Below are 64,845 nucleotides of genomic sequence, written 5' to 3' on the forward strand. Positions count from 1 at the left end.
TGGTACAGTAGAAGACGGTGTGTATGAGTTGCTCTCTCTCTCTCTCTCTGGCTTTCTATCTCTCTGTATGTTGTCCTTTCCCCCTCTCTCTTGCTCTCTCTGGTCCTTTATCTCTCTGGCTTTCTATCTCTCTGTATGTGGTCCTTTCCCCCTCTCTCTGGCCCTTTCTCTCTCTGGCTTTCTATATCTCTCTCTCTCTCTATTTGTGGTCCTTTTCCTCTCTCTGGCTTTCTATCTCTCTCTCTCTCTATTTTTGCCTTTTCCCTCTCTCTTGCTCTCCCTCTAGCTTTCTATCTCTCCCTCTAGCTTTCTATCTCTCCCTCTATCTGTGCCCTTTCCCTCTCTCTTGCTCTCCCTCCAGCTTTCTATCTCTCTCTCTATTTGTGCCCTTTACCTCTCGCTCTTTCTCACTCTAGCTTTCTCTCACACACACACTCATTTTCTCCCTTCATCTTTATCTCTCCTTCGTCGCCTTCCTACCTCCCTTTCTATCTCTCTCATTTGTGCTCTCCCTTTCACTCTCTATCCCTCCCTCTCTTTGTCTCTCTCTTCCTTCCCATCTCTCTCTCTCTCTTTCCACGGGTTTCTCTTCCTCTCCCTCTCAGTGTTTATGTCTCTCTCTCTTCCTAGATCTCTATCTCTCTCTTTCCCTCTAGCCCTCTGCCTGTATCTGATGACCTCTCTTTCCATCTTACTTTCTCCCTATAGCCATCTGTGTCTCTTTCACCCCCCCTCTTTCAATCGTTTCATCATTCCCTCTCACTCTCTCCCTCTATTGGCTTGAACATTCAATTGATCAATTCCAAACCTCAATTATTCATGTCATAAAAATAATTCAGGCTCAATCTATCTATTGTATTGAATCATTTCAATCTCATTCCCTCACTCTTGCATCCCTGCGCTCAAATGATAGACCAGATGTGGGACTAGGAGTCTACTTTCATAAATATGTACTACTATAAAATACAATACATCTTTTAATAAATATTGTTCTTATTATGTTTGGTTTGACCCCCAATTGGAGATGGATGGGTTGGGCAGTCTACTTTAAAATGGCTGATCGGCAGTGTTGCTTTAGTTTCCCCCAACTGGACTTCAGTCCAAAATGGCAAACCCTAGCCATACCATACATAGGGTTTGCCATGTTTTTGCACACCTTTGGTAACACTAGACCCAACTGATACTATCAGTTGGGGATTCACTAGTTTACTGAAAGTCTAGGACCAGTTTTGGTACTGAGAACAAATTGAACAGAAAATAGACTCAAAGTGAAGAGGGATATTTACTTTTGATGGCCAAGCCTTGTAGTTGGGATGTGTGGTAAAAGACTTTTTTTTTTAATTGGCAAAAACCACGGTGCCGGGTACGGCCAACCCCGGGGTTGTACCCGTAGACCGATCGATCCGTGCCTTGGACGCCACCCAGGGGGATTTTATTTATAAAGTGGAGTGTTTATCAATGTTTATAGGCGTGGAGCGAGTATGAATATCCCAATTACACTCGGATCCCACTCGTCCACGCCCATGTTAAGAAAAAGAAAAGATACATAAAAGATATCGTGCAGGCGCTCGAGAGATGTGCACGTCGTCGTTCCACTAGAGCAGCCCTCGATGACGATGGAGTTCAGTGATGATGGGCTTGGAGAGGTCTCTAGTCGAAGCAGGCGCTGTCTGCCGCGGTCAGTCCAGCGTTCCACGCAATCCTCCAATCCCGTGGGCTTACAAGAATTCGTCGTATGCGGAGGGTTGGCATGGCGAGACGATCGACGCAATAGCATCCTCTAGCTGTCGAAGGGAGTGCCTGCGAAGAAAGAAAAATGGAGGTGGGGGTTCGTACATGTACCGCATGGTTGGCGAGTGCATCTGCTGTCTGGTTGCCTTCCCGCAGTTGGTGACGAAAGCACCGTGTGCGAGGTCGGCACCGCATGATGTCTTGCCATACTCGGTATAATCGCCACTGGGAGCATGTACCTAGACGAAGCATATCAACCAAAATCTGTGAGTCCGATTCTACGACGATATTGTGAAGGTTCCTTTCCTCACAAAGGAGTAGGCCATCACGGATCGCCATAGCCTCGGCTATTAGTTTGTATACCGTAGTACGAGGAAAAAGCAAAGAGTATACTCCCTGTATGGTCTCGTAGGATACCTCCTTCCCCCCCTGGCCCCGGGTTCCCTTTCGCAGCACCATCCACATTCAATTTAAGGATGCCTATTGGCGGTGGTAGCCAATAAACAACACGATACTGAATGCGGATCGGGGCAGGTGTCACCGGAATGCCCACGGAGCGTAGGAGGTCACAAGCGAGTGTGGATCTGACGGCACGAGGGGGGAGTATATAGGAAATGCGCATGAGCCACATCTGAACTTGACGCTTGATATCCACGACGCGCATGGGCGTACCTGAAAAACGAGAAGAATTTCGCCCTTTCCAAATCACCCATAGTAGATATGCTATGGTGATGTGTAGCACAAATGACTTAGGTCCTTTGATTACACCACTTTTGTGTTGATTGAAAAATTATGTTAAAAATACCCGTAAATACCTAAACACCCCCTAAATATGTTAAAACATCACTACTCGAATATGAAATACTTATATACATAACCACATAAATATGTAAAAAAATTAAGACTAAAATATGTAATAAGTAATATATAAATATATATGTGTGTAAAAATATAAACACATGAGTATCTAAACACAAATATAAATAAAAATAAAAATATAAATGTAAAAAAATATGCAGAAGGGCAGTTTTTTATTTGATTCTACATTGAGTCCATGACAAAAATGGAATATTTACCTACTAAGGTTATTGTTCAATTATTTTTATTAAATACATTTGACCTACAATTTGACATTAATTTGCAAAATTTCAATGTGATTTTCCATATACATGTGGCCAAACTTATAGGTTTTACCAAGTCAAAATTAATATTTGTATGGACCGATACCGAGATGAAAAACCAATAGTGAGCCTGAACCCATCATTCTCTAATCAAAAGTGATATTTGTCTGAACCGATGCCAGTTTGAAAAACCGATATGGGGACTGAGTCTATCATTCTCTTACCAAAACTGATATTTGAGTGAACCCATAAAAAGATGAAAAACCAATAGGGAGACCAAAACTATCATTCCCCAATAGAAATTGATATTTGACCTAACCATTACGCAGAAAAAAATGGATAGTGAGAACAAAACCATGATTCCCTAACTGAAACTAATATTTTAATGAACCAATGCCAATAGAAAAAAATTAACAATGAGACTGCAACCATCAATCCCTAGCCCAAAAACTGATCTTTGACTGAACTGACCCCGACAGCAAAAACTGATAACAATACTGAAACCATCACTCCCTAACCATAACCTAACACCTACCTGGATTCTTCCAATCCAAACAAGAAATTGGTTTTCCCTTAGGTAGCCTCCACCTTTCCCCCCAAACCCTGGATAATTCTGGAATGGAATCAACACTATAAAAAACAGTTTGATTTCAAGGATGGACAGTTAGGATGTGATCACAAGGACTGGCCTCATTTTCTTCCTCTAGACTACCTTCATCATCTAGTTCTGACTTATATGTTTTACCGCACCTAAACTGATATTTGACAGCACCAACCTCTAGACCAAGAAACAATATAAATGCCAAACCCATCATTCCTTATGTAACATGACTGCCGGGATCCGACGGCTCGTGTTACACCACAAGGAAGATAGCATGAAATGTATGCAACAGGTACAAATGTATGCGGAAGCGTAGAAATTCAATGAGAAATAGACAGAAATTGCTGATTAGATTGATGATCAATTAAGAGACCGGAGAGGGCTAGGCAGCAATCAAGCTCCCAATGACCCAATACCCTTATAGACAACGTATGACGAGGGGGACAGCAAAGTATCCAAGGACATCCTCTGTCCCTTATGATAGCAATCCTAGTCGATATCAAAAATGAATCCCTAATTCTGGACAAAGGTGGCTAGTCCTATCAATGTCTTTTAAACTTCTAGTCAGAGGAACAAGTAGAGAGACAACATTGAAAGAATTAGCGATAGTACAAAATAAGGGGGAACGAAGGAACCTAGAAGGGTCAAAACCCTGATGTCTGTGGCGTGTGGGTGGTGATCGCCCGTCCCTATACCAGTATCGGATGATGGTATCGGGACGGATGCTGTATCAGACACCGGAAAGGGAATTTCCAGAATTTTTTTTTGATATCTGGATATTGGATATCGGTTGCTACAGTGACGATATCCGATATTGATCTTCGTCTTGATGTTGTCATCCGCCTCCGTCTCAGGTATAGGATGATGACATCGATTTTCAATGTTGGATATCGATATCCAACATCTATAACATAATTTTGTGTTTTTTTATTCGATATCGAATTCCATATTTGGCACTTTTGCGGACGACGGACGGTTTGGCGATCGATGGACAGCAGATGGCAGAAGGCGGCATCGATGGAGGGTGGTGGCAGTGGCATTGGCGGACGGCAGATGGTGGTAAGTTATTTTCCCATTCTTCCCCTCTCCCATTCCCCTCTCCCACTCCCCATATTCCCCATTATTCACATATCACAGTTCCAATGCTTCCCTTTCTTTCCCTTCTTCGCCTTGGAATTCTCATCTTCTTCTTCTTCCACTATTTCTCATCTTCTTCTTCTTCCCCCAATTCTCATCTTCTTATTGTTCATTAAAATTCTGAATTTTCCAGTCTGATTGCATGATTTTCAAGAATTTGATTTCACTCTACCGACAGCTCAATTAAGGATTACTACTATGAATGTTTTAGCATAGTGATGAAATCAAGTAACCCAACTTTCTTAGAGTAATTTATTTTCAATTATCACTCTCTTGATCTTTATGACGCATTTATTTTTCTCAATTCCTATGGCATAATTTCTCTACGTAATGAGTACTTCTCATTATTTTCTCTGGATGGTTTACATATTAAGGTTTGCAGTCAGGCAAGGGTTGCACCAGCCAAAAAAATAGATATGAATGATTCACAAAACAAAGCATTCTTTGATTGCGGAAATCAAGATATGTAATCAATATTTCATAACTGGAGGCTTCATGGATATGTACCTGAATAGATATTACATCACTCGAATTTTTTTTGAAAGAATTTCATCACTTAATCGGTACAAAACATTTGGTTCTGTTCGACTTCTTTTGACTTGCTTATATCTTTGGCATTCCAAGAATTTTATAATTTGTACTAGCTAATATGTTAATCAAGATCTATTGTGATCTCCCAACGGGCTTGCCAAGTAATGATCATTTGTACCTAAATGATACTTGTTGCACAAAAACGCTCATGATTGAATGCCAACAGTATGGAATTTTCCTAGCAGAATGTGACACTTAATTTTACTATGTTATTTATTTTACATTACTGCTCGGGATTTGGATAAAAATAAAATTTTTCTCCTACTGAGTTTTCCAAATGAATTGGTCTGCTGATGTCGTATCTTCTTTTCATTCTACCTTCCTCTCCTCCATTTTTTAAATTCTCTCCTTCTACCTTCTTCTTCTCCTTCTTTTTTTCAATTCTCTTCTTCTATCCTCTTGCTCCATGCTCTTCTATTCTCTTTAAGTGAGTATTCTTCCCCCCTTCTACTCTTCTGCCCTCTTCTCCAAGCCTCTCTCTTCTCTCAAATTTCTTCCCTTCTTCTACTTCTTTCCTCTCACGATGTCTTAAATTTTCTCATCCGGAGTTTTACAAATGAATTGATCTGCTATTGCTGTATCTTTTTTTACAGTGTTCAATATTTTATTAGTGTTCAGTTTCTTTATAGTATTTTCTTAATTGTATCTCATATTATCTGTGTACTTAGTTGCAAATTGCTATACCTTATTTACAGTTTAAGCATAGTGCATCAACATAGGTTGATGTATGAACCAATCGTTGATACCCAAATTACGCTTCTCAGAAGTCAAAATGGATCCACCTTGAGGTAGTGCCCCACCCCAAGACCACTCTAAGACAAGAGCCAACTGTCCTGAAGGTACGAACGGGTGAACACCTCATGCCGTATAGAGTCACCTTCGTTTGAATCGTTTAGTCATTATCGACTACTTCGAACACATTGGTGGTGGGTACTACGCATGCTTACTGTGTTGTGAGAAGAACCCGCACAATAAGAGAAAAGCAATCAAGAGGCAGGCCGACAAGAGCACCAACATATTTTGGAGACATTTCCAAGCTTGTCATCTTGCTCGTCATGCAGAGCTAAAGGGCTTGGTGGTGGTCGACCATGATCAGCCGCGTATAACGCAGGCAATGCACGACCAACAACATGGAGCGCCAAGCCGACGAGGAGCTATAAGAGGACATACACCTGATGAGATGAAGAATGTCATTGCACGATTTATATGTTTGACTGATTCACCGTGGAGTATTGTTCACAATGTTGCATTCAAGGAGTTGTGGTGCTACGCGACACAATTGGATTTGGATCTCCCCAGTGCGAATCATGAAGCACTCGACGATCCAAATGCATGGACTTATGAAGGAAGAGTTGAAGAATCTGTGGGATAATGTGGCCATAGTGTCCCCCACTGTAGATGTGTGGACCGCGGAGAACGGTACTAGACTTCTAGGCATCACCGTTCGTTGGGTGGACGAGAAATGGGTGTACCGAGAGCGAGTACTTGCCATTTGAGAGATCGTCGGCAAACACGATGGGAACACCATGGCGTCCATCATTCTCCAAGTCTTGGAATAATTTTGCATTCAACATCAAAGCTCATCATTCAACATCAAACTTATCTTTATAATTAAACATGTGATTTTATATGTGACATGTGGTTATGCAGGTTTACGCTCTGACTACTGACAACGCCTCTATGGATAAGAGGATGTTGTTAGTGATTGCGAAGAAGATAAAGAGTGTCAACCTGACGTTTAGCGCCAGAAGGCATGTCCCATGCATTGCACACATTCTAAACATTGTCATCCAAGCAATAATTAAAAGCTTCAGTATTCCTTCGACCCACGTAGTAGAGCTCGATGAAGGCGATGTGAGCAAGACAACATAACTGTATGATAGCGACAAGGACAATGTGCATGGAGATATTCAGCATCTAAAGACAATGACGCAACACGTCGGCTGTTATATTTGGGTGATGCAGTTGCGAAGGTGCAAACACAAGTGCGCAGTAGTCGGAGCTCTACACAATGGATAGAGTATGCGTAGACATGTTAAGACGACCCCGAAGTCGAAGATTCTAACATGGTTGTGTTGGATTGTCCGACTCGCTGGAACAACACTTATGCTATGCTATCTACCTCTATGAAGAAACATGATGTCATTCATGATTTGTTGAAGAATTTTAGCCGAAAGAGGAAGTCGACAAAGATGTCGAAGGAAGAGTGGGTGTTGTTGAAAGAATTATGTTGCATCCTTGGGTGGTTTGCTGTATCCACCGAACATATCTACAAGATAGTGACGCCGACCATATGTGATGTATTATTTCTCATAGACGGCCTCATGTGCCACAAGGAGGTGGTCTAGAAAATTGAAGAGGGCACTTTCCTCAACTGCGTACGTCGGTTGCATGAATGAGATTGTTCTAACATGGCGCAATCATGTAAGGCGATGCAATGCAAGCTAGCGCAGTATGCAAAGATCTTGTGGGCGAATGATGCAGTCACTGGCGCAACAGTGATGGAACCATTCCACAAAGGGTCAATGCTCCGTGAGGGCGTGAAAGAGGCAACCACTACATATGCATGGTCTTTGTTACCATGCGACTCACCGAGGTATGCAGTGGGTGGGCATTTTGAAACTAAGCGCCCAAAAGGTAGAGAGTTGGACTCTTGGCTATAGAGCACTATGTGAAAAGTCCACCCGACACCTATGTTAATGAGGTCATCATCCGACGAGTTCGACTGACACCTAACAAAGGTCGTGCCTAATGAGGGAGTGTTCACCCCACTATCTTGGTGGGCCAGCACAGGGGCGAAATGCTTCCCAATTACTTGCCTACATTACAAGGGAGCTATTGTTTGTGTGTGCAACAAGCGCTCCTGCTGAGCGCATGTTCTCAACGAGCAATGTTATTGTCACGTACAAGAAACACGTCTGTCACCGATAAGCATTGAAACACTCATCACTGTGAAGTGTTGGCTACGTGGCGACAACAAGCGATGGTACACTAATGTGGAGCTGGATTCAGATGGCGAGGATGGCCAGAATGGGATAGTCGAATCGGCTGGAGGAACACATCACTTACATTGACTACCTTATAATGCATATTTTACACAATCATTGTGTTTTATTTGTTCTCTTTCGCTATGCAAGTGATGACCAAGTAAGCACAAACTATTGAAAGAGCTGTGAGGAAATTCTAAGGCGAAGGGCGTATTTTGACTGTCAAATATTACAGAGGTAGTCAATTTTGTTGAACAATTCGTTTGTTAAAAATATTCACCATTTTCCTATAAAATTCTAGATTTCCCCAACATTAAAAATATACAAGTAGCCATTGTAAATCCCGTAAAATTAATAAATTAACCTTTTCAAATTTGCACTTAATTCACTAATATAAATTTTGGGTATTTAAACAATGTTTAAGATCAAGATATTAAGTGCATCTTTTGTTAATTTTTTTTACCATTTTCCTACAAACTCTAGATTTCTCCAGCTTTAAAAATTTACAATTAGCCATTGTAGATCCTGTAAAATTAATAAAATAACTTTTTCAAATTTTCACTTAATTCACTAATATAAATCTTGGGTATTTAGACCATGTTCAAGATCATGATAGTAAGGGCATCTTTTGCTAAATTTTTTTTACCATTTTACTACAAACTCTAGATTTCCCCAACATTAAAAATCTACCATTAGCCATTGTAGATCCTGAAAAATTAATAATATAAAATTTTAAAATTTGCACTTCACTAATATAAATCTTGGGTATTTAAACCATGTTCAAGATCAAGATAGTAAGGGCATCTTTTGCTAAAATTTTTTACCATTTTACTACAAACTCTATATTTCCCCAACATTAAAAATCTACAGTTAGCCATTGTAGATACTGAAAAATTAATAATATAAATTTTTAAAATTTGCACTTACTTCACTAATATATAGGTTGACTATATTGTGTATGTATGTATTTACATCATGTTTAAGATCAACATAGTCTGGGCATTAATTGCCGAATTCTCGAGATTTTCAGAAAAATTTGTAGACTTTTCCAAAATAGTAAATACTTAGTTTTATAATTTTCAACATAGTGTGGGCATTAATTGCAGAATTCTCAAGATTTTCAGAATAAATTGTAGACTTTTCCAAAACAGTAAATACTTAATTGTACAATTTTCAACATAGTCTGGGCATTAATTGCAGAATTCCCAAGATTTTTTGAAAAATTTGTGGACTTTTCCAAAATAGCAAATACTTTATTGTAAAATTTTCAACTTAGTGCAAGCATTAATTTCAGAATTTGCAAAATTTTCCAAAAAATTTGTAGGCTTTTTCAAACTAGTAAATACTTAATTGTACAATTTTCAACATAGTGTGGGCATTAATTGCAGAATTTTAAGATTTTCAAAAAAATGTATAGACTTTTCCAAAATAGTAAATAATTAACTGTACAATTATCAACATGGTGTGGGCATTTTGAAGATTTTCGGAAAAATTTGTAGACTTTTCCAAAATAGTAAATACTTCATTGTACAATTTTCAACATAGTGTAAGCATTAATTTCAGACTTTTCAAGAATTTCAGAAAAATTTGTAGACTTTTCAAGAATAGTAAATACTGCATTGTACAATATTCAACATAGTGTAAGCATTAATTGCAGAATTTTAAGATTTTCAGAAAAAATTGTAGGCTTTTCCAAAATAGTAAATACTTAATTGCACAATTTTCAAAATATTGTGGGCATTAATTGCAGGATTTTAAAGATTTTTAGAAAAAATGTAGACTTTTCCAAAATAGTAAATACTTAATTGTACAATTTTCAACATAGTGTGTGGGCATGAAATTGCAGAATTTTGAAGATTTCCATATAAATTTGCAGACCTTTTAAAAATAGTAAATACTTAGTTGTACAATTTTCAAAATAGTGTGGGCATTAATTGCAGAATTTTGAAGATTTTCAGAAAAGTTTGTAGACTTTTCCAAAATAATAAATACTTAATTGTGCAATTTTCAACATAGTGTGGGCGTTAATTGCAGACTTTTCAAGTTTTTTCGAAACATTTTTAGACTTTTCCAAAATAGTAAATACTTAATTGTACAATTTTCAACATAGTGTGGGCATTAATTGTAGAATTTTCAACATTTCCCAAAAACTTCATTTTATCAGAGATTTATTGGTGGATAAGTATACATCTTTCACATACATTATAGAACTTTAATAAAAATAAGCTTTTAGTTTAATTTATAATTTCGAAGAAGATATTTTAAATATTCCTTAGTCCCCATAAAATAATTAGGTTACCTGTTGCACGATTATGAACCCAAATAAATTATTTATATGGCTTAATGAATAAATTTTGATTTTTGTTTCCAACTTAAATTTGGGGATTATTAAGTCGGAGGGGCATTTCTCTAATAATGTCACAAGCAGCATCTGTTTGTCCGCGCAACTTAATACATGGGTTTATATGAAAAACGGCTGGACCGGATTTAAACCTTAAAAAATCTTAGAAATCTTCCATATGGGATTGAAACGGTTTCGGAAAAAAATATTCGGATATCGGTTATCGATATCCGGATATCAAAACCGACATCCGGAATATCAATAACCGATATTCGGTATGGGAGATCCATTTCGTCCGTCAATCACCGGTATCTGTCACCAATATCCATCCACACCTCAAAGATGGATATCGACAGATATCCGATATTAGACAACGTCCCGATTTTATTGCCGATATCGGATATTGGTTGTCCGATATTGGATATCGGATGGATAATGGTTGGACATTCCCTTCGTGGGGGGGGGACTGTAGGTAGATGCAACAAGGCGCGTGCCACGCGCTGTTTGGGTCTCGTGCACAGAGTGCGCTAGGGCGTGGAGCATGCAAGGTGCTCACCCACGTGCAGAGTGCGCGAAACGCGCCCGGAGCATGTGCGAGTCACACATCTGGTAGTTGGCAACGTCAGCTGAGGGTTGAGCCGCTGCAACAACAGTTGGCGGTCGGCTCCCACGGCGCTGGGCACTAGGGCGCACGCTGGTGTTGCGCGTGCGCCACGGCAGGCAGTGCTGGCGCAGCGCTCGCAGCAAGGCTCAGGGTACTAGCATTGTGCGCGAGGCTGGACACTGGACACATGGAGTTTGGTGTTCATGTGCGGCCTGCAATCCACAGGGACAAGGGCGCATGGTATGAAGGCTTGTGGGCATGCGATGCGGTGGCATTGAATGCGCGGGCGCAAGGGCAATCGGGTGGGTGATGGAATCAAGAATCTGGTTCTTGGGTACGCTGAAGTACTGGCCAAACAGGGCGGCTCGACGGCGATGATGCAAGGCAGTGAGTCAGCCGAAGGCGATCAGGAACTGAGGCATCCTTGGAGAATGGCTCAAAGAACCCCATGAATCGGCTACGGAGATCAAGAAGCTTGCATGGGGACGAAGTCGTTCTTCCACTGGAGGGGTGGCTTGACGCGGTGAATCTGACGACGTGGCAATGTGCGACTTCCTTACAACCTACTATAGAAAATGGTAAAAGGGTTAGCTCCCAAAAGGAGGAGGGCGGGAGCCCAGATGAAGATATCTTCAAATCCCGAACTTTCAAATGAACTCCATGTGCCCCCTTGGGCATGAATCGCTTTAAATAGGATAAGGAGGATGCCCAAGCGGGCCGTGTTAGGGGAAGCAGTCCCATGGTGAGGAATATCCTCTAACCGTCCAACAATACATGTGAAAAATTAAAACGATAACAGATGAGGCCCAAAACACAACGGCCAATCCAATAATTCAGAAAAATAAATACAATAAAATAGAGGCAACCAAGGCAATTGTGGCTAGGCTGTATACTTGAAGCTCGTGTCTCAAACGTCGGCTCGAACTTCTCGCAGTGGTTGTTCATGAACTGTTGTCCTGCTAGTTGGATGGTCCCCCATCAATTCCCTAAACGAAATTTATATTTGACCGGAATGTTACTGAGGCGTAAACCATCATTCCCTAGCCAAAACTAATATTTGACAAAGCGAATACTAGGACAGAGAACCGATTGTGAGACCAAAACCATCATTCCCTAACCTAAACTGATATTTGACCAAATTGATACTAAAACAAAAAAGCCAAGACCGAAAACATCATTCCCTAACTTAAATCGATCTTTGACCTAATTGATACTAAAACAAAAAAGCCGAGACCGAAACCATCATTCCCAAACCGAAACCAATCTTTGACCTAACTGATACTAAAACAAAAAAACCGAGACCGAAACCATCTTTCCCAAACCGAAGCTGATACTAAAACAAAAAAGCCGGGACTGAAAACATCATTCCCTAACCTAAATCAATCTTTGACCTAACTGATACTAAAACAAAAAAGCCGGGACTGATAACCTTCCACCAACCCAGATACCTCCTATCCAAACAAGAAATTACTTGTCCAATCCATATTTTCAATCTAGACCCCAGTTAATTCTGCCATCCAAACAACGTTACAAGAAATCGGCTTGATGTCCAGGATGGACGGTCAGGATGTGATCTCAAGGACCGACGTCATCTGTCTTCTTCCTCTAGACTGCCTTCATCATCCAATCCAGAGTGGAGCTCGCCATTTCCCGCGCTGCGCAGGGAGGAATGGCGCTTCTGCCGAACCGATCGCTCCTCATCACGCGTTCGGTCTCGACCTTGACGCCAATCTTGTTCTTCTCCTTGCCGAGAACGCTCCGCGGTTCCTTTCGGCGGAGGACCAGTCCTTGCGGCCGGAGATCCCTCGCAGGTACGCCAATTTCATCGGTTTTTGTTCTTCTCTCGTCGAATTTTCGGTTCTCGCTCTGTCGGATTATGCGTTTGCTGTTGTTTCATGTTCTGGTTGCAGTTGCGGCGGCGATTGTGGAGAAGAATGATGTTTTTAACTCTCCGCTGGAGGCAAAGTCTTTCGACTTCGAAGACGAGGAGAGGATTTACAAATGGTAACTCATGTTCGATTCTTTGTATCTGTTCATGAAATTATGCTAAAGATACTGGGAAGACGTAATCCGCGTTTCAACTGTTTCTTTCTTTGAGAGAGAGTTTATGTCAAGTGGAAGGGATTTCTGGTCGTTCATGAGCTTTAGAAGATTGCAATCTATTTCTTCGCTTAATTGCTCCTTGTTACCTCTGTACTTTGGGAATTATCTTGAATACATTGTATATAATTGCACTTTTAGGGGAATCTTGTATTTCCAAATGACTCTGGAAGCATGGATGGTCATCGATTCCTCCTCTAGCTGATCCATGTGCATACACTCCAGACAGAGATGGATGTGCCTATCCACACCCAATTGTCTTGTGTCCTGCGCAAAAGATATAACGATGAACACTGCACTCTCATATAATCCTCAACTATCTGGTCTAATAAGATATCAAGAAAGCGAGGATTCTATGTGCCATCCCAGCAGTTCCAAACTCTGGCTTGAGGATTCTGTGTGAGGGTGAACATGCGTGGGAATTCTTCGCTTCATGTGTTTGAGCTGACTGGCGTCCAGCAATAGCAGAAGGTGGAACTATACCCCCTAGTTTGGTGTCAAAAAATTACAGGACAATATATTCAGTCCCCTGCGAAGAGGTTGATACTGTTTTGGTATCGTACAGGTGACTATTTATTGTAAAACTGGCTAGCAAGAAGTTCAAGATTAATTCGAATCCCAAAGTCACTGAATGAGAGCATAGAATGGAATAGGGATGGTTGGGAGAACAAAGAGAGATTTTTTTTTTTTGAAATATAAAAGGGATGAACACCTGACTCGTCGGTGAACCTCCCATCAGGACCTCATGGTCCCATCCTTTACATTCTGATCAATCAAAGTCTCTTGTCGCTCTCCGGAACCATGCGGCCTTAAAACCTTCCACTTCTTGTATAGCTCCATCTGTAGAGGCTGTTCTCCCCCCTGAACAGCATCTCTTTTCTGTGCAACCAGATGGCCAATAGAACCGTTAAAGCTCGACCACCTTCCCCGTTTCCTCTGTCTTTATAATTTTGTACCGAAGGGAGATGACAGTTGTGAGAGTGAAGAAGAAGAACATACAATAGGGGGATCGAAGGGTTGTTCCCTCAGGACGCAGGCTCCTCCTGCTCTCAAGCCCCTGCCCATGTTGCCTAAATGGGAAATAACAAATTGATCTTGAAAAGCTCCTCTATCTCTCGTTCATTTACAGGGTCTCATTCTCGGCTTTACTCGCCAAGTGCTGATGTGGATCTGTTCTTGGCTTGTCTCTGATCTGTTATTGAAAAGAATGTATCAGAGATCCAATAGCGCGGAGAGGTTCTTGGTGATGTGAATCTCCACTAATCCCTCTTTAAAAACGTGATGTTGTCAGATAATTACAGCAAAGGGATACCCTCTGGGGAACTTAGAGTCTGGAAACCCTTCATCAGGCTCTGAGCTATTACTTCTGTCTTAAAAGAGTGCTCTTTAGATAGGGATCACATACAGTGGGTTGGACCAATCATAGTTTGACCCAATTACATCAATACAAAGGGAAGGAAAAGAATACAAAATGAGTTACAAGTTTATAATTTTATTTAAAAGGAGAAAAGTCAGTATCTTCAACACTTCTCCTCAGTTGAGGTATTTCATTCCCATCTAGCGTAGTATTTATGAAGTTTCTGCTTGGTCAGAGCATCGATAATAAATCTATAGATTAGTTTGAAGATTACTTATTAAATGCAAATTTATAATGTCTCTAGCATTTTTTTGATGAATTGTCGATACACCTCCATATGCTTGATCCTGTCATGTTTGAATGGACTATAGGCACTGCTGATGGCTGATTCAGTGTTGCTAAGTGATACGATCCTGAAGACAATATTGCGGAAAATCGATTTAATTCCCAAATGCGATGAAAGATCTTTACAGAATTACCAAGAGGTTCTAGATACTAAGTATAGATTACAGAAAGTATCTTAGAAAAGAGGAGAAGAGAGGTAGTGAGGCAGCCTTAGTACATGAACAGTGTAGGAACATGACTTGAATCCACAAGCTGTGCTCTACTTGCAGGAGCCGTAGTACACGAACAATGTTGGAACAGGACTTGAATCCACAAGCCTTGCTCTATTTGAAGGAGCCAAGTCCTGAATCCACAGAGCTAACTTCTCCAAACCTTGAGCCCACAAGGGGTTGTGCTTGGATCCACAAACACTAAAGCACTCTCTAGCAAAGAGAACACTCAGAGGGAGAAACAACATTTTCAACAAAACAATAGACTTCAATAATGATTCTTCAAGGGTACATGGGGGCCTTATATAGGCCACATCAAGTGCAGGGTCATCCATAATGACTGTACCCATGAAATGACAAGTCAAAACATTGAGAAAAACAATTCTGACAAGCTAAAACAGAGGATAAGCAGCCTGACAGGCCTGAGCAGAGATATCCTGCAGATTCTGGGGCTGTAGAAGCTGTCAAGAGATATTTGTGTGGTTCAAGAATATCCTGAAGCGACAAAATAGAAGATATGCATCTTTGATAAGTGTAAATCTTGAGAGAGATGAGGAAATGATGAGATGAAGAGGAGGATGGACAGAGAGGAACACCAGAAAATAGGGCACAAAAAGGTTGGAGTTTCCATTACTAATCCTTTGCCCTTTTATACAAATATGCACTGAGGAGAGAGAGAGAGAAAAGCAGTTCCTCCAATGGTCATATTTTTGAAAAATATGACCGTTGGGACCTGTCACATCCAGCTGCCTTTTTTGCAGCTGGATGTCCAACGGCTAGTTTTTCTAGCCGTTGGAGTCTGGGCCTGATGTAAATCAGGCCCAGTATATATTAGGTCCTTAATGGACCTAATATATGGCCCTAATGGGCCCCTCACTATTGGGCCCTTAATGGGCCCTTAGTGGGCTCTTTAATGGGCCCTTAATAGGCCCTTATTTAGATTGATTTTAGTTAGGTTTTTTTATTCATTTCCCTAGGGTTATTCTATTACATGTACACGGCCTTTGGCCCATAAGTCAGTCCAATCTGCCCTAAATGGGCCTTGATGATCTAACAATAAGTTAGAGCAGAGATCCTGGCAGAAGAAGAATCTGTCAGAGAATATCTTCAGATCCTGTCAGTTCTAGAAGAATCTCCTTCTTGGGCCACAAGTTGCTAATGGGCTTCAAAAAATGGGCTTCTGGGCTACATCAGGTTGAGTATGGAAAGAGAGAAGATATGAAGTGGAGAGATGAGACGGGTCAATCTTGCTATCCTCAGGAGCAGTAGAATCTTCAAGGTCCAGCCTGAAGTCGCCTCAGCAACAGTGTGAAGAATTACTAAATGTGGCCTTGGGTGCCCCCTCCCTCGTCTGTTATTTGTAGGTGTGGATTCTCGGTCATTCCTTTCTCCTCGTGTGCTGCTTTGAGAGGCACATGTGAAGCCATCTTTTTTCTTCTGTCTCCCTAGATTGGGATGTCCATATCCCAAAGTTGCTGATTTAGTTTTAAAGTTGACTTTAAGCTCTTTTAGGAAACCTTTGTTGAGATGGATTCACACGCTCTTTGTGACATTGCTCAGAATTCTTTGACAGCATTTGAGCCAGCCAGAACACCTTGTATCTTGTGGCACCATACAACAAGTCTACCTCCCACAAAAGAGAAATATCCAATAGTTTATCAATGATTCTCCAAAGAACCTGCATGTACTTTGTCTGAAGTCCTATGTTTATCTCTTGTTTATTATTTGTCTTTACTTTATTTTTCTTGTCAAAGCATGGTACTCCACAGTATTGTAATTGTCTGGTAATTTAATGCTTCACAATCCTATTCATTCAACATGACTGCACCAGGCCAATTGAAAATTGGTCTCCACTTCATCAAAGGAGTGACTGATGTGGTTCATATTCTCCCCACATTTGTGGGGTTCTTACAGCTACTATCCAAGCTAGATGTGATCAACATTCAAACCCAGATTGATGAGGGGTGTTATTCAGTGTCATACTCTTCCTTGTTTTGTTTTCTCTTTCAATATTTGCCGGCCACGTGCAATAAGTGGACCCACGTGACTTAATGATTAAGTCACTTATTATCCCACCAGAGAATAGGTGATTTAAGACAAGTCGGCTCAGCCCACTTGTGTGTATTGGCTGGTATTTAAACCAGTTGTCACGAGTGAATGGTACATGCTTTTTTGTCTTGTAAACCCCAGACAGACGAGAGGGGACACGAGGTGCTGGAGAGGAAGAAGTTGAGCAACTTAGTGGGAGCTGATTTCATTCCAGATGAATTTGTCAATGAGGTATTGATAGTTCATGGGATCCACTAACTCCACCCTTTTGGTTTAATCATGTTATGTTTAGTTTCTACTGGTGTATCCGTGAGCTGGTTGTCGAGAAAAAAGTAAACAACCAGTGATATACTTTTGTTTAGACAGTAGAATACCCAAAGGTGGATACATTACTTCACAGTGTAGGAATTATTTCAGCTTCCCTAGAATCTTCATCTCCAATTCTGTTGATGCAAGGACTCTGAATATTCTGGCGAGATTTAGGTAATGCCACGGAAGAATGATACTGATCCAAATGGAAAATGAATGCTGATATCTCCGAATCCTCTGGAATTACAGATACAATGATGAAGTACAAGGGGGGAAGGATGAAGAGAACTACAATGTGACAAAGAAGGTTGAGTCGGTAGAATAGATACAATGGGACACTGAGTCGGTGAATGCCGCATTGGATGAGAGGATCTCCCTGCTCCAGCTGAAGACAGCAACCACTTCTTGGATATTTGAAAAAAGAGTCTTTCCAGAGTTGACCTCCATCTTATTCATATGTGCAATAGTGTCCTGTCCTGCCTTTATTTGAATGGTCCATGTGGGATTAAGCTGCCCTTAGTTGGCAGCTATGTTTCCCCTTTTTGGAGTGATAAGTCCTGGGAAGGACTGTATCAGTGGATTAGTGGCCACTGAGGGCTTGGATTTGTTGATCGTCTTTTTCTTTGAGAAGTGTGCTGTCAACATAGAAGTGTACTGTTGCATGGTGTAAAATCCCAAGGCCAAGGCCCTGGACGGCCTTTTAGGCCCTTCGTGTACTTATCGTTTATATTTTTATCTCACTGGGAAGGTCACCGACTTTGTGTGATCTCCCCTATCCTTATTTCAAAAAAAAAACATAGAACAAACAAAAAAACAAACAACTGCCGGGTGCGTTACTTATGTGATTCCTGGGCCTTTATCTTTATCCCAAGGTGAGATAATATGCTTACTATCAGGATAAACAAATAAGCAACCACCTGCTAAGTTAGGACTCAGCCGCAATAAAAAAACAAAAATTGTCAGTTTACCTCTCTTCTGCTCAGGCACAAACACTCAGATTATGTTTAGATAGAGTATTCCCTGATAATGACCAAGAAGGAATGATCTCTCCGGCCTGCATTACCCTGTTACCATGTTGAGGACGGTCATTTGCCAGGATGTGATTTCCTACGAAGCTTTCGGGGAGGGATACTGATAAGGAGAACATGACAACTTACTTTCGCAATAAGGTTCCTTTTTAATAGGGATTGCTAGCAGTAGTTTGGCCCACGTTACAGTGATAAGCAATGGAAAAAAATTATAAAATGATGGAGGTATGAGGTCAGTAACCAAGAGCGCAGGAGCTAATAACAAGGAAAAAAATCATTATATTTTGAATCTAAAACTCGATATGTCTCGAGTAGTTCATGATCTTTCTTATTTTCGTGTATGGGCTATTTTCTGCATCTTAATTGGCAGTTTCTTTATTTTCTTTTGAATTTTTTAGGTGGGAAGCCCAAGATTTTTTCAAGCCAAATTTTGACAGAGGAGGAGATCCATATGTAATTTCAATGCCACCTCCCAATGTAACCGGCTCCCTTCACATGGGACATGCAATGTTTGTGACACTTGAGGTTAGAGCATTGCTGAAAAATATTTTATGGAAATTATGCAAACTTGAAATTTCTTTGTCAAGCACTGTCTCATGCGTTCTTTCTCCCACTTATGCTCCCTTTCTTCTGCTTCTCTCTCCCTCATCTTCTCTCTTCAACCGTCTTACTTCTCTCACCCTACGCCTCTCCCTCCTGCTCTCTCTCATTCTTTCTCTTCCCCACTCTGTACTCTCTCTCTCTCTCTCTCCCCTCCTCTCTCACATCCTTCTCCCTTCCATTTCACTGGAGAGGTTCCTATTTGCTGTTGTCCCTTGAAGCTGTTAGAAAATTCATGTATTTGGCAATAAAATGTGCTACATGAAACATCTTGGCAGAGGACATTTCTTTCATTAATTTGTTTATCGTATGAAACATTCCAGTCGTAAATGGATTATTTTTTTCTAGTCATCTGTTCATTAATGTAACAAGTGGAGCCACTTTCTCCAGCTCCCTAACCTTAGCCAACAAGTGGAGAAATAAGAAATAACACAAAGAAGAAACTTCAATAAATTGTTCTGTCTGCCCGATATATCCTGTTGTTCTTCAGATACTTCCTTGGTCCACCTGTTTAAACTCTAGCCGCCAGATGGAGAAACACAGAAGAAAGCTTCTTGTTCCATTCACGTTCAGCCTCAGTATTTATCTACTGGGTTATAACGCTATTGGATCTCCAAGACCTAATACAATGGAACCGATAAGAATCGGATCTCATAAGGGTAACCGATTCTTATCGGATCCATAAATGAAATAGAAAGGGAACATCTCCATTTTATGACATATCCCACTTAATAGGGAATACAAAAATGGGCCATGCAATAGTAGGCCTATTATGCGTATTATAAGGGATCTAATAACAGGCCTTATGAGTGGGAAAGATAAGGGAGTAATGTTACGAGTCTTCACCGAGCCTACATGAGGTCAAAGAAGCGCCAGTCAATGTAAGGACGCACATGCCCTTGTTGAAAAGCGGACCCTATATAAGAGGATGGGAATAAACCAGAAGGGAATATTCAAAGTCTTTAAGATGGTTACTGGGTTGATTGGCTGGAGCTTGGGAAGCATTCCCAATCCAGAGTTGGCGACAAGGCTGATTGGGCGTGCCAACCTATCTTCCTCCCACACATTGTCTCTCCTTTCTCCACTTGTTCTCTGACCACCGTTTCATTCAATTGAATGATCTTTTTGGAACTGAATATTGAAGGGCTTTGATTGCAATTCCGCTGATATTATGTTTCATTGTCTGAGAGGCATATAGGCATACAAGCCCCATTACAGGGTACAATAAAAGTACACTTCAGCTAATACCCCTCTCAAGCTGGTCGGTAGATGCTTCTAACTCTCAGCTTGGATACCAGCTTCTGGATGATGCTCCTCTGTACGCCTTTGGTGATCAGGTCTGCAACTTGATGAGGGACCACATTTTGCATCTGAACAGCTTTCTGGTCAACCTTCTCCTGAACAAAATGTCTGTCACTTTCAGCATGTTATGTTTGTCCATGTTGCACAGGTTTGTCAGCTATGTTAATGAATGATTTGCTCTCTCTAGTTTTCAGAGATACCCCCAGCAACTTCTCTAAATTCAGCTTCTGAATTAAATTGGGCGATGACATGCAGCTTCTTACTCCTCCGGGTAATCAAATTTCCCCCATGAAATGAATACGGGATCTGCAATTTGTGATCAATATGCCCATGCCCCGGGGGGCCTTCAGGTACACCTACACTCAATATGCTACCTGCAATTTAGATTTTCTAGGGCTACGCATAATCTGACTTAGGAGGCCAACAATAAATAGAATGACCTCATATGGTTCAAACAAATTCGTTTCCCAATAAGCCGCGTGTACGGCTCTTTATTCTCTGGGAATGACTCTTCACTTGTACCCGATTTAGTATTGGGATCAAGAAGAGTTGCAGATGGTTTGCACCCCCTCATCCCTGTTTTCTGCAAAAGATTAAGAATATATTTGCACTGTGAGATAAAGATGCCATTCCCTGACTATGTAAGTTCAATGCCCGTAAATGTCTTAACTGTCCCAAGGAATTTATCTCAAATACTTCTGATAGAGGAGCATCCTAGGAGTTTGTCTCTTCCTCATAGTCCCCTGTGATAGTTATGTCATCTATATAGACAAGGGCTGCCACTCGTCTGGTTGGTGAATGCTTTACAAAAAAAGTATGATCCGGATACAAACCTGTCCAAATCCGTTAAGGTAACTGTAGAAATCACATTGAAAACACAACTCCTCAATATTCCAAAGTTGGTCAGCAGAAGGTATCAGTCTCAATCAAGTTGAGAAGGAAAATATCAAGAGCACTTCAAAGAAGTGGCAGTGTGAAGAAGAAAGAAACATTAATATATGTAATTGTAGAGGAACACCAGATTGGCTCCTTGCTCTCCTCCAGATCAGGAGGATTTCCTGAGTTCCAGGCCTTCCCCTAGTGGCTGGTCAGATCTTGGGCATTGTGGTTTGATCGGGGTCTTCTTTATATAGGATTGAATTCCTGCCAGTTACAGTCATTTGATCTGCCACTTGTCCGTACGAGTCACACGTGGTGCCGTGTATCTTCTTGGCCCCTTTGTTCTGACAAGATCTGGGAAGGTTTGAATTGGATCACCATGACTCTGTGTATATCCCATAATTTTTATAAAAAGGCTCTGAGACTATTTTAGCCCGTACAGTGTCTCTTTTGATTGACAAACTTTAGAATCAGCCAACCTGAATCAAACGTCCTGGTTTAGTCTCTTGACTTGTGATCCTTCATGCTGGGGAATGGTCACAACTTCAGTCTTCTCACCATCATTTGATACTTCTTGTGCTGATGACCTGTCATCAACCCCAAACATCAGGGTGGATATCCACATGGGAAGGTATTTGGGGGCCATCCCCTGACCCATCCTGAAAGAACTGTTCATTTTCATTGAATGTTACATCAAATTTTTGGGCTTTGGTTCATAATACTCGTAACCTTTCCTCACTTGCGAAGAACCATTTAGCTGCTCTTGTACATAACTTTGCTACTGGGCTGTGCACATGAATGAAGGCTGGACATCAAGTATTCTGGGCTTCAGCTTGGCTGTCAGATTGATCTGAGGAAAGAACTTAGAAATCAAATCCACTGGGCTTTCATAATTTAATGTCATTGACGGAAATCAATTAACAGGTGGGCGGCAGTCGGTATTGTCTCTCCCAGTAAGCACTTGGGTACATTCTAATGAAGAAGGGCATTTTCTATTCCCTTGTAGTTCTAAATTTCTCTTTCTCTTGATCTTATTTTTCTTGGGTCCCTAGTTTCATTAATACTTGCATCATTATAACGCTACATATTTCTCTGCTATGCAGTCGCCAAATGGTTTTCTGTAAGATATTGCTTTTTATTTTTAATCAACTGGGCACTTTCGGGTGTGCCGAAATCATGAAGTCTTGGTGTGTCGACAGATTAAATATAACACATAACTCATATCAATTTCCTTCCTCCCGATCAGGACATCATGGCTAGGTTTGCACGAATGAATGGACGGCCTACGCTTTGGCTTCCAGGAACTGATCATGCTGGTATTGCTACTCAGGTTTGTTTTCCATATCTGCGTGAAGGAAAATGATGCTCTTTGTGTTTTCCAATTGACAAGGCTCATGTCAGTTTGGTACCAACCATGATATGATCTATAGTTAGCTGACCTGTAGCTCTATTGGATATTTTTAGTACATTGAACTGTGGAAACAGATTGGAAGCAATACATCACCTAAAGGGATCCTATCTGTTTCCTGTCTGAAAGTGCAACTCTTTCAAATTTTCATTTCGAATATGGAATTTTGATTGCATTTTTTGGGCATGCAAACAAAAGATGAAAGTAACTCTAATCTCTTTTGAATATTCCCAATCCAGTGTATGATACTCTATAAATATAATTATCACCTGCTGTATTTTTTGGTCATTAAGATATCGCCATGTTATTGATTATTCATTTATTTCTTTTACCTACATTTGTCCCATATCCGTTTCCATCTGTTTAATGGGAAACATCTTTCACCAATCACCCAGATGCCATTACTTTCTGTTTGATTTTCATGTTTTTGGAAATAGAAGTCGGAGCATTTTACCTTTACAACATATTAAGTGCTTCTTAATCCAATCTATACAAAAATTTGGTTATTCCTCTCTGATATGAAACTATAGATGCCCAATGGGCTCCCCACGTGACAAAGGGGTGGTAGGTGAAGGAGTAGGTGGCTAAGAGGGGTGTGACGCCGTTGGGAGGAAGAGGGAACCTAAGTAGGGTTTTGGGGGAAGAAGGTCTCTGCTGTTTGGTGAGACATGATGGTTGGTCATCAGAGAAGTGGGGTGGGCGGCCTCCTTGGGTCCTCACTCTGCGTGTGAACTTTGAGCTTCTGATAGAAGATATCTTCTCTCTTTGTCCATCTATCTATCTATCTATCTATCTATCTATCTATCTATCTATCTATCTCTCTCTCTCTATTTTAGCGTGTCATACCACTCTTTCTTTTTTTTGAAAAATAGCCACTCTTTCTTCTATATTCCTCTCTGTTCGGTTATTCGTGTCCATATTCTACAGATATTTTTTATCCACCTCTATATTGTTTAAGATTGTTGGCCACCAAAGATTTGATAATCTAAATGTTTAAATTTAACGTTAATCGAATACTTGTTAATTTCTCTGTTAAGTTTCCTTTCTTGGGCACTTTTAGCTGGTTGTTGAAAGGATGCTTGCTTCTGAGGGGATAATCAGGGCTGACATGGAAAGAGAAGACTTTGTGAAACGAGTTTGGGAATGGAAAGAGAAGTGAGTAACTTCCTTTACTTTTATACTTTAAGAGTCCATTTGTGGTAAATATTAAGTTTTATCTTCTTGATGATTGTCATACCAAAATTGTTGGCCCATCCAAAAAAATACGGCAACAGTTTGATGCCTCATAAAGGATTTTAAATTATTATTATTTGTTGTTAGGTATGGTGGGACAATTGCGCGGCAGATAAAGAGATTGGGTGCATCGTGTGATTGGTCAAGGGAGCGGTTCACTCTTGATGAGAAACTGAGTCGTAATAATCGTTTCCCTCATCAATTTTTTATGTCTCTGTAATCCTGATGTTCTTTAAATTGAGTTTTTTCTTCGATAAAAAATCAGTACAGAAACGTTTTGTGCTTTTGTTGTTGAATCAAGCATCATGCTTTTTTAATCATTAAGAGCCCTGTATAAATACACGACTGAGAAGTTTCTAGCATGAGCACCATGATTTCCTGATGGAATATAATATCTAATAAATTCTCACTTTGGAGGCAAGTAATGATCAGACGCCCATGAAGCCCCTTCAAACCCTGCGATGGATACATCTATCTAACAGTAGATTGAGGAAATCATGCTGAATATTGAAAGACCTAGGATGATGCGAGCTATTGAAGATAGAAGGCCGCTGGATCGTTCCGTATATGAGGGTTCTGCATGAGGATTTCTGTAATAGTTCTAATTTTAGAATTTACTTTGATCATTCGACTCTATGCTTTCATGATTTCCGTTTTCTTGGCACAAATTTGGTTGCCAATTTCCCTCGAAGTATTATTTAGGGACACTATATTTTATATTGGTTCAGGGTGTCTACTCTTAACTTATTACTGATGTTATCTTTTTGCACCCTCATGGAATTCTATGCACCCTCGTGAAAGTACGCACTATATTACGAAAGATGGATTCCTTGTGTCCATTAATGAAAAAAATTAAAATATATCGATTATTTTAAGGGCATAACTACAAAATATATCTTTTAATACAACTTCCGTATTAATTTCTCTGTTATCATCTAGTTGAAATTTATTTAAGATAGAGATTTCCTTCATCATTTCTAACTCAGATTAATTAAAAAAAAATCGTTTCTAACTCAGAATAATATTTGTCTCTGAGTCGATTATCTACTTTGCAGAAGCTGTCATTGAGGCATTCACAAGGCTCCATGAGAAAGGGCTTATTTATCGAGGTCTGAATAATCTGTTTTTGCTTGTCTAGTAGAAAACCATTTTCAAACTATGTGCCGATATCTGTTTGATATGAATGCGGTCGTAATTAATAATGGTGTGGCTGTTGTTACTTTTATTTCTAATCTAGTGAAGCTTTTTTTCTTTGAGAGGATTGGCCGAAGCTTTATTATCCATAGTAGATATGTGAGTGATCGAAGACTATTTTAATTGCTAATTAATAGCGATAAACTGCAAAATTTTTTTACTTAAAAATGACCATGTATGAAGTTTCAGGCTGATTTGATGCAGCCGTTCTAAGTCTTGTATGCTTCTTTGTAAGTGTCTTTATTTGATTCAGTTATATTTTGAATTATCTGTTTTGTTTTTATCATTTTATTTACTCTGTGATTCTCAGAAAATGTCTCATCGTAAATGCACGAATGAAATGAAATTTTTTTTTGGAGGTCAAAGCACAATTCAGATGGCCTTAAGAACCCTTAGCCTCTGTTTTATTCATCTATGTTTTGGAAGGATTTATTCCATTGCTTGGATGTAAAATTTACAGATTTGCACTTGAACACTTTTTTCTTGTATGCCCTCTTATCTTAGCATGTAGTTTTTTTCTGATAAGAAATGTTTATCCTAGGTTCTTACATGGTGAACTGGTCTCCTAACCTGCAGACTGCAGTTTCAGATTTGGTATGACCTGTTTTTTTTATGAGCTTTCACTTATATTATTATTCTGGTTGGGTAGTTGTATCTGTCCGGCGCATTAAGCTCACTGAAATATTTTCTGGTTCTTCTACTATCGCTGATGTTTTTTCTTAAAGAAAGATTCGGGAGATCATACAAAATTGGTGACCCTCCCGATGTGATAAAAATGTATGATTGTTAAGTACACGTAAGGCCTAAAAGGCCGCCCCAATCCTTTAAACCATATAGAGGTAAAGCATGCCACTGCTTGTACACCAACATCTGTTGATACTTCTAGGCCGTTGAAGATGACTTTGTTTCCTGTGTAGCAATAATGCTAGAGCACTGAGGACGTTCTTCCTTGGCCTGTTTGGCCCCTGAGTGCACCACTAGAGGACTTCGATTTTATGTTTTGGTCCAAATGTTTCATGGGAATTATTCCGAGGAGACATTTTAGCTCATGTTGTATTATGCATATGTCGGAAATTGGTTAAGGGCCTTAGTTGAGACTGGATGTTAGGGATGAGAAGAGGAGTAAATTTTTTTTTAAAAAGATTTAAGGCGATCACCCGACAAACCAATAACCACCCAAGATTACACATGTTGACCCCTAAGGCTCTGTGCATACAAGGTCAACTGTTCCCCTCACATCTCCGTGGAACCGTGCCGCCATGAGGCACTCAACTTCGTGGACAAGCCTATCCATTAAAGCCTGCCTCCCCTTGGATATCACCTCATTTTGGTGTAGCCATTTGCCCAGAGCACTGTCATTGCTCGTCTCGCCTCTTTTCTCCATCTGGTGCCGCCTCTCCGCATGGACTCCCAGGAAGCCAGCTCTGATGTCATATTCACCGCCAACTTTTTTTGGGTGGCCCAAGTCGTTCTTGCAAAGGGGCATTCAAAGAAAAGGAGGTTACAGTCCTTGTCGCCTCGTGTCTAGAGAGCACATGCTGCGGATGTGTTCAGATACATCCTTTTGTAGAAGAGTCTTAGGTCACGAATCGTTTGTGCAACAAGAGCCACACAAAGATCATTACCTTTAATAAGACCTTTAGGCGCCAGATGGCTCGACATGCCTGGATAATAGATTAGTCCTCATTTTCCTTGCGGATCTTCGTGGCCCAAACCCATCCGTCTTGTTCCGAGCACCTTGGGCAGATCTGATTCAAATCTTGCTGCCTGCCGAAGAAGTTATCTAATCTTTGTTCTGACAGAGCACCGTCGGGTTTCATGTATTGTGCTAGCACTCTCCCACATGGGCATCAAGGCACCGAACAAGCGCGAATAGCTGAGGGAAAGCCACTCGTAAAGTGAAATAGAGAGCCATTGCTTAATTGAGCGGAGAAGAACTCTTGGACTTGGGGGAAAATCTGTCTAAGGCCATGTGTTAGGCCTCTAACAAGGCGGCATTCCCTGCCCATAGGCCTGCATGCTTATTGGGAGGGCGTGTTCCTGTTTGACTCATGATATCTAATGACTGAGTCTTATCTAGTGTGATTCTGCAACGCACTAGGGGTAACACACTATGGATGGTGTGCGTGCCGTCGGCACTCTGCACGCAGATCAGGGTGATCTGCGTGCGTGGGAGTGTGCGGGCTAGAAGGAGCGCGCGTGCAGGCGCGCCAAGCGCTGCGCGCAGGGCAGGCGGAAGTGCCGCGGTGTGGCGCGCGGAGCTGTGCGGGGAACCGCGTGGCTGCGCGCAGGCATCGCGCACATTGCGTGAGCGGTGCGCGGGCCGGGAGACATCTCGCCAGGAGACTAAGGCCATTGGCGCACAGTGAGCGCCGAGATGGCTTGGGGCGCGCGGCGCCCCGCGGGTAACTCTGGGCGCGTGGCGTCAAGCTTGAGGCGCCGAGCACGCGGCGTCGGAGCGGACTGAGCGAAAGGTTTCAGCGCAGTGCCGTGGTGTGTGTGATCGCTTGAAGGCTGGGGTGGCGTGTGTGATCGCCACGCCCACGGGCGCGCGACGCCCAGCCAGGGGCACACGTGCTGCAGCGGTGCTGGCAGACGCGAGCGCGGGGCTGCGGGCCTCAAGGCGCAGGAGCGCCCCTACCAAGGCGTGTGACGCCTCGTCTCGTTACTTTGGTATCAACCCTTGTCTTCCCCCATGTAATGCTTGTGACGACTATGTAACCCTTTTATGATATCAATGCAATGGCCCATTCCTTGAAAGGGCTGCGTCCCCACCCTCTCCTCTAAGCCCTTCTATGCGATCTTAAGCTATTGCAAAAGACTTCCGTTGCAAGAGATCAAGGCTGCTCAGTGTTCTGCTCCAAGCAATGAGGCCGGCGCACGCTAGATTCGAGCAATTGTCCTAGCTTAGAATTTGACCGTGTGACACTCTGCCATAATGGAGGCGCCCCTCTGGTTGGGCGTACTTTCTCGTCCCAATTTAGTCCCTGACCGTAGCTGTCTCGCAGGATTTGGATGACTAATTCCTTGATGGTTGGGTGCAAGATCCATGTCACCAAAGTTGTTAATAACGATGCATTCATGCTCTGTAGGCGTAGGACGCCCAAACCTCCCTGTTTGGTGGGCTTGTAGATGGTATCCCATGCCACCAGTGCCAGCCGTTGACGTTGGTCAGTCCCGGTGCCTTTCTAGAAGAAGTGTCTCAGCATGCCTTTGAGTCTCTGGCCGATTCCTTCTGGGAAGTTGTACATTGAGAGGTGGGAAACGGGAATTGAAGACAAGAATGATTTAGCTAGCACCAACCGACCACCTTTGGACAGCACCTTGGCTTGGCATTCTTTCAACAATCTCTCAACCTTCTTTACCACCGGTTGCCAGTCCACTTTAGTCATTCTCCCTCCGGTCAGTGGCAGGCCCAAGTATCTCATTGGAAAAATTTTGGTCTGTGTACCCAATGCCTGCGCACATTAAGACTCTTGTGAAAGGCCGCTACTCATAAAAGTTGACTTGGCCCAATTAATTTGTAAGCTAAAGAAATTTCGTAAATATTGAGTAAGTGGACAAGTTTTTTGCCTCCTCCACCGAGCCTTCGTATATATTGAGTAATGTTGTCCGCGCACTGTTGTAGTGGAATACCCTTGGGGTAGCTTGATGCTTGGTATCCCCTCAAGAGAGCATGGGTGCATGCTAATTTGGTGCACGTGGCGAGTGCACCTACCGCTTGGAGGAGTAGTAGGGGGGACAGGTGGGCATCCTTGCCTCTCTCCCCTTTGCTGTTGTACATGTGTAACTTTCGGCCTTCCGTTCACCATCACTGAGTCTCATGTAATACATCTTTTCACCCATGTGACCATTCTTTTGTGAAGCCCCTCCTTTTCATTGATGCCCACAGGAAGCCCCAATTTGGTGTGTCGTATGTCTTGACAAAGTGGACCTTCCACATGGAGCCCTTGGTCTTGTGCATTTTCCATGTACCTAATATCTCTGCTGCTGGCACAGCACTATCAACCAAGAAGTGACCAGGTATAAATGCTGATTGAGAGGGTCCTACAACGTCCCCCAATCAACTCCGTCAGCCTGTTTGCCAAGACCTTTGCTATAAGTAAGTAGATGGAGTTGGACAGGGAGATTGCTCCGAAATCCTCTATTCTTTCAATACCGTGCTGCTTTGGTAACAGAAACATGTGTGCTTTGTTTATGCTCTCCATAATGCCAGCCCCTTGGTGAATTTCTTCAAGCGAGGCCATTGCATTTGGTCTCACCAGGTCCCAAAACTATTTTTAAATGAATACTGACTGACAATATGGACCTGGCACCCCTTTGCTGGTGTGGCCTTTAATTGCCTCCTTAACCTCCTCTTCTAAGAAAGGACAGATCAACTCACCTTTGTGAGTTAGAGCCAATATCTGTGCTTCCTTACCGCACCATATCCACTGGTTGCGTCTTCCCTCATTGTAAAAAGAGCAAAAGTGTTCCGTGACAACACAACCCACCGATTGTGCACCAACATGTTCATTTCCTCCCACTATCAGTTTCCAGATCTTGTTGGTCAGTCGTCTCCCATTTCCTGCTAGGTAGAAGAATCTTTGTCTCCAGTCCATCTCTAATTTCTGATCTTCCTCAGCTACCAGTCCCCTCCACTTCCTACGCTTGTTTGCTTCATCCTCTTCCAAATGCCATGTATCTTCTACATCATCCAATTGTTTGATCTTGCTCAAATCTGCACTCCTGGTCTTCTTTCTGTTCTCGTATATGCGCTTGCAGAACTCCAGTAGGTGTTGTCGCAGCCCGTGAATTTTGGCCGCGAGAATTTCCATCTCAGATCTGGGTCGGAGTTGAGATGAACACTTTTTCTTCACCTCTTCCTTGAAACCAGTCTCCTGCAGCTATGATCCGTCTACCTTGAAGCAGGTAGGCCTATTGGTGCCTTGTTTCGAGTCCATACAATCGGGATGTGGTCTGGTATTGTGGGTGTGAGTGAACATTTTTTGAGTATTCTTATTTTATATGTGGCCTTTTGCTTCTTGGCTCACCGAGTATTGTAACATCTTTCACTTTTTGAAAGAACAAATCTCTTGCATTTCTCTAAAACTTGTAACATACACCCACTTACATCCTATATATGTTTTCCCATTAGGAAGTTGAACAGCTTCCCACAAATGATTACATCCTGAAATGTAGTATCCACATTCATTCAGTTTGTCTCATTTATGCTTTCGGTACGGTCCTACATTATAAATTCCAGCTGGAGGCAAAGGAAAATTATTTGCATTCTGATTAGAAGTGTGGATATTAGGTAGTTAGCCATTACCCCCACTTAGTGCAAGAGCAGCCTCGTTTTCAATGATCCACTCAGGAATTTTGGTTGATCTGTTTCAGGCAAAACTGTGCCACTGTCATAGCAAGTTGTGATCTCACCACTATTGCCACGGATGACAGATGGGGAGCTGTCCCTCCTTTCATGTTGCCACCAGGAGAAATGCAGTTGTGTTCAACTCTTGGGCAGCAGTCTGTATTTGTGCCACCAAAACCAGGGCTTCCCTAAGAGAAAAGTGAAAACATTAAAAAGCCGGTGAGAGATAAGCTCCTACCTGAGCCCGGTGTCTTGCTGTTTTGAAATCAGGAGGGATTATCACGACAACAGGTGTTACCATCATGGTGAATGGGACATACTTTGAGGCAGAGATCCCTCATTGAGAGCTTGAATGGGCATTACCCGTCTGCAGATTGCGGGGGATCAATCAAATAAAAGTCTTGCCCCCTATTTAGCTCTCACAGTTTGGAGTGGAAGTCATCAATTGGCCTTACATGAAGAGGGCCTACCCCGACTTGTGCCCCTCAGATTTAGATGATCCAAAGGCCCAAACGGGAAGTTCCTATCTATGCCAATGACGTGATATGAGCCTGGAATAAATTTTTCCCCCAAGGCCCAATATTCCGGGCATTTATTCCTTTTCATCCACAAATAAAGAATAAGATTTGGACTTTTTGGAGTGCCCTTTTGCTCGCACGATTTTGGCCAGCCAAGAGATATCAATGGTGGACGTGAATTGAGAAGACGCTTTTTGGGGCTTAGTCCATGTTTGCAGGTGTGGAAGAAAGGAAGAAGGCAGGCTACTGGCGCTTCTTTGCGCCATATGGTTTCATAGGAATGCGGTGCTGTTCAGGGGAAGGACGGCTTCGACCGATGGGACTATTCATGAGTTGGAGGGACTTAAGGCGGCCTGGTTTCTTTGAGTTGTGGATGGAGAGAGGAGGGATACCAACTCGTTGGTTGATCGTCCCTTTTAATGTTTCAAAAAAAAGATATGGACTTTTTAGTCTTGTAGCCTCATTTTAGCCTTCCACTCTCCGTCTGGCCATCACTCTCATAGCAACCTTCCCCTTCTTAAATCTTGCAAACCTTGGTGAAACTTCCTCTTCTTAGTTGTAGTTCTTGATTGTTACATACCATTGCTATTGTTAACCAGCTTTTCTATTTCATTTACTCCATTTTTATAGTTTTATTTTCCTTTCTGCCCTTTATATTTGTATGTGGGCCACATGCTATAAGTGGAGACACGTGAATGACTAAAAAGGGGCAAGTTACTTACTCTCTCATGTGTGAGAATAAGTAACCTAAGGTTGATGTGCCCAGCCCATTTAACTGTACCAGCTGGTATTTAAACCAGCCGCTATGAAAAATCCGATAAGTCTGTTTCCCATTTGTAAACCCTAGCTTCATGAGAAGGAGACACAGGGAGACACATGAGACACTGGAGGAGGAGCTGCTTAATAAGGCTGAATTTTTCAACAAGTATTGGAACTGGTCACTTCCATTTTGCATGGTTGAAATAAGGGCTGAGCAAACAGGGCGAAATTCTTCTTCAATGGTGAAAACATGAAATGATAGCTTCATCATGTGGGCAATTCTTCCAGCTCTGCTCCACAAATTACATGGAATGACACCAAATCATCATGGTATATACAGATGTTAAGTCCTTGCATGGAGCCCTTCCAATGAACAACTTGGTGGTTTTAAGAGTTGGCACAATGCTAAATATCACCTTGTGACCTTTTCTTCTTGATCTTCTTCTGGTGGCCAGGATTTTGACAGCAGCACCACAAGGAGTCTGCAGTTTTATAGATACCCATGGGAGACACTTATGTCCAGCAGATACTGGTGTACAAGGGCCCAACTGGAGCAAGGGCTCTGCTTCAAATGTCATGTGAAGTTTATGTGGGCCCATTGTTACAAGGAGCTGCAGATTTCAATTCTTTAAGTTGTAAGGTTGTCACAAAGCTCCCGGACAAGGAGGATCCATCATGGCTGCCAGGTTGAGGACAAGCTGAGACTGTAATGGGTGAGCAATTATATGAGCCTAGTTGACATTGGTCCACTAGGCCCAAATATTAATGGGTACTTGGTCATTTTCATCTACCATTATAGGTGGAACTCTTGGATCTTTTTGAGAAGTTGAGCCTCATTGTTTCTTTGTGCTCTTCTTGTCAATAATTATCCTTCACTTACTTTTTCTCTTTCTTATCCCCAGCAAACCTTGGTTAGATTCCCTCCTTTTTTAGTTCATCTTGGTTACTGATATCAACCCCAATCTTGTTTAGACTGTGGCAGATATATAGATCCACAATGCAGGCAAACGATAATGTTGATCGATGAACAAATTGAGAGTTCCCTCGAATGATTGTCAGAAACAGATGAAGACGGGGTGCCGAGAAGAACTAGGAGAATAGAGAACTTGTGGAGCGCTTCCTCGCGTCTCCCACTCTGCTCGGCAGGTCGATCCTGCTCTTCAGCCGTTGCTGCTCCTGGCAACTGAATCTTGAAAATAGACTGAATGCCTGATGGTCGATGCTTCCGTTTATTTATACCTGACTACCACGTGCTCAGTCAACACTGAGTCAGCGCTTCTTTCGTTGGTATTGCTTGGAGAAGAAATGCTGCATATCAGTTACCAATCATTACTCTATTCAGAAACACGTTCAAGGGCCGGGACCACATATCATTAGAGAGGCCATTATTTCACCTTGAAGTGCCAGAGTATTGGCATGAAAAATTCGTTTCAGGGAGAGACCTTTTGATCAATGACTAAGCATAATTTTTCCCATTCATGAAGAAGGTCTGGACTGGCACCCCATACCATGTCAAAAGTAGCAGTGAGCATTAAGGCAGCATTCATAAATCTACCAGAAGAAGGACGTTCTTGTCTTCACAGGCTCTAGGCAGAGGGTTAGTTTATTCAAGCTCATCAATGTTTCAGACTTAACCCGCTGGACGAAGTTCTCTTCCGGGAGGTCACAACGCATTTGTAAGAAAAAGTGCGAGACTGATAAATTCCAGTATCACGGTGATCATTGTAGCTTGTAAGATTGGGGAGACTTCAAGTGCAAACTCGCTAAGATTTTTGGACTTTTATTGAAATACAAGTGGCATCAAACTCGTCAAGCTGTAACAGACAAGAAATGTAAATGGAAACAGTTGTAAAGCTGTAACAGACAAGCTGTAACAGACATTTCAAAAGGATGATGGTTACATTCCCGTTTAATGCAATGTCCTTGCCAATATCTCGTTGAATCCCATTGTCAAATTAAGGGCAGAAGTAAAGCTCAAAGTAACCTTAACAAGATGCTGTAGTATGCGTTGAAGCAGAGCAGAAACTTTGATCTGTGATGTAGGTGCTCAGCCCTGTAGCATGTCCTGATGAAGAAAACTTTGCTGGCAGGGTGGGATATGTAAACAAGAGGATGAAGACAAACAATCGGAAACTGAGAGAGAATAAAAAGAGTGGAGTCTACACATACAATCCAATGAGAAATTCGCCTTAGGATATTGGTGCATAAAGGAGTTTTGTAAGAACCGTCCTGTCTGCCAATTGATTGAACACATTAATGTATGTTTCCCAAGGGAAGTCCTAGGTACGAGCTCCAATATGACAGTAAGTTGGAGGTGAAAGGAGGCATTGATAGGATCCCAGACCTTTAACTGGCCCTGAATGAGTTTGATCCACTTTAAGGTAGTCTCTGTGAATCATCTGTGAACCCAAATATTAGGGTTAGGAGGAAGAACCTCAAGGAGAGAAAGAAACGAAAAGGTCTCTTATGTTTTCTGATACAGCGGCGCCGTAGGGTTAAGTAACCCGGGCGATTACATAAAATAGAGGGTCCAAGCTCACGTGGACCCGATATCCTGGATCCATTTACTTATGTCCCATGAGGACAAAAAAAAAAGAAATATGATAAAGAGATTGGCCCAGCCCAATAACCCGGGTCCAATATACAACACATCATCTAAAGAAACTAAGTATCATCTCTCTTTATCTCTCGTCTATCGGAAGACTTTCTTCCTGAGTTTTTTATGGTTTCCCCAATATCATCACTCTTCATTTTTTTTTTGAAGAAAATCATCACTCTTCATTCATATATTCTCTTGATCCAGACAACGCCATAGTCAAGATGACAACATTGTCTGTTAAATAGCCTGTTGAGCCAATCAAACGAGAGGGTCATGATAACTATGAGGGAAAGGCAGCCTTTCCTTCGGTAAAGTATTTTTATTCTATTCCTTATATTCCTTAAAGTATTGTATTTTTATTTTTATTCGGTAAAGTATTGTAGATAGTGTGATGAAAATATCTTCTATTCCTTCTGTTCTCAATAAGCCAAGAATATCAGATAATTTATTTCCATTCTCAAGAATCTTCATGGATGTGTGTTAAAGCACGCTTTTGATTTTATGAACTTCAAAAATTGTGGAGGCCATCTAAACTTATAAATAAGGATGCATTGTTCTTGTAATAGTGTCATTTTGCACCTTTCCTTCAAAGAGCTTTTTCCTTTTTACTAAGTCTTTATTCTTTTCCTTCATTCAGGAGGTAGAGTATTCAGAGGAACCAGGTTTTCTGTACCACATCAAATATCGTGTTGCTGGAGGGTACTAATTTCATTACCAAAAATATTTCATGATTTCCATTCTTATTAGTCTCGGGAGTCTTTTCCCAAATTCCTGTGGTTGGCTCACATAAATTTTGATGCTATAATAATTTAGATCACATGAAAGCTATTTTATTGAGCATATAATTAAAAAAATACGACCGAAACGCCAAATGTGTTTGTTCAAGATCCGTTACTACATAAATTAAGATAACTGTGCATTTCACCTCACACTGAATTGGCATGTTTATCCTGTTAACCAGGGATGACTTTTTGACAATTGCGACGACAAGACCAGAGACGTTATTTGGTGACACTGCTATCGCTGTTAATCCTGAGGTCCACTCCATTTCTTTCAATTTTCTATACGTTCATTTCGAATGTTTCTTATTGTGGTGCTCAACTTTTGTTCTTTGTTAGACACCATATCTTTTCATTCCATTCATCAACGTTTGTAGTCTTCTCAGTGCAATTTTTTCTCTCTTAATAATTTTGAATCTTCTTGGATGAGATTATATTAGAAGGTTGTACTTCCATATTTGAAACTTTAGAAGGATTAAACGTATGCCTTACCTAGGATTGTATTTTTCTTCTGCTTTTTAAATTTTGATTCAATATACCCCGACATTATTTTTATTTGAATTTTTTGGTTGCACGGTTGTACTTTATTCCACATTGAAGTTTGGTAACAGTGAAGAATTCTTATTTTTTCTGCCTTAATATCATTTCATTGCGGCACAATTTTTTTATGCATGCAGTGAAGGTTTTGACAGTAGTCTTCTTGAACATTTTTTTTAGGATGAACGTTACACCAAGTACATAGGCAAAATGGCAATTGTACCCATGACATTGGGTCGACAAGTTCCAATCATCCCTGAAAGAGTGAGTTTCTTTAAGGCCTATAGATTGTGTATTGTCATGGCTTTGTTCACATCTCAGTCAAATATTCTCGTTATTTTTTATTATTTTGGTTGGATGCTGTTCGAAAGACTAAAATTGAAGTTCATCTCTGATTTTGTTTCACTATTTCTTTATGACTTGTCCCTTATAATATATGTATGAAACTTACCACTTGATAGAATCTTCAGACTTTTAGAGCTCTTATTTTTTTTCATCTTTATCATTTTGGCCAATTATTAAGAACCGGAGACTTACAGCATGTGGATAAAGAATTTGGCACTGGAGTCTTGAAGATTAGCCCGGGCCATGACAATAACGACTACCTTCTGGCAAAAAAGCTGGGCCTTCCGATTCTTAATATTATGAACAAGGATGGAACATTGAACGAGGTGGCCGGATTATACAGGTATACTCAATACTATATTTTGGGTCCTCTCTCTCTGTGTCCAGATGCATGCAAAGGGTAGGGAGCTCAAAGTATGGGTTTTTGATCTTGAGTCATGGATTTACAAAACACCTTTTTTCAAGATAACTTTTGCTTGAAGTAGTAGTCAAATTGTTCATCATCTGTGTTCTTCTGTAAACCTTCTGGTTTGCAGTAAAACATTATTTCACTCTTTGTGAGACTCTGATTTAAATACCAGTTGCATAATAAAGGCCAATTAAGAATAATTCTTTAGTAAGGCCATAACAAGTAAAACTTAATTGTGTTAAATAAAGACTCTCGAATGGGCCATTCACTCATGGCCTGATACCAGTCTATAAAAATAACCGGAAATAAGAAGATAGGTGCAGAGAGATGGGGATAAGCGCATGTATTCAACAGTAATTTTTCATTTTCACGATGTTCCAGAATGGTTCTTTTTCTGGCAGTGGTTTGGATCGTTTCGAAGCAAGGAAGAAACTGTGGGCTGATCTTGAAGAGTCAGGTTTGGCAGTGAAAAAGGAAACTCATGTGATGCGAGTCCCAAGATCACAACGGGGAGGAGAAGTAAGCTAGACCATTGGAATATCATACAATTCACTTTTTCTCTCTCACCGCATCCAATGACCACAGTTTCATTTTTAATTTTGTCAACTAGGTGGTTGAGCCACTTGTGAGTAAGCAGTGGTTTGTGACAATGGAGCCATTAGCTGAGAAGGCCCTCCATGCCGTTGACAGTGGGGAATTATCCATTATTCCCGACCGATTTGAAAAGGTGAAAAATAAAATTCTAAAATAATTTATAATGACCTTATAGGTTTCAGTTATTTTACCCATTAAATTTATGAGTTCTGGAACGAACTTATTTTAATTGAAACAACTGTCATCTTATGAATATTATTATTGATGGCATATGGAGTTTTTTTTCCATCTCAGACATTTCTCATGATTTAGAGTTATGTCCATGTGAGAAATTATCCGAACCGGAATCTTTTTTGCTTTTATTTGCTTTACATGCAGATATATAGGCATTGGCTATCAAATATTAAAGACTGGTGCATAAGCAGACAGCTGTGGTGGGGCCACCGAATTCCAGTTTGGTATATTGATGGCAGAGATACGCAAGACGAGTATATTGTTGCGAGGAGTGAAACGGAAGCGCTTGAAAAAGCTCGTAAAAAGTTTGGACAAAATGTAGAAGTATACCAGGATCCTGATGTACTAGACACGTGGTTTTCAAGGTTGATTCCCATCTTTGCCCTTTTTTTGACATTTTCCGTTCTAAGCAAGATTTAATGGCCTAAAACAAGTTCAATTACGTGGTCATGTAATTGACATATTTGGAAAGGATTAAAATTTTACGCCATAGTTCGTAAAAAAGATTAGACTCAAAACGATATATTCAGCATCAATTATGTATTGGATGAGACCTTGATAGGTTTTTTTTTACAGATGAAGCAGAAGTAAGGAACTTTTTTTTGCTATTCTGTGATGTAGCACCGATGTTGAACCAAACTGTGAGAGTACAAAATTTTGTACTTGTTATTTGCACAAATACGGAAGATTAAAGTTAGATTCTTGAACAAATGTAATTTCCTACTTCTGTTTCCTATGAAAAATAGCTACTTTGGAACTTCACATCTCAGACGTACTTCTACCCTTTTTATGAACTGAAAGGTCTGCCTGTAAGCGTTTGAATGTGTCAGTTGAATTCCATCTGCTTGTTGAAGTGTATTTGTTACTCTCTTCTTATAGGCACTGCTTATTCTTGGTTTTTCTCAGAATGAAAAGTCAGAACAGTGTATTTTTGCAGTCAAAATTATTAAACACGTTACTGACTTTTATTACCTTTATAGTTTGAGGGAGTCTTCTTCGGGGTAAAGGAATCTTATTTATTCACTATAGCTTAATATATATGCAGCGCTTTGTGGCCATTCAGCACGCTTGGTTGGCCGGATGCCTCCGCGGAAGATTTTAGGAAATTCTATCCGACCTCTGTTATGGAAACTGGGTCAGTAAATCCTTATATCTTGTTTTTGCGTCAGGAAAAGTTTTGAGATTGAAAAATTAGGCTTTGAAAAACATCATAATCGGCATCCTCAGGATACTTCAGGGTTTAAGCCCGAAGAATACACATTCATAACGATTGGGTGGTTTCTCTCATTTCATTACGTACAGTAGAGCCAAATAGTACTTTTTTCTATCATTCTGTTTTAAATTAATATCATTTATGTATTTCTGGTTAATCAAAGACGTTTGAATTGTTGATTGTTTACAGTAGGATGTTTTGACGGTTAATCCAAGACCTCCATCACTTTTATATGCAGATCTTTCTCAGTTTGTTTGTTAAGAAAATAATTTTAATATTTCTTATGAATGGCTCTTTTCACCACGTGGAGTACCCTTTTTTTTATGCCAGACATGATATCCTCTTCTTCTGGGTGGCAAGGATGGTCATGATGGGAATTGAGTTTACCGGGACTGTTCCCTTTTCAACAGTTTATCTGCATGGGCTTATCCGTGACTCCCAAGTGGGTTTTCTTTGTTTAACCTTTTTGATTTGACTTTAATTATATTTTTCAATGTGCTCCATTTATCGGCTGTTTTAGGGAAGGAAAATGTCGAAGACGTTGGGAAATGTAATAGACCCAATTGATACTATAAAAGAGTACGGGACGGATGCCTTGAGATTTACTCTCTCTTTGGGAACACCAGGACAGGTAAATTTTTTTATCCAAATGTCATTTTAATTAAGCAATGAAAGATACAATATGAAATCATTGATGATTTGATACATGCCTCACAATACACAGGACCTTAACCTTTCCATGGAGAGATTAAGTAGCAATAAGGCATTCACAAACAAGCTGTGGAATGCTGGCAAATTTATCTTGCAGAACTTGCCTGTAGAAAATGATACCGATTCCTGGAAAACATTGTTAACATTTAAGGTAATTTCTCTTTCTACCAGTTGTATCATTTGTAGTTAAATTTAAATATGAAAAAGATTGAAGTGGAGGAGAGCAGGCAAGCAATGTTGGAGGGGAGAGATAGAGGGAAAAACATTTTCCTCTTGGATTATAACATCATCATGCATCTTGGATTTTAATGTTACAATACACTGATTCGGGTCTTTTCTTGTCATTTAATATAACAAAAACTTCTTGGTTATGGTATCCAGTGACTTACCATTTTTCTCTTTTGGCTGTTCATCTCATTCCTTTGTCTTTCTTTTAAAGAAATTAAGGAAGATCACCCGAAATCGATGAACCTCACCAGATTCCTTTGTTGCAACATATGAAATTAGACAGCTCACACCATTTTCAATTTTAGTTATGTAATCTCTTTTTGCATCTCATCAAAAACTCTCTTAATCTCTGTTGCTATTTTATTTAGTGTGATACAGATGAAGCCCTTGAAAGTTTACCTTTGCCCGAGTGCTGGGTGGTAAGGCCACCCTTATTTCTATCTTTAAGTTCTGTTGCCATGCTTTCTGATTCACTGGGGTTTTATGTTCCATAGATATCAAAACTTCATGAGCTGATTGACACAGTAACTTCAAGCTATGACAAGCTTTACTTTGGGGATGCTGGTAGAGAAACATATGACTTTTTCTGGAGCGATTTTGCTGATTGGTAAGATGACTTTGACATATGACTTTGACTTTACTGGGCCTCATCGAGAAACTTCATCATAAATCTCATCTATGCATTAGTTTCCTATTGTTGAAGCGTTAAATTTGATGAAATAGACGTATTTGAGATATGTTTTTATTTTTGAATTTAATCTGAAATACTGAATTGAATCGATACATATTTTGAGTGCTCTTTATCCTAAAAAAACTAGTTTTGGTATTAACTGCTTTGGGCATATATTCTCTATAAATTTTATCATTCAGGTACATCGAGGCTAGTAAAACTCGTTGCTACAATTTGGAAGACCCTTCTGCTTCAGCCACTGCACAAGCTGTGCTTCTGTATATTTTTGAGAACATTCTAAAGCTCCTTCATCCTTTTATGCCTTTCGTGACAGAAGCCCTCTGGCAGGTAGTTCGTTCATGTTTAATCACTTTAACTGTTCAATTTATGAATCATTTACATAAGTTCATATTGTTCAATACATTTTCAGTTACCAAAGAATATGTCACAGGAAATGTCTATCCGAAAATTCACAGACATTAATAAAATTTTCTAAAATTTGGAAGGGAAAGGGTTCACGCATAAACATCTCTCTGGCCATAATCATCTCCCATCAATATATATGGATCAATGGAATATATTGTGCCGTTTTTAAATAGTTCATTGACTCTATGTTGTGAGGAAAAATGCTTCTCGCTTTGGTATAGAAAGCATACACTAGAGAAACGTCGCATCTGAACAGTGCAAAGCGACCTTAATGGTCCAACAGTCAAATCCTGAGCCTCCATTAGTCAAGGAATGCCTGTATAAAGAGATGGAGAATAGCAAGCAATGGTAAACCAAATACCCGTTGTTCCTCCCACACTGCCTTATACAAATGTCACTTCACATGTGACTTTGAGTCACAGTGCATGAGCATTAGGCCGTTGATAGATTTGGACTCTACCAATACTCCCTCTTAACACTTCCATCTTGTCCATAAGGTGGGATTCTCAATTTTTGTTGGAATACAGAGACTGGTTCCAATGAAACTGGCAGAGACATTGATATAGGTCTCTATGGAGGAAAGGTATCTGGAAAGAATAAAAGAAAATAATAGATTGATACGTCGAGAAAGTAGACGATCTCAGTGAGACAGCGATGGCTACAGGCCAACATCGGCACATGTATACCTCTAGGGAGAATCTTGGAATCAAGTTGGCTCTCTCATGGGATGTCTCTCAGACTGACTGGCCCATTGACTGCACCTCTTGCCCCTTCCTCTTCGTCCATTCTTGCTGAGCTAGCCAGGCATTTACATTCTCTTGCTTGCAAAGGATGACAATGCCTCTGAGGAGTTTGTGGATTGTATCAGAGATTCCACAGCCGTGATGGTATGAGGGCTTGGGGCTATTTGTTGGTTGTCAATAGCGGTGATTTTGATTCTGAGAAAGACTTGTTAGTTGCCGTGTCTGCCGGTAAGTCAAGCTTTTAGTCCACTGTGGAATATGCTCCAAAGAAGCCAGAACTGAGTTTCATATTAGGTCTCTTAGCCATGTACATCATTTGGTTGGGTCAATATGTTTAATATACTCAAACTCAATAGGAATGTGATTTCCATTCTGTGCTTATCTGCATGTGTCTTTGTGCATGCTTGAGATTGTTGAAAATTTGATCGTATTCTTCAAAAAAGTGCATTTTGATCACATCATAAAACTGTAGCAGAGACGATCTAGATGATATTGTTCTGTTTAGCATCAAAGGAGAAGGTGATATCAAATATCACGGTATGGAGAGAGAAAGAAGTCAAAACAAAGGAAAATCTCTTAATCTGATTGAACTGAAAACATAAAAATGACCTCAAACGGTTGCTTCAAACACAAACTCTTCTCTGGCTGCCCTCCAAAAGGGTGGGCACCCTATTTTGAAGGGAAACATGCATAAGGGAAAAAAACATTACCTCTAAGATGGGATTAGGTGATTAGGGATTGTAGCAGCAGCAAGGTCATAGAAGCCTAATGAGCGATTACCTGCCTACGATGCATAGTAAGCCCCAAGAAGGCCCCAAGTCTTTAATGTTACCAGGCCTGAGCCGCTGATCCTTTGCTGACATCTCTATACATACCCCTTCTGCTTAAACCCATTGCCTAGTACTTAGAGCCGAGTCTGAATAAACACACTTTTTGTACGTTTTATGTCAAAGGAGTGAAATCACCTGTCTTAATTTGTACTCTGTATATTTGATTAGGGTGGTTCTTGTCATCAGGTGTGCCACATTTTCCTGAAAATGATGTTTGGTTTGAACAAAAAATCCATTATCTGCCTGTGCCTAATGGAAGTGTGAATTTCAATGCTGGCTAAAATCTCTGTTCTGTGGGACTTCAGATTAGTACTCTCTAATACTTCATGAGAAGTGCAAGGCAAATATGCTAATGGCCTTTCCAATTAGTTCTAAATTTGATAACTGTGCCTTCCAACTGCCATTATTCAATATGTTCTCCTGTGGAGGAAATCTCTACCCAACGGCATCTTGAAGGCCTGGCAATCACGGAAAGGGTATCTGTCCTCCACCCAGACGCACTGATTGAAGATCACTCCATTTAAGGGTGAGCTTAACCTGTACTTATTTTTCTTTTTTCTGATGAAGGATTTAACCTTAAATACCTCTCTACACATTCATATCTATACAATAACATCTGTGAAAAAAATTTCATAGGTCACCTTGTCTATACCGCCAATTGGTATATCCAAATAATGGTTAATTGGATCAGTCTACCCCCAGATCATAATAGTGATGCAAACCCCCAAAACCGTTTGGAGGTATTTCTGTCATTTAAGCTGCTAGGGGAGCATTGTCACTGTTTCCTTCATGTTTCCCATTTATTATTAGTGTTGCCCTCCCCATTGGAGGGTAGCCAAGAAGAAGCAATGGTGTTACAGTTCCCGATTCTCTATCCCCATGGCGTGCCCCACCTTTTCATGTCCTGGTCCCTTCCTCGGCTGTTCAGCAGTCCCCTGCCTCCTTTTGATTACTTCACCATATCTTCAGCTGTTTCCCTCTGGATCAATCTCTATTCTCCTCATGATCAATCTTTCCTATATCTCATCCCTTGAAAGGAACCCACGTCAGATTATAAACACATGGCCGGATCAGCTGTGGCGCCCAAGGAAGGATTTCCTAAAATACCTCTATTACTGCCTCACTGTCATTCCCTTCATACTGCTCTTTAAAGTGTCATTGAACCAGTGATTTTAGGTTGCATGTGTGGGTAGCGTTGAGCCTTTGATATGTTCAGAGGACCTTATCAAAAGCTGAAGCCAGGAAAGGGCTTGATGTTCAGTCACAAACCAGGAGTCACGAAAACCTGATTAGGTTCTAAAAAGAATGTTTAGCGAACTAAAGTTCCTTGACTGGGGAATGTGTGCTTCCTCCATTTTCTGTCTCAATGCAAGTGACTATTTTTATCCTACAGCCTCCAAGACAGGGATGCATGAAAGATAGTAGGGGCTGCATGAAAGATAGTAGATAGGCACATGAATTGGCATTCAGTTACTGAAATTACATAAATCTATTTGTTTCTGATTTTAATGTAATTTCGAATTCTTTTTTTTTGAAATAAGGATAGGGGAGATCACACAAAGTCGGTGACCTTCCCAGTGAGATAAACATATAAACGATAAGTACATGAAGGGCCTAAAAAGCCGGCCAGGGCCTTGGCCTTGAGATTTTATACCATGCAACAGTAAAACCCGCAGCTGCTTGTAACACCGCATCCGTTGATGCTTCCTGTTCGTGAAGATGACTTCGTTCCTGTGCAGCCGTAGTGCCCATAGCACTGCGAAGGGTCGAACCTGTCCCTCTCGCCCCCTAGGTGCTCCATTTTGTATTGACTCCCAAAACGCCACCTCTGATGAGATATCCACCCCCTTGAGTGGCTCACAGGTCCATACCGTTCGGGCAAAGGAACAATAAAAAAAGAGGTGAGCGCAATCCTCATCACCGTTTGTACACATAGCACACAATGCCGAAGCTTCTGGGAGCCATTTCCTCTGAAAAACCTTCGTCACTATTCTTCGTCGGAGGAGCAGTCAACAGAATATTTTCACCTTAAGGGGGAACTTTTGTCTCCATACGGTGCGACACACGTAAAGGATCCTCGGTTCCTCCCTTGCCTGTCCGCGGCTAAGCTTCGCATAAGCATCTCGAACAGAAAAGGATGCGCCAATGCACTTCCACCCATCCTGTGTCCCTCCTCGCTGGTGTAGGTGGATTAGTGTTTGCTGCAACCTTGTATAGTCTTCCAGTCTTTGGTCCGATAAGGTGTTGCCTAGGCGTGGGGTCCATGTGCCATCCCAGCACTCGCTCACTGTGGTATGGGGGGCCCTTGCAAGGGCATACAAGCGTGGGAATTTTGTCTTCAATGTGCCCAGGGGGAACCATGCGTCTAGCCAAAACTGGATGGACGTGCCATCTCCCAGCTTGGCTTCGAAGAAATCACAGACTTGAGGAAACACATACCTCAACCCTTGCCGGAATGCAGAGGCTGCTCGGACTGGATATCCGCGAACTTCCCAGTTCAAACTCGAGCCATACATGTCTTTCAAAAGTAGTGTAGCCATTGATGTATCCTGTCCCATAAGTCTGTACACCCACTTGGCTAGTAATGCTAGGTTGAGATCTTGCAATTTAAGAACTCCTAGTCCCCCCAAGCAAACTGGCCTGCACACTTTATTCCACGATACGAGGGATATCCCCCTCCCTTCCTCCGATCCTGAATTTTTTCACAGAAATCTTCTCATCATTCCTTCTAGACGCTTCTTGGTCCACTGGTAGTTTCAACACTGAGAGGTAGAAAATAGGTATCGCTGACAGCAAGTGGGGTAGAAGCACCAATCATCCCCCTTTGATAACACTCTGCCTTGCCATCCCTCCAACTTCCGCTCTATCTTCTCCGCTACTGGATGCCAGTCTAATTCTGTTTTCTGCTTAGAGATGAATCATTAATAATTTTAGATCAATAATAGCTTTAGAAACTGAAAAAAGCTACACGAAATGGTCTTGAAGTTACTCTTTAATTTGGCTCAAGATTGTATGTTTACTCTCTAGACTTGTAGTTGTCTTATTTCACACTTTACATGATATTCTGTATCTCTAGTGAGTACTCGTTATTCTTTATTCAGGCACTTCCTCATAGAAGGCACGCTCTCATTGTTGCTGACTGGCCGGCAACTTCTCTTCCCAGGGATGGAAAATCAGTGAAAAGGTTTGAGAATTTGCAAGCTCTTGTAAGTTCTCGATCCCTAAGACTAATATATATATTTTTTTCTTTGAAGATTAATATTAAACTGACTGACGTCTCCTATGCATTTGTCTCAGATTCGATCAATTCGTAATGCACGAGCAGAGTACTCTGTTGAGCCTGCAAAGCGTATATCTGCAGCAATCGTTGCCAGTACTGATGTCACTGACTACATATCTGTGAGTCATGCACCCTCATAGTTGCAATTTCTTTCCTTAAACAGACATCGAAAGTCAAAATGGCAGCTTGAAAAGATTCCTGCATTTCATATCTCAACAGATAATGGTTTTTCATAAAACACCGCTTTCTGTTGCCTTTTTTGTTGCATTTTTTTGTGATGCTGATGAAATGTGGGAGATAGTCTTCAGTGCCACTCATATCCTTCTTAATTTTATTCTAGAAAGGAATGTGCATATAGGGCCATTTTTTCACTATTTTTCTTCTCGTTCTTCCAATTATTGATACGTAGCTTTTTTCCATTTTAGCTCATTTCCTTTTAGAAGCCCATTCTATTTTCTCTGTGTTCATGTTTATACATAATTCAAGAACTCCTGAATCTGGACAAGGATTCACTGTCCATTATATGAGTGATAACATGTCACACCAAAATGGTTCTTTTAATTTAACTTATTGCTGCAGTCCTTTTGTCATTCTTTTTGTTTCATTTTTTCTCCACTTTCCAGAGAGAGAAAGAGGTCCTGGCACTCCTCTCAAAGCTAGATCTAGAGCACACCCGCTTTATGGAGGGCGAGCCAGGTGATGACCATCCACCACCCATGTTAAGATAAGAATATTGTGAGTTTGACTAACAGCTGACGATCAAAGTGCTGTATTTACAGAGTATGCGGACCAGTCAGTTCACCTCGTGGTGGGGGAGGGGCTCGAGGCTTACCTCCCTCTCTCAGACATGGTTGATATCTCCTCGGAGATGCAGAGGCTCTCGAAACGTCTTTCCAAGATGCAGTCAGAGTATCAGTCTCTTGTTGCACGGCTCAATTCTCCCAAGGTATGTTTCGAGTTGCACTTTTCGGTCTTATTAGAAAGAGAGTTTAAGTGTTGGCCAACAGGTTTGTTTGAGAAGAGGGAATATGGAAAGAGTGAGGATGTCGAGCGGGGGCTGCAATGTAATAGAAAGAGAGATAGATAGATAGAGAGAGAGATAATGTGAAATGAAAAAGAGAGACATAACATAAGAGAGAGAAAGAGAATGGAAAGAGAGAAAGGAAGTGATTCTTGGGCAGCAATGTAATAGAAAGACCAAAACAGACAGAGAGAGAGGATAAACAAAGGCAGAATGTGTGAGGGAGATGGCAGAGAAACTTGGGCAGCAATGCTAGAGAGAGAGAGATGTGCAAATGCTTTTGGTGTTGAAAGGCTTGCTTTTTTACAGTTTGTGGAGAAGGCGCCTGCCGATGTGGTATTGGGCGTGAAAGAAAAGGCAACAGAGGCAAAAGAGAAGATTGATCTTACACAGAAACGTCTTTTGTTGCTGGAGTCAATGGCTTCCATCTCGCGCTGAATTCTCATTTTTCCGATGCGCCCCCCCCCCCCCCCCCAACCCACAAAGGCTGTTTATACCTATATTCTTAGCCTGTCAAGAGATGGAAAGATTCATTCAATTCATTGTAAAATGATTTTGTGGCCTTTATCGTTCTTTCTGCATACCAGATTTGATTAGTCTTTGTGAATGGGAAAGAATTTCACTCATGTTGCAAGGACTTGAACCTATCGTATCCTCCACTGTCTCATTTCCCTCTCCATCAATGGAACGAATATGAATATCCAGTCGCCTTACGGCATGTTGAACAGCTAATCCCAACATCTGCGATGCATCACGTGTATCATGTTTTTTGAATTCTATTATCTCATTTATTCAAAGCTTGTTGGTTACATTCAGCATCACATGATTATTGGTAGAAATATTTGTTTCTCAACCTGTGCATGCACTAAATAGGGAAGTGTTTTTAAAAAGAAAAATCGCAATGCATTAGTTTGTTGAATAGGTTATAATCATTAAGGACCTTTGCCAAGATTTTCCCCATTTTCTTTCTAGAATGTCTGTCAGATAATTCTTGAAAGTTCATTTCTTCAAGTGTCTCTCTACCTTGATGATAATAAGAACAATAATTTGGAAGATAAAAGTTTAATCGAAAAGGTGAATTCATGAACTATGAAGATTCTAAGAACTTATTGAAAGACTAATATTAGAAATATCTTTTGATGTGCCCACATGAAAATTTTTTCCCTCCAATAAAAAAATAACACAAAATTGGGGCCATCTCTCTCTTCTGCAGGGAAGAAAAAAGGATTTACAAAAGCAAATGATCGGTATGAATGAGAGACTAACATCAAATAGAAGTTGGAGTTCTGTCTTTTCTAGGTATAGATAATCAACAAGGAAATTTGGTTTGACCACTCATAGTTTGTCATTTCCTCAATCTGGAAGTTTTTTTCATAAAACTTCTCATTTAAAAAATTGAAATTATGACTCGACACCATAGTATTGATTGCACAAATAAATTAATGATTGCCTCATACATATCCTCATAAGTTCTCTGTAAAATCAGATGTGTGGGCCAAGTTAATTATCCAAATTCATGAATTTGAATACATATTATGTAAGTTAATATTTTCCTTGAGTGATTTCAAACGATAGAATAATAACATGTTCCCCATCATAAATTGAGGAATATAATGTGAAAAAATATAAATGAATCATTCTTGAATTAATATTTAGAAAGAGTGACGGACATGTCTTCATGATGAATTGAAGTGACAGGGAGGAAGAGGGAGATGTTACGTAAGCTGGTTAGATTTGAATTTTATAAAACTTATAGCATTGTATTGAGCTCATGATAGTTAAGTTCTAAGCTAAATGAAATCAATTATAAGAGAGACTTTGGACAGTGGGATCTACTACTATGCTAGTATCTTTTAGAAAAATAATTAAGACTTGGGAACTTATAGAATAGAAAATGGTAAATAAGACAGGATAGGGGGCCATTAACCCTTCATGACAATTAGGTGATGCTTAAAATTTGGGTTTTAAGGATAATTATAAAACTCTGGTCTTTTTTATTAATCCATATGTGTCTATCCTGGTTTCGTTGTCAATTACTTATTATACAAAGGATCAGATAAATAAATTCCCTTTGACTCCTACTATAATTTTTTTTTAAAGTGATTGTAGTAGTAGTAGAAGTACTAGTAGAAGAACATAATAAGGAGAAAAATTCTAAAGAATTCGGATCTTTTATTAATACTGATGTGACCATCCTGGTTCTTATTAAATAACTAATCACACAAAGAACTGGAGAAATAAATGACAATTGATTTCTGCTCTAGAAAAGGAAGTTTGAAGTAGTAGTAGTAGTAGTAGTAGCAGTAATAGTGATGTAGAACAACGATCGACCCGGAGTGGGTTGTGTTCCAATAAATAGGGTCGAACAAGAAGGCGATGAAATGCAATGTAATGAAGCAATATTTAAGAAACTCCAACGAGAAACACGACGGCAGTCGACTAATCTGAGACAAGAGTCAATTTGACACCACGTGACGGGTTATGTCATGAGCAGATTGACAAGACGGTGAGTGGGGAACATCCTCGTCCAAGAGTGTCCACACCGTCTATGCTGATGATCAGATACAATACCATCAATAAAACTCCTAACACAAATATGGTAACTACTTCCTAGATTTCACGTGCTAATTCACTCAAAGGCAATGAGCAATTTAGAGGTAGGCATTGAGAGAAGTAAGAAACACTGAAAGTGGAAGGGGTAGGTATGTTGACCTGTGGAAAATATCCTAGAAAACCACGATGATGGAAGAAGGGGTGTTGACCCCCGTCGATGCACCAAGGGAACTCTCTGGCCAGAGAAGACAGAACTTTCGGTGGGATCTCTCGATCAATATTCCACCAACAATTATCAGAGAACTGCACAGCGACGTGGATTCCCGGAGGCTTCTCGATTGCACCATGATTGATCCGAGTCAATCTCGCCTCGAGAGAAGAAACAATCGGCGAGGAGATCACCCGACGGCAATACGCTGAAGGAATTGACAGGTGATGAAGTCGGCAAGGGAGTCAACTAGTGGTGAAGTGTCGAGAGAGCATTTGACGATGATGGCTTTGAAGAGGTCCTACTCTGGCCGCCGGCAGCGTATAGAAACTTCAAATAGCGCGACATAAGTCCTCTTTCAGCCCGACTGAATTCTTCTCGAATATGAATAATGGAGCGGTCACGTTGCCAAGCATCAAGGGGTTCAAATCACTGGTGGCGTTTACAGGTTCTTCCCATTTCCCAGGAGGAGAATCGACAGAATTCCAAAGAACAATCCAACAACCACAATGAGCAGATTACTCATCCACTACGAACAACAAGCTCCTTCAGATCGTCAACGACAAAATGACGCAGAATGGAGCCATCGGTAATGGAAGAACAAGAGCCACAAAACAAAAGGTTTCAAAGAACAAAATACCTGCCAAATACACAACGAGATCTGATTCTTCAATCATGACAAGCCTTGGCCTCCACGTCCACTCTTCCCTCTTCTTTATAGTGGGGAAGTGGCAGTTATGGAGGCCCAATTTGGCCCCCTTTTAAGGAGAAGGGCTATTGGATCTTTAGGGGGAGAAGAAGCCCATCATGGATTTCCTCCCCCTAAAAATGACACCTAAACATAATTAAAAGATAACACGTACGAGGGGAGGCTGGTACTCACGCAGGAGGGGCCTCCCGCTAATCCAAATATGATGAAAGAAAGAAAGAACGTAAAAATACACGACGCGAAGCGATAAGACGATATCGCTTCTCAAGCTTGGTAGTGGAACTGTAGATTCTTCATGTGGCTCTGGCTTCACGACGTGGCTGGCGACGGATCGGGGCATGATCAACTGGATGGTCCTCAATCAAGTAGTAGTAGTAGTAGAAGTAGAAGTAGTAGTAGTAGTAGTAGAAGAAGAAGAAGAAAAAAAAAACAGAAGAAGAAGAAGAAGAAGAAGAAGAAGAAAAAGAAAAAGAGAAGTAAAAAGGCTTTTATTTCATTTTTCATCGACAAAAAACCCTAATCCTTTTATAATTGCTGATGTGCCCATGGAAATTCTCCTGAAATTTATTTATTATACAAAGGGCCATACAAATAAAATCCCTTTGACTCCTATTCAACACAAATAAGTTTAAAGTAATAGTAGAAGAAGAAGACGAAAAAAGGTCTCGAGAACCCTGACTTTTTTATTAATGCTGATGTGTCCAATGTGGTTCTTCTGAAATTACTTATTATATAAAGGACCACATAAATAAAACCCCCTTTGACTCCTGCACTACACAAAGAAGTTAAAAGTAACAGTAGAAATTGAAGAAGAACAAAAAAGGAGAAGTACAAGAAGAAGAACAGAAGTAACAAGGATCTGATTTTGTTTTTCATCAAGTAAAAACCCTAATCCTTTTATAAGCTCTGATGTGTCCATGGAGGTTCTCCTAAATAATTTTTACACAAAGGACCAGACAAATAAAATCCCTTTGATTCCTTCTCTACACAAACAAGTTTAAAGTAATATAATACAACATATATTAAGTCCGAAACTCGCCCTTATAAAAATAAGGGTTTTGCTCAACCACGAGTAAACGAGGTGTTCTCAATCTGCAAAGCCTCTAAAGCCTCAAATGATATCAATTGACGATGCCTCTAGGTGTTCTTAATCGGCGAAGCCTCTAAGGTGTTCTCAATCGGCTAAGCCTTCATTGCCTTTTGGCTGAGGTGTTCTCAATTGGCGAAGCCTCCTTGGACTGAGCTGAGGAGTTCTCAATCGGCGAAGCCTCCTTCGACTTAGCTGAGGAGTTCTCAATCGCCGAAGCCTCCAAGTACTGAACTTAGGATTTCTCAATCCGCAAAGCCTCACAGCCAATCCTTGCTCTCTCATTTATAATTTAAACTTTTCTACTATAATATATTTACATTTATTACCAGTAACTCTAACTCCAATACACCATTTTAGAAAAATGGCTAATTTCTTACTAATTTCTTAGTAAAATGGCTGATTTTAGGCAGTCGTTAGCACTATGTCTAAAATCCAGGTTCTAAGGGCCGTTTTGTTCTTACAGAACTGTTCTTGCCTTCCTATGGTACTAGGGGTACCTGGGTTGAGAACACACTTATTTACCGTTCTCATAAAATTTGCCCCTATAATTTAGACCTAATAAGTGTATTTTTTTAACAAAATAGAAAGAAGAAGAAGAAGAAGACGAAGATGAAGGAGAAGAAGAAGACAAGACGAAGACGAAGAAGAAGACAAGACGAAGAAGAAAAAGAAGAAGAAGAACAAGTAGAAGAAGATGAATAAGAAGAAGTAGAAGAAGAAGAATAAGTAGTAGCAGAAGAAGAATAAGTACAAGATGAAGAAGAAAAATAAGAAGAAGTAGAAGAAGAAGAATAAGTAGTAGTAGAAGAAGAAGAAGTACAAGATGAAGAAGAAAAATAAGAAGAAGAAGTACAAGACGAAGAAGAAGAAGAAAACGAAGAAGACAAAGAAGAAGAAGTACAAGACAAAGAACAAAAAGAATAAGAAAAAGAAGAAGAAGAAGTGGTAAAAGTAGAAGAACATAAGTCACAAGGGTTTTATTTATTTTTCATCAAGTGAAAACCCTAATCTTTGCAATAATCCTGATGTGTGCGAGGTGGTCATTCTTTAATTACTTCTTATAGTAAGGACCATACAAAAAATCCCTTTGAATCCTGCTCTACACAACCAACTTTGAAGCAATAGTACAAGTACAAGAAGAAGAAGAACAAACAAGAAACAAGAAACAAGAAAAAGAATAAGAAGAAGAAGAAGAAGAAGAAGAACAGAAGTTACAAGTGTTTCCTTTATTTTTCATCAAGTAAAAATCCTAATCTTTGCAATAATCCTGATTTATCCAAGGTGGTCATTCTTTCATTACTTATTATAGTAAGGACCATAGACATAAAATCCTTTTGATTCCTGCTCTATACAAGCAACTTTAAAGTAATAGTACAAGTACAAGAAGAAGAAGAACAACAAAAAGAAAGAAGAAAAAGAAGAAGAAGAAGAGAAGTTACAAGGGTTTCCTTTACTTCTCATCAAGTAAAAACCCTAATCTTTGTAATAATCCTGATATATCTATCCAAGATGGTTCTCCTTAAATAACTTATTATAGCAAGGACCAGACAAATAAAATCCCTTTGACTCCTGCTCTACACAAACAAGTTTAAAGTAATAGTACAAGTACAAGAAGAAGAAGAACAAACAAGAAAGAAGAAAAAGAAGAAGAAGAGAAGTTACAAGGGTTTCCTTTACTTCTCATCAAGTAAAAACCCTAATCTTTGTAATAATCCTGATATATCTATCCAAGATGGTTCTCCTTAAATAACTTATTGTAGCAAGGACCAGACAAATAAAATCCCTTTGACTCCTGCTCTACACAAACAAGTTTAAAGTAATAGTACAAGTACAAGAAGAAGAAGAACAAACAAGAAAGAAGAAAAAGAAGAAGAAGAAAAGTTACAAGGGTTTCCTTTACTTCTCATCAAGTAAAAACCCTAATCTTTGTAATAATCCTGATATATCTATCCAAGATGGTTCTCCTTAAATAACTTATTGTAGCAAGGACCAGACAAATAAAATCCCTTTGACTCCTGCTCTACACAAACAAGTTTAAAGTAATAGTACAAGTACAAGAAGAAGAAGAACAAACAAGAAAGAAGAAAAAGAAGAAGAAGAGAAGTTACAAGGGTTTCCTTTACTTCTCATCAAGTAAAAACCCTAATCTTTGTAATAATCCTGATATATCTATCCAAGATGGTTCTCCTTAAATAACTTATTGTAGCAAGGACCAGACAAATAAAATCCCTTTGACTCCTGCTCTACACAAACAAGTTTAAAGTAATAGTACAAGTACAAGAAGAAGAAGAACAAACAAGAAAGAAGAAAAAGAAGAAGAAGAAAAGTTACAAGGGTTTCCTTTACTTCTCATCAAGTAAAAACCCTAATCTTTGTAATAATCCTGATATATCTATCCAAGATGGTTCTCCTTAAATAACTTATTGTAGCAAGGACCAGACAAATAAAATCCCTTTGACTCCTGCTCTACACAAACAAGTTTAAAGTAATAGTACAAGTACAAGAAGAAGAAGAACAAACAAGAAAGAAGAAAAAGAAGAAGAAGAAGAGAAGTTACAAGGGTTTCCTTTACTTCTCATCAAGTAAAACCCTAATCTTTGTAATAATCCTGATATATCTATCCAGGATGGTTCTCCTTAAATAACTTATTGTAGCAAGGACCAGACAAATAAAATCCCTTTGACTCCTGCTCTACACAAACAAGTTTAAAGTAATAGTACAAGTACAAGAAGAGGAAGAACAAACAAGAAAGAAGAAAAAGAAGAAGAAGAAGAGAAGTTACAAGGGTTTCCTTTACTTCTCATCAAGTAAAAACCCTAATCTTTGTAATAATCCTGATATATCTATCCAAGATGGTTCTCCTTAAATAACTTATTATAGCAAGGACCAGACAAATAAAATCCCTTTGACTCCTGCTCTACACAAACAAGTTTAAAGTAATAGTACAAGTACAAGAAGAAGAAGAACAAACAAGAAAGAAGAAAAGAAGAAGAAGAAGAGAAGTTACAAGGGTTTCCTTTCCTTCTCATCAAGTAAAAACCCTAATCTTTGTAATAATCCTGATATATCTATCCAAGATGGTTCTCCTTAAATAACTTATTGTAGCAAGGACCAGACAAATAAAATCCCTTTGACTCCTGCTCTACACAAACAAGTTTAAAGTAATAGTACAAGTACAAGAAGAGGAAGAACAAACAAGAAAGAAGAAAAAGAAGAAGAAGAAGAGAAGTTACAAGGGTTTCCTTTACTTCTCATCAAGTAAAAACCCTAATCTTTGTAATAATCCTGATATATCTATCCAAGATGGTTCTCCTTAAATAACTTATTATAGCAAGGACCAGACAAATAAAATCCCTTTGACTCCTGCTCTACACAAACAAGTTTAAAGTAATAGTACAAGTACAAGAAGAAGAAGAACAAACAAGAAAGAAGAAAAAGAAGAAGAAGAGAAGTTACAAGGGTTTCCTTTCCTTCTCATCAAGTAAAAACCCTAATCTTTGTAATAATCCTGATATATCTATCCAAGATGGTTCTCCTTAAATAACTTATTGTAGCAAGGACCAGACAAATAAAATCCCTTTGACTCCTGCTCTACACAAACAAGTTTAAAGTAATAGTACAAGTACAAGAAGAGGAAGAACAAACAAGAAAGAAGAAAAAGAAGAAGAAGAAGAGAAGTTACAAGGGTTTCCTTTACTTCTCATCAAGTAAAAACCCTAATCCTTGTAATAATCCTGATATATCTATCCAAGATGGTTCTCCTTAAATAACTTATTGTAGCAAGGACCAGACAAATAAAATCCCTTTGACTCCTGCTCTACACAAACAAGTTTAAAGTAATAGTACAAGTACAAGAAGAGGAAGAACAAACAAGAAAGAAGAAAAAGAAGAAGAAGAAGAGAAGTTACAAGGGTTTCCTTTACTTCTCATCAAGTAAAAACCCTAATCTTTGTAATAATCCTGATATATCTATCCAAGATGGTTCTCCTTAAATAACTTATTATAGCAAGGACCAGACAAATAAAATCCCTTTGACTCCTGCTCTACACAAACAAGTTTAAAGTAATAGTACAAGTACAAGAAGAAGAAGAACAAACAAGAAAGAAGAAAAAGAAGAAGAAGAAGAGAAGTTACAAGGGTTTCCTTTCCTTCTCATCAAGTAAAAACCCTAATCTTTGTAATAATCCTGATATATCTATCCAAGATGGTTCTCCTTAAATAACTTATTGTAGCAAGGACCAGACAAATAAAATCCCTTTGACTCCTGCTCTACACAAACAAGTTTAAAGTAATAGTACAAGTACAAGAAGAAGAAGAACAAACAAGAAAGAAGAAAAAGAAGAAGAAGAAGAGAAGTTACAAGGGTTTCCTTTACTTCTCATCAAGTAAAAACCCTAATCCTTGTAATAATCCTGATATATCTATCCAAGATGGTTCTCCTTAAATAACTTATTGTAGCAAGGACCAGACAAATAAAATCCCTTTGACTCCTGCTCTACACAAACAAGTTTAAAGTAATAGTACAAGTACAAGAAGAGGAAGAACAAACAAGAAAGAAGAAAAAGAAGAAGAAGAAGAGAAGTTACAAGGGTTTCCTTTACTTCTCATCAAGTAAAAACCCTAATCTTTGTAATAATCCTGATATATCTATCCAAGATGGTTCTCCTTAAATAACTTATTATAGCAAGGACCAGACAAATAAAATCCCTTTGACTCCTGCTCTACACAAACAAGTTTAAAGTAATAGTACAAGTACAAGAAGAAGAAGAACAAACAAGAAAGAAGAAAAAGAAGAAGAAGAAGAGAAGTTACAAGGGTTTCCTTTACTTCTCATCAAGTAAAAACCCTAATCCTTGTAATAATCCTGATATATCTATCCAAGATGGTTCTCCTTAAATAACTTATTGTAGCAAGGACCAGACAAATAAAATCCCTTTGACTCCTGCTCTACACAAACAAGTTTAAAGTAATAGTACAAGTACAAGAAGAAGAAGAACAAACAAGAAAGAAGGAAGAAGAAGAAGAACAAGAACAAGAAGAGAGCTCTTGGAAGAGCGAGGGCCAAAACCCTAGCAAGCTCGCCATGGCGGACGACCCTGCATCGCCCAAGGAGAAGACCAAGGCCGACGCCCTCCTCGCCCTCGTGAAGGGCCCCCTCGCCGCCTCCGCCGCCAGGCTCTCCGCCCACTCCCGCGCCCTCCCCGCCGGCAAAGACTTCCATTTCTACCGCAACTTCCCCCTCTTCGCCTCCCCCGCCCGCCAGACGGCCTCCACATCCTCCGCCCTCCTCTCCTCCATCGCCTCTTCCCAGATCGTCAATGGGTCCTCGCCCGCTTCCCTCCCCGACGATCTCGACGACGCCCATGACTGGGTCGTCAACCTCAACGACGAGATTCTCGAGCGATTCAGCGCCTCCATGGACGAATTCAGGAGCCTGCGGGCCGGGGAGGAGCAAGGGCAGCCCCCTGCGGATCGAATTTCTGCCATGGAGGAAGGGGGTTTTCAGATTGTTCAGGGCAAGAAGGCCAAGAAGATCAAGAACAATGGAGATGGGGTTGATGGTTTGGGGGTTAAGGTTGTGGGGAAGGATAGGAAGACGGGGGGGCCGCGTTCTGTGGTTCCTTTTCATATACCCTCCATTCCTAGGCCTCAAGATTCGTTCAAGATTCTTGTCAACAACTCGAATCAGCCCTTTGAGCATGTCTGGTTGGAGAGGAGTACTGATGGGTGTCACTTCGTTCATCCTCTGGTTCGTTTCTCTTTCGATGATTGTCTTGTTTTTCGGGGTTTAATGATGGTAAAAGGGTCGGCAAAACCCTTTTTCTTTTGCTGAAAGACAAATGAAACGTATCTGTTTATTGTAATCTCTGGGTATTTCGATAGCAATTTTCAATGATAAATCGTAGATTGTAATATCTAACAATGCCTAAAAAATAAGATCATCCTATGATGCCACAGTGTTAATTCTCATTGCAAAGCCAATCAGTTTTTTTAATTTCTCTGTCTTTCAGGGTCTTTCTGGAATTTGTTTCAATCGTCAAAGTGGGTGCTGTTCTTGTACCTTATATTTTTGTTTGATGTATTTTTAAAAATTCAAATTATTAATTTATAAAATTTGAAAGAAAATATGAGAAACATTCTCAACAAATCTAAAGTGAAGGAATCCTATTTATTTCATCTAGGCATTTTCTTGCATTGCGCGTTGGATCTATTTGGAAAATTTTAATGATCTTTAGCCGAGTGTTTATCTGTTTCATCCTTTTGTTCGAGTAGGGATATACCTCAAATCTGGTACAAATCGTCCTTTACCATTCCGAGAAATGTCATCAAAAATTGCTTTTAGAAATCTCCGTTATTGTCTACATTTGAGAAGAGATAGGGCGACCCTATCTCTTCTCAAATGTATTCCATTTCATCTTCCTTAAAAAGACATATAGGTAATAAAGAATTTGTATAGAATACCCTAATGAAGAGTGATCAGTCTGTGATGAATTTGGGAGCTTAGGTTTTCCTATATATGAAGGTAGTACGTGAGTGACAATCGTCCTTGTGTTGACCCACTGAAAACGGTTCATCATCGTAATTACACTCCTAATTAATTTCAATGCAGAGCATTTGAAACTTCAAGCTGATTTCCCCTGCATCATCTTGCAAAAGATTTTTATTATACAGTCTCAAATTGTCTGGATTGTTATGTTCACATCATGTGCACTCTATGAAGAAAAAAAGTTATCAGCGGTAGGTTTTTAATTTTTTTGCAGATAATAGGCTTTTTTTGCAAAATATTTTTATTATACAGTGTCAAATTGTCCAGATTGTTATGTTCAAATCATGTGCACTCTATGAAGAAAAAAAGTTAGCGGTAGGTTTTTTATTTCTTTGCAGATAATAGTTTCAAAAGCTCTTGGTTGGTATGGCTCTATTGCAAGATTTATTTTTTACTTTTAATTTGCTGAGGAAAGAATTATTTTCTAAATTTTAATTTGGGAGTTTACATGCAGGAAAAACTATCTGTGCTTGATTTTATTGATGGTAGTACCCACCATGAAGAGCCCGTGATGCCTCTTCCAATCGAAGACACTCCTTTCAAATTTGTTGAAGATGTGAAGGACTTGAAGGAATTGGCTGCAAAGTTGCGCTGTGTTGACGAATTTTCAGTGAGCACTTGTGATCATTTCTTTACATCTTCAACAATTTTTCAATGTTTCAACGACCTAATGGGCTGCAGTGACAGAAATACTCCTCACAGGGATTGGGGATTTGTATCATATCTTCTAAATAATTCGTGGCCTCTTTTCTCTGAAAGAGAATCTTCCCATTTTCAAAACTTTTAGGGTTTTGGTGATAGATTAGATTACATGCGATATTGGAGAGATATCCAATGGACATTCTTTTGTTTTGTATTCCAGGTCGACTTAGAGCATAACCAGTATCGATCATTTCAAGGGCTTACGTGCTTGATGCAAATATCAACAAGAAGCGAAGACTTCATCGTTGATACCCTGAAATTGCGTGTTCATGTGGGCCCACATTTGAGAGAAGTCTTTAAAGACCCATCGAAGCGCAAGGTAAAAGTTATTTGCCATTGTGTTGATGTAGACCCAATAGTTTTCTTGTCCGGTAATAGGATAACGAAAAAGTATCAGCTTTTGTATGAAGCATAAACGTCAAGGAAGAAACAATTCTGATGTCAAAGAAAGTATAATATTAAATCGAGGATAATCTTTTTTAACTCAATACCTAATATCAAAATGTAGAAGATCTAAAAGGTTTGTTCATATCAAATGTAAATCCCCAAGCTATTTTTATCATTATTAATGTGCATAGTCTTTTTTCCTTAATTGAAAGAACTTAAAAGTCGCATTGAGCTCTCATCATGCCCAATCAGGTAATGCATGGGGCAGATCGTGATATATTGTGGCTTCAGAGGGACTTCGGGATATATGTGTGCAACCTTTTTGACACTGGCCAGGTATCTTTTCGAAATACTTTGAATATTATCCATGAGTATTAGCTTTATTTTTAAAGATTGCAATATATTATCTGGGGCGTAAGCCATACTTTTGTTTCTAGAGGTTGGCTCTTGTTTGAGTACATCAATGTCTTCAGATGTTTTTTCTAATTACAGAGTATTAGCTTTATGTTTGAGTACATCCTCTGTAGAGCATTTACTTATTTCGAATAGAGTGACGAAGGAAAGTTGCAAAGATAGCAACTCATGCAACTGTAGAATTGATTGTCGACTTGGAAATTGGTTATCTTTTTATGAGCTCCATTTCATGAATATTAGAAATTTGTTTAAAATTTAATAAAATATCGTTGTTCTCTTTTAAAAACAATATCCTCGTTAAATTTGTTTTTCCTATGACGGGAAAGATTTTACGATAAATACATGCCATAGATATTCGTATTTCGGTTATCCATATTGTTGAAAAGCCAAAAAATTCAAACTAGAGATCAGGTCCAAGTTACAATGAAAACCGTTCATCCGATAAAAATGTTTAATTTTTTTGAAATCGGGTTTTTTGATATTTGCGTTTTACATATTGACTTGTTTTTCACAGGCTTCGAGAGTTCTGCAACTAGAGAGAAACAGTCTCGAGTTCCTCCTCCAGTATTTCTGCGGAGTCACTGCAAACAAAGAGTAATATGCCCTCCCATTCCTCCCATATAATTAGAGTTTTCTTAGTTTCCAGACGTTTTACACTTTTTTTTTACCTTACTCTATAGATACCAACAGGCAGATTGGAGGTTGCGTCCTCTTCCCAGCGAGATGGTCAAGTAAGTCTATCTTCGGTCCAACACGATGAAAATTAGGTTAAATATTCTTATTTTTAAAATCCAACACCTTAAAGATTGTTTGTCCAGGTATGCAAGGGAGGATACGCATTACCTACTGTTTATGTACGACGTTATGAGACGACGACTTCTGTCTGAATCCCCCAACACTGATATTGGGGATTCTCTGCTAGCCGAGGTACCTTAATTTTCAATCAATATTTGGTAAATTTATTGATTAATATTTATCTATTGGGTTTTTAACAGTCTGCAGGATCTAGTAGATCTTAAATTGTGCTAAAGTGGGATTTTTTTTGGTTTTGTATTCATTCTTACATACTCTCTACCTTTTCCTTTCGCTTCTACATTTCTTTTTCCCTCTTCTCTCTCTCTCTCTCTTATTAATTCTTTTTTATCTTTCTTCTCTGAGTCTCTCCAATCTCGGAACGCTTTTTACACTTTTGTATTCATCTCACATGCCAAAGTGTTCTTACACATTCTCTCTACCTCTTCCGCTTCCCACATTTCTTTTCCCTGATCTTTCTTTCTCTTTCTCTCTCACTTGTCAACGATCTCTTTCCATTTATTTTCGCGGAATCTTTGCAGTCTTCTCAAAACTTTTTTCTATTTTTCTATTCATCTCACATGCCCAAGTATCTTTCACTCGCTCTCTACATCTACCGCAACTCAGTTGTTTTCCCTCTTCTTTCTCTTTCTCTCTTGTAGCAACTTCCCTGAATCTTTCCTATCTTATGATTTTTTTTTAGTTTTGTGTTCATCTCAGATGCCAAAGTGTTCTCACACATTTTATCTCTACCTCTACCGCTCCCCTCACATTTATTTTCCCTCTTTTTCTACAGCTATCTCCTACATTCTTTCTTCTCCAAATCTTTCCAATCTTTGGAAATTTTATTTTATTTTATGTTAACCGAAAACACTGATTGTTGCTCGCAGGTGTACAAGCGCAGCTCTGAAATCTGCTTGCAACTATACGAGAAGGAGCTGTTGACGGAAACCTCATATCTCCGCATCTACGGGTCTGTTTTCAAGAACTATTCTATCTGGCCACATCAGCCTCTCTTCTCTCTCGTTCTCTCTTTTGATGATTTTTTAATCCCAATTTTCAAAAAACATGATTTTTTAATCCCAATTTGAGCAGGTTAAGCGAAGCCGACCTCAATCCTCAGCAGATCGCCGTCGTCGCTGTAAGCCTTTTCTCACTCAAACGTTTAATTTTTCTAAAGTGTTAAGTTCCCCTTGAACAAGAGAGAGAATTGAAAGAGAGTACCGAGAATAGGTCAAAAAGAGTGTGTTTTCTCATTACTAAAGCTATATATATATATATATACACAAATATTTTCCTTTAAAAAAAAATATATATACACAAATACAAACTGGTTTAGTCCATATAAGGAGACAACAGTCCAATTTCCGTCAAACTATGTGTGGCCCAATGTTTTAATCTTTTTTTTGCAGGGTTTATGGGAGTGGAGGGATTACGTGGCGCGGACAGAAGATGAGAGCACCGGATACATACTGCCCAACAAAGCTCTTCTCGAGATAGGTTGGCCAATAACACGCTGCTTTCTTTCTTCCTTTCTTTTTCTTTCCGGAAATTAGTTAAACATAAATTTTTTAATGTTAAAACCCAGGCATTATAGGATGAGGCTTTCTTTTTTATTTTTCTCTCTGAAAGTTATTTGAATGTGTGATTTTTTGGCATTAAAAGCCAGGCAGATGCCGTTGACTTCTGGCTTGCTTAGGCGGCTGGTGAAGTCAAAGCACCCTTACGTGGAGCGAAACTTGTCCTCTGTGGTGTCTGTGATCCAAAACGCGGTCAACAATGCTGCCAATTTTGAACCCGTCGTAGATTATCTCAAAAATGCCCATCTGGAGGCGGCATCAGCAGCTGCCGCTGGAGAGGCAAACTCGACGTCTACGGCTGTGACGGCATTCACCGAAAAAGAATCAAGGTCAACGCCAATGCAGATGTCTGCCGTCATCAACGGAGAGTCAGAGTCGACACCAATGATGGCTACTACGACAGCAAAGAGTGCTAGCTCGCCGAGTCCCCCCACTAAAATGAATGTCGTCACGGTTCAGACGAAGGAAAAGCCAGTGGGGGCCTTTGGCGCGCTCTTCGGTAGCTCCTTGGCCAAGAAAAAGTTTGCCTCCGTCAGTCCCTACCAAGCTCAGGTATTTTTTCTTTTTAAAATTTGCTAGTTCTGGAATTAATTCGTGGGTGTTTCAATAAAATTATTATTCCTAGCTGTTTCTGGATTTGATTCCAGTTGTTTTTAATTTTTTTTTTTAAAGTTGGACTCTCCTCAATTTACTCTTGTTTTTAGCTATTTTCAGGTTTGATTGGGGGTGTTTTTTTAATGTTTTAACGATTTCTGGTGTTGTTTCTAATTTTGATTTCGGGTGTTTTTATTTTTTTTTATCCGAGTTGTGGTGTTGCTAAAAATTTTATCCTCGGGATTCTACCTAATTTCCAGTTACCAACCTTCTTTTTAAGTGCTTTTTAGAGCAGATGGTGTTCCTAGAGTTTTTTGACCTTATTTTTCTCACGAGCTTCCCCCCATATTTTCTTTATTCTACTTTCAGAAGGGACAGTCCTCCCTAAATTTTTTGAACGTCCACACTTCCAGAAAAATTCAAAATTTTTTGAACTTCCAGAAAATTTCCTTTTTGCACTATAATCAGAATAGATCTTAGGCCTTTGCAAAAAAAAATTCTCCCGGATGCACCCCAAATCTCAGGGTTTGTTACTGTTTCCGGAATTCCCTTGGACGTTTTTCAAAAAAATTCAAAATTTAAAATCTTCCCAATTAGCAGGGCGCAGCCGCGGCCAAACTGGAGCAGATCAGATCCTCTGTGGCCCTCCCCTTCCACTCCTTCTCCGGCAGCACCGTCATTGCTCCGCCGCCGGCCCACGTGAACAAGCCTCCCACCACCACCACCGCCACCGCCGTCACCGACGTGACCAATACGACAGAAGACATGATCCCTCTGGATGACACCGCCGCCGACTCAAGCGACAGCCGCGGAGAGGGCGAGCCGCCTCCCCCCGCGGTGGTTTCCAGCAGCGTCGCCGGTGGGCCGTGGCGGCCATTCAACTACACAGAGGCACGCAAGGAGGTCAAATTCGGTAACCACCGAGCGGCATCGAGGGCCGCTGACCCCACCACGCCCTCGAACGGGCAACAGCGCGGCGTCAAAGGAAATGGCAGCATGGCGGGTGCGGGAACGGGCACGACAGATTTCTCGGCGCCGCGGCGGTGCCAGGCCTATCCCGCCTCCGGTAACCGTAGTGCCACCTTCCACTAGCTCTCTGGATGAAAAAAAACATTTTAGTAATAAAAAAAGTCTTGATTCTTCTTGGTCAACGTCCTTATCCTACATGGCAGTAGGGATCGTCAAATGTCATCCATCACGTCACGCGGAAACGTGATGGTGACGGTGACAGAATGGAAGGGGCGTGATGGTGACGGTGACGTGTGACTGGCTGTAGGTGACGGTGACATGATGGTGACAGGATACCCCAGATGCGTGAAGGGACGAAATTTCTGTCACTGATGACGGACCGTGCTTCTCCTCGCGGTGACGTCGCTCGTCCTCGCCACCTCTGCCGCCGTCCGGCTAGGCTCCGGCGCGGGAGGCGGCTACCCCGGGTTTGGCTTCCCGGGCTGGGCGGCAGGAACGGTTTCCCGCCAGGCGGTGGGTGCGGGAACTTCGGCGGCAGGTGGGACAGCGGCTACGGCGGCCCCAGCGGCGGGCGCAGCTGCAGCGGCGTGTGGTGGTCATTGGTGGTGTGCGAGGTGCGGGGGCGGTGCTTCAGGAAGAAGCTGAGCAGGTGGCGTGGCCAGGCGGTTCGAAGTGGGTAGTCAGTGGCCGACGCAGAGAAGTAGAAGTTACATAGTAAAATAAATAATAACATAGTAAAATAAATAATATTATACTACATTTATTAACATAGTAAAATAAATAGTATTATTTCCGTCACCGGTGACGGTGACGTGACGGAACAAGGAAGGAGGGATGCATGACGGTATGTGACAGAATTTTTTAAAATCCTTGGACGCGTGACGAGTCGGTGACGTGATGAACATTTCGTCACGTCACCGTTCGTCACGCATCGTCATCCGTCGCGTCATGTCTGGGGCATCACGTCCCGGACGTGCCATTCCCTACTTGGCAGTTATCCCATGTAGGCTTTGACATTTTGGACTGGGGACCAGTCAAACCGGGACCAAACTTTAGGTAAGGTTTAGGTACATGCCAAAAAAATGGACCCTATCCTACGTGGCAGATATCCCATATACAAATTCATGTAAAAAAAGGAATTTGTCTAGTAAAAGAACAACATAACAAAATTTCTGTTACTAAATAAGAGGAGAAATTGATTTAATAAAAGAAAGTCTAGATTTACTCTGGTCAACGGTCTTGGTCCACGTGGCATGTGTTCATGTGGAGGATATGGCTTACGTGGCAGGTATTAGATTATCTTGGTCACCGGGTTGTGAAGAATAAAGTTAATATATTGTCATTAAAGGTCTTGGCCTTCGTGGCTATAATGCTTACGTGGCGGGCATGTGTCCACGTGGAGGTTAGGGCTTACGTGGCAGGTATTAGATTATCTTGGTCAACGGGTTGTGAAGAATAAAGTTAATATATTGTCATAAAAGGTCATCTAAGATTGGTCGATTTGGGCACATTTTATGGCCCACTTTGGTCAACGCGAAGAACGAGAAAAAGTGAACCGACAATTCCAGTCCGTGGTATGAAGGGTGCCCAAAACTGGGGGAAACTGGCGGTCTCTTTCTCTCTCTAACTTTTTCTCTCTCCAACATTTTCTCTCTCTATTGCACACTTTTCTAATTTCCACAACCCAACGGCGCTCTCCCTCCCTAGATTAATTTATTTGCTCTCTAGATAAGGTGGGTTCAGCGGATTCTCTCTCATCCCCGAAGAGAGAGACGTCTAGAGAGAGAGAATGGGAGACGGCTTAAATCCTTCTTTCTCTAAATAAGGCGGCATTAGCAGATTCTCTCTCATCCCTGTGGAGAGACATCTAGAGAGAGAGTGGGAGACGGGTTAATTTCTTCTCTCTCTAGATAAAGTGGAATCAG

General features: G+C 40.4%; 2 protein-coding genes and 1 long non-coding RNA gene across 4 annotated transcripts; 2 read left to right on the plus strand and 1 right to left on the minus strand.

The window, feature by feature from the left end:
- The first annotated feature begins 12,739 nt into the window (after positions 1 to 12,739).
- Positions 12,740 to 46,956, plus strand: EMB2247 (protein EMBRYO DEFECTIVE 2247). Its single transcript, XM_078574731.1, has 27 exons — positions 12,740 to 12,924; positions 13,024 to 13,117; positions 18,909 to 19,035; positions 22,538 to 22,621; positions 23,760 to 23,854; positions 24,020 to 24,111; positions 24,988 to 25,041; positions 25,668 to 25,720; positions 34,993 to 35,054; positions 35,317 to 35,392; positions 35,852 to 35,935; positions 36,211 to 36,359; positions 36,827 to 36,944; positions 37,036 to 37,152; positions 37,398 to 37,618; positions 38,299 to 38,388; positions 38,797 to 38,908; positions 38,987 to 39,097; positions 39,191 to 39,328; positions 39,774 to 39,824; positions 39,900 to 40,012; positions 40,276 to 40,423; positions 45,176 to 45,280; positions 45,372 to 45,473; positions 45,978 to 46,050; positions 46,134 to 46,300; positions 46,685 to 46,956. The coding sequence occupies exons 1-27, from the start codon at positions 12,783 to 12,785 to the stop codon at positions 46,811 to 46,813; spliced, it is 2,907 nt and encodes a 968-aa protein (XP_078430857.1). The 5' UTR covers positions 12,740 to 12,782; the 3' UTR covers positions 46,814 to 46,956.
- A 1,798-nt stretch (positions 46,957 to 48,754) lies between these two features.
- On the minus strand, positions 48,755 to 49,816 carry LOC144702578 (uncharacterized). Its single transcript, XR_013581258.1, has 2 exons — positions 49,088 to 49,816; positions 48,755 to 48,926 (listed from the first exon to the last, which is right to left on the minus strand). It is a non-coding gene; the product is annotated as an uncharacterized LOC144702578 (long non-coding RNA).
- Positions 49,817 to 55,918: 6,102 nt separating this feature from the next.
- Positions 55,919 to 63,102, plus strand: LOC144702720 (protein RRP6-like 2). 2 transcript variants are annotated; one of them, XM_078574732.1, is made up of 12 exons: positions 55,919 to 56,684; positions 57,937 to 58,092; positions 58,345 to 58,503; positions 58,824 to 58,907; positions 59,500 to 59,579; positions 59,666 to 59,716; positions 59,804 to 59,912; positions 60,668 to 60,750; positions 60,873 to 60,918; positions 61,190 to 61,277; positions 61,443 to 61,909; positions 62,549 to 63,102. In XM_078574732.1, exons 1-12 carry the CDS (start codon positions 56,019 to 56,021, stop codon positions 63,041 to 63,043), a joined length of 2,484 nt encoding a protein of 827 aa, XP_078430858.1. In that variant the 5' UTR covers positions 55,919 to 56,018; the 3' UTR covers positions 63,044 to 63,102. The 2 variants fall into 2 exon arrangements, with proteins under 2 accessions (XP_078430858.1, XP_078430859.1); XM_078574733.1 differs by having other exon boundaries at positions 55,920 to 56,684; positions 62,552 to 63,102.
- Positions 63,103 to 64,845: the final 1,743 nt, after the last annotated feature.

Source organism: Wolffia australiana, chromosome 4, assembly GCF_029677425.1.
Source record: "Wolffia australiana isolate 7733 chromosome 4, ASM2967742v1".
Lineage (NCBI taxonomy): Eukaryota > Viridiplantae > Streptophyta > Magnoliopsida > Alismatales > Araceae > Wolffia > Wolffia australiana.

Coding starts and splice junctions, on each gene's coding strand:
- EMB2247 (XM_078574731.1), top strand. CDS start 12,783: ATGGCGCTTCTGCCGAACCGATCGCTCCTCATCACGCGTTCGGTCTCG. Junction 36,945..37,035: donor GATCACAACGGGGAGGAGAA/GTAAGCTAGACC, acceptor TTTGTCAACTAG/GTGGTTGAGCCACTTGTGAG. Junction 39,098..39,190: donor CTTTGGGAACACCAGGACAG/GTAAATTTTTTT, acceptor CACAATACACAG/GACCTTAACCTTTCCATGGA.
- LOC144702720 (XM_078574732.1), top strand. CDS start 56,019: ATGGCGGACGACCCTGCATCGCCCAAGGAGAAGACCAAGGCCGACGCC. Junction 56,685..57,936: donor GTCACTTCGTTCATCCTCTG/GTTCGTTTCTCT, acceptor GTTTACATGCAG/GAAAAACTATCTGTGCTTGA. Junction 59,580..59,665: donor GGAGTCACTGCAAACAAAGA/GTAATATGCCCT, acceptor CTTACTCTATAG/ATACCAACAGGCAGATTGGA.